This window comes from Dermacentor variabilis, chromosome 10 (assembly GCF_050947875.1).
Source record: "Dermacentor variabilis isolate Ectoservices chromosome 10, ASM5094787v1, whole genome shotgun sequence".
Classification (NCBI taxonomy): Eukaryota; Metazoa; Arthropoda; class Arachnida; order Ixodida; family Ixodidae; genus Dermacentor; species Dermacentor variabilis.
In genome coordinates, this window is record NC_134577.1 from 129,038,060 (window position 1) to 129,109,859 (window position 71,800).

The 71,800-nt window shown below is 47.4% G+C and overlaps 2 protein-coding genes and 1 long non-coding RNA gene across 4 annotated transcripts; 2 read left to right on the forward strand and 1 right to left on the reverse strand.

The window, feature by feature from the left end:
• The first annotated feature begins 20,368 nt into the window (after positions 1–20,368).
• Positions 20,369–24,678, forward strand: LOC142559416 (uncharacterized). Its single transcript, XM_075671014.1, has 2 exons — positions 20,369–20,891; positions 22,583–24,678. Exons 1-2 carry the CDS (start codon positions 20,555–20,557, stop codon positions 24,676–24,678), a joined length of 2,433 nt encoding a protein of 810 aa, XP_075527129.1. The 5' UTR covers positions 20,369–20,554.
• A 1,980-nt stretch (positions 24,679–26,658) lies between these two features.
• LOC142560955 (uncharacterized) lies at positions 26,659–38,824 on the forward strand. 2 transcript variants are annotated; one of them, XR_012823490.1, is made up of 3 exons: positions 26,659–26,805; positions 28,893–29,031; positions 36,869–38,824. It is a non-coding gene; the product is annotated as an uncharacterized LOC142560955 (long non-coding RNA). The 2 variants fall into 2 exon arrangements; XR_012823491.1 differs by lacking the exon at positions 26,659–26,805 and adding an exon at positions 26,808–26,882.
• A 1,552-nt stretch (positions 38,825–40,376) lies between these two features.
• LOC142560956 (uncharacterized) lies at positions 40,377–45,039 on the reverse strand. The gene is made up of 3 exons (XM_075673386.1): positions 44,676–45,039; positions 44,430–44,606; positions 40,377–41,382 (listed from the first exon to the last, which is right to left on the reverse strand). The coding sequence occupies exons 1-3, from the start codon at positions 44,916–44,918 to the stop codon at positions 41,104–41,106; spliced, it is 699 nt and encodes a 232-aa protein (XP_075529501.1). The 5' UTR covers positions 44,919–45,039; the 3' UTR covers positions 40,377–41,103.
• Positions 45,040–71,800: the final 26,761 nt, after the last annotated feature.

The following is a 71,800-nucleotide window of genomic DNA, read 5'->3' on the forward strand; positions in this document are numbered from 1 at the left end:
CTGGAGTCCGCCCCTACCCGCGGAAGACAGCTGCCATCATAAAGTTTCTGCAGCCCATCGACAAGAAGGCAGTGCGTAGATTCCTTGGCATGTGTGCCTACTACAGGTGTTTCGTCAAGGACCTTTCACGCATCGCTGAGCCGCTGACACAGCAAACTAAATGTGACGTCGAGTTCAAGCGGGAAACACCGCAAACTGACGCATTTCAAGAACTCAAACGACGCATGCAGTCGCCGCCCGTACTTGTGCACTTCGACGAGCTCGCCGATACCGAAATCCACACTGACGCCAGTAGCCTAGGCCTCGGTGCCGTCCTAGTCCAGAGAAAAGATGAACATGAACACGTGATAGCTTACGCTACCCGGTCGTTGTCGAAAGCGGAAGGCAATTATTCTACAACCGAAAAGGAATGCCTTGCCATCGTTTGTGCTACAGCGAAATTTCGCCCTTACCTATATGGCAGGCCATTCAAAGTCGTCAGCGACCATCACGCCTTGTGTTGGCTAGCGAATTTTAAGGATCCTTCAGGACGGCTGGCACGGTGGAGCCTAAGACTGCAAGAATATGATGTCACTGTAACCTATAAGTCCGGACGAAAACACACTGATGCCGATTGCCTATCACGCACACCACTGACTCGCCGCCGCAAGATGACGAAGAAGACGATGCCTTCCTTGGCATTTTAAGCGCGGAAGACTTTGCTGAACAGCAGCGAGCAAACCCGGAGTTGAAAAACCTCGTCGAGTATTTCCAAGGGCATACCGACATTGTCCCTAGGGCATATAAGCAAGGGTTGTCTTCGTTCTCGCTTCAAAGGAACCTACTCGTAAAGAAGAACTTCTCACCTGTGCGCGCCATCTACCTTCTTGTTGTCCCGTCAGGACTGCGTCCAGAAGTATTACACGCCCTACATGACGATCCGACCACTGGACACCTCGGATTTTCCCGGACACTATCGAGGATACAGGAAAGGTATTATGGGCCGCGCCTGACCGCCGACGTCGCCCGTTATGTAAGAACATGCCGAGGATGTCAGCGACGCAAGACACTGCCGGCCAGACCAGCTGGAGTACTACAGCCAATCAAGCCTCCTTGCCGACCATTCCAGCAGATCGGGATGGACTTGTTGGGACCCTTTCCGACATCAACAACCAGAAATAAGTGGATCGTCGTGGCGACGGACTACCTCACCCGCTTCGCTGAAACTAAAGCATTACGGAAAGGTAGCGCAGCCGCAGTGGCGAAATTCTTTGTCGAAAATATCCTGCTGCGACATGGCGCCTCAGAAGTTCTCATCACCGACAGAAGAAGGGTCTTTACAGCGGAGCTCACCCAAGCCATTCTGCAATACAATCAGACAACGCACAGGGGGACAACGGCCTACCAGCCACAGACGAATGGTCTTACGGAGCGGTTGAATAAGACCCTCGCTAACATGCTAGCAATGTACGTCGACGTCAAACACAAGACCTGGGATGCCGTCCTGTCGTACTTAACATTCGCTTACAGCACGGCGGTGCAAGAAACAACACAGATCACGCCGTTCAAGCTGGTCTGCGGCAGGAACCCGACGACGACGCTCGACGCCATGCTGCCGCACGTCATTGATGTGGAGAATCTTGACGTGGCTACCTATCTCCAGCGCGCCGAAGAAGCCCGACAGCCGACACTACAACCTCCGACGACGCTTCCAGCGACCGTGTTTGGGTATGGACCCCGATACGCCAACGAGGACTGAGTGAGGAACTATTGCGAGGCTGTTTCGGACCGTACAAGGTCATCCGACGTATTGGCGCACTGCACTGTGAGGTCGTGCCAGACGGTATTTCGCATTCACAGCGGCGCCGCGCACTATCTCAAATGGTCCATGTGGTGCGTCTTAAACCTTTTTATGGACGCTGACCAACTTCCTTATTTTGTTGTTTCGTTGCTACGAGTGCTTTCCTTTATTACTTTCGTTTGTTTGCAGCATCTGGTCGATGCTTTTCTTTTAAGAGGGGGGGGGGTGTATTGACACTTGTACTAGTCTTCATCCGGCGACACGTTTCATCGACATGTTATCGCACAGCGCGGGGCGCGCTTGCATGTGTCGGAAGTTTCTGGAATGTTATCGATGGTTCCATCCACTTTCTGTCCGAACCTTGTGTAATCTGATTGCATGTGTGCGCGACGCGAATAATGTAGAACTTTGTGGAAGGCAGGCGCGCGGGTCCCAGCGATTAGTCTGGAACATTCGACGATTGATGTATAAAATACGACTCGCTTGACCCGTTGATCAGATTTCGACGACCGCTGATCGTGTTCGCCGCTACCGTTGTTCTTTGAGTATAGCCTGTTTTTGAGGTCACAAGTTCGCCCAATAAAACGCTCGTTTCGTTAATTACAGCTTTGCTGCCTTCTTAACCGTCACTACCACGTGACAATATAGTATGGGTCCATCAATATTCTTCAGCTCATGAAACTACGGGCCCTATAACGTAAAACTATTTCATTATGTTTTTATTCCAATCTCCTGACATCAAATTTGCGTAACTGCCGACGCAAGCTTCGGGCGGTCACCCGCAGGGTTCTCTCAACAGACCAATCAAACGCTCTCCTCGTTCATAGGAGGTCACTTTTGTTTGCGGGAAAAACAAATAACATTGCCTACACTGAGCGGATTGCCTTATCTAATTGGCCCACAAGAGTCAAGGAGCACGCTCAAGTCGAGAGGGATTCTATGGGGCCAAGCCACTGCACTGAAAATAGATAAGCGAATGAGGAGGGTGTAGCCGGCGTCTGTGATTGGTCAGTTTTCCCTGACTTAGCTTACGGTGGCTCGTCGACAACCGCGGCGGTATGCAACGGAAGCTTAAGAATGACGCTAAAACGCATACTCAGCAATGAATAGTTGGCAGAACGAGGTCGTAAACGTGCCGAAAGTGCTCGAAAACGTTACGCAGCCACGCAAAAAGTTTTAATGCATGCATGCAAACCCATGCTCTCTCGCAGATGCTAGCAGCCAGTGCCTGAGCGATCGGCGGCAGCCATATTCCTTTCGGAACGGGGCAACCTGCGGCTATTCAAAATAAAAGTCAGCTTTGTTCGGCATATTATACATCTTTAACGCGTACACGTCACTTTGAAGTGGTGAGTTTTTGAGATTTTGTGACGTTGCGTGACAGGCAGGTGAAGGGGGTGCAGCCCGAAAACTTTTGACCAATACCCGAGGGCTAATGGCGAAAAGGCGTCGAATCAGAAATAACTATTTTTCTTCTGTTCAGTCAAATCATGCATAATGAGTGTGTAGACGCCATATCAGATGGGGATCTATCGCGGTTTTCGTGAAGTCGCGTGACAGACAGGTGAAAGGGGGGTGGTCCAAAATGTTTTTCACCAATCGCAGAGGGCTGATTGCGGAATTGGAATAGAAAAGTTTGGAATAGTTTTACGTTATAGTGCCCTACCACTTAAATCTAAAGGAGCGTTTCATATACTGCCGGCTGTGACGCATCGCGCCGCCGGTGCTGATAGAAGGGCATCAAAGCGGACGGCGGCCTGTGCGTTCGCCGAAGGTCAACTGCCATGAGCGGTGTGTGAGCATTCTCGGTGTAACGTTTGCTGCTGCTTTGCTGTGCGCGTGGTGACAGTGATGTTTCGTGACAAGGCCTAATATTTAGTGTGTGCTTGCTCGTAGGTCCGATTTCAAGGGTGCCTACAAAAATGTATCCTTGTATTGTTTCACTAGTGACGAGCATCTGCGAGACAAATATAGGTGAGCTATTCCGCCGTGAGAAACTGTAGGCTTCACATATGACTGGAAGCGCATGTGTCAAAAATATGGTAAAGAAAAAGCGCAGCTTCAAAAAAAAAAGAAACACCGATTAGACGATTGTACGAGAATAGCGCTTACTCGTCTTGTCCTCTTGTTCTTTCAGCTACTTTTGTTGCCCCAGAAAATGTTTTATTTAGTTGATTTTACTTAGTGCTGAAACTGATTTTACTTAGTGCTTAGACATAGCGATGCCAAAAAAGGTATTCCAGCACACGAGGGCGCAGTGAAAGGGAATGTAGGCATTCTGAAGCACCCGTAATCAAGCTCAAAGCAGACGTTATCCGGATCATTTTTCAACGCCTGCTTGTCTACCGTAAGAAAAGCTACGTCTAGTCAAGGTTTGTTCTTAACTGTCATCTCATGTACCACTTGGGCGTGTCTAATCTCGGACGAGACCGCCTGGCCCATGACATCCCCGACGTGACCGACTAGTGCTCTGGACCTGCTCGGGGGAACGCGCTCTTAAGTGGGTGACCCTCCCCCCCGTGAAGCACAGGAACAAGTCGGTTTTCGCTGGGCGCTCACTGTGGCTTCCTCCCTAAATGGTGCCCGACACAATAAAAAGGAATTTAACTGCTCTCCCCTGTCTACGCCTTCTGTTTCTGCACTACACAAAGCTTTTGACAAGTCATGGCTATGCACAGGCTTCCGAGCTGGCTTCTAGAACGTAACGGTTCAACCTGGACATCGTGGTTCAGATGTCTTGACTCTCTTTTTTTAAGCTAACGGGGTCACGGATTCAGCTTCGAGGTGAGCCAACTTCCTAACACTTTGCGGGGGGCGGGCGTACAACACTGTCTTCGGGCTCACCCAACCAAGTACTTCAATGGCCTTTGACTACGACGACAGCATAGCAGCACTCCAGAAACAATACGATCCCCGGCCATTAGTGTTTGCCGCCGATATTGCTGTTAATCCAGGTCTCGGGTAAAACCACTGGGTGAGGGCTGCAGAAAACTAACAACTCCTACCATTCAAAGAAAGGCTTGGCATTTCACATCCGGCCTCGTCAACGTCGGGACCAACTAGATGCCGAAACAGTGAGCGACTATGTAGCCACTCTCGATACACTTGTCGCCGACTGCAATTTCCGGACTCTGACATCGAGCATAACAGCTACTGTGCTGATGTGCCAGCTGTGATAATGCATGGTACGCGGGAGTGTAAAGTATAAACATATGAAGACAGTGTGTCGTGCGGAGGCGAAGAGGACATCGACTCTTTACAAATACCAGCGAGAGAGCCATCATCATCATCGACGCCGATTTGGGAGCGTCGACAGTGGCGCCTCGAAAAGCGTGGCGCGAGAGAGTGTGGCCCGTGGCGTGAACAGTGAGCGAGGTTCGGCGTTCGACGGAAAACAGCTTCCTCGCTGGGCGTCTGGCCCATAGGAGCTATCGCCGCCCGCGCCACTACGCCACACCCGAGTCAACGCTGTCGCCCGCTGAGAGGTTACCTCGCCCCGCTCTTCCGCTGGGCAACTGGTCCAGTAGGGCTGGCGGTCCTGAACCGGGGCGATCGAGCGTTCGAGTGAGTGGCCACAGGGCTACTCCGCTAGCTGTGGACGCGACCCGGTGACTGTGGCCGTGGGCTCCCGAGCGCAAACCTTGCCGGAGGGGAACCGGGCACGCGGAGGCTCCCGTATATCGACTGTTGCGCAGGGCCCCCTGAGCCCCTCGAGGCGGTCCGACCCTGTTGTCTGGCCCTGCTGTCAGACCCGGCTGTCCGACCCCACTGGCCTCCGACACGGCGACATGCGCTTCCGCCTGAACTGTAGGCCGATTATAATTGACTGATACATGTATATAGCTAGCTGCATGTCGTCTGAGGTATCTTGAGGAACTGTCGCGTGTGTGTGCCGTTTTCTATATTATGTGCGTCAATACATGTCTGATGTGTGTTTGTGCTTCTGCCTCTTTCTGGAGTGATCCTGCACCCAATAACATCACACCAGCTACCTCAACTGGTAAGACCTCTACGCTACCCTTGGATGTTATGTTGTGAGGCCGGTTTGTGTGCGGACTGCGTGGCCATGCATCACATCACAATGTATCAAATTACCGCAAGAATTAGTTAACGCTAATACCACATAATCGTTCGTTGATCTTGTGAATGGTTTTTCTTTTGATTAATAGCATCCTGCGCATAGGGAAGGAAATTAATTCATTATCGTCTGTATTCTGTATTAAAATTAGGTAAAAATTCTAAATTGAGTGATCTGTTGTGTGTGTTGTGTGAGTGATCTGTTTATCACTGCTTTGTTGTTGAATTGCAAACTACAACTCTTGTTCCTAACTCGTATTTATTGTTGATAATTCTAAATTGCAAAAACTGATGTTCCTGTATATTATATCTTCATATACATCTATTTTTGTTCTGTATCATATTTTTAATTTCCAGCCTTGTTTATTAATCTTGATGTAATCACACCTGCTTGGGCCAGAATAGGGCCTGCAGTATTTGTAAATAAATAAAAAAGGCCTGCAGCAGCGCCTGTTCTCGGAGACCAGTCTAACTTTTACCAGAACATACGACATCGCCGCACGAGCGGAGAGCGCCAGTCACCTGGGGATATTCTGTTTTGTGCACCTAGTGTACATGGCCATTTCGCCTGCTACTGAAGTGTGGCTTAGCTGTCTCCTTCTGACGTATACCCCAGTCCAGCCAATCACAGCTTCAGCACCACACAAAATGAACATGTTCACTAGGTGGATACTTACAGAATAATCCCCCCCCCCCCAAGCAGAAGGATATTCGACGAAACCTTTAGCTTGTGCATTAAATTTCGAGCGACAGAAAGCTCAGCTAGTTCGTAAGGATTCATTATGCAAAAAAGGGGCGAGGCGTGCAGACAGGACTTGAAAGAAGAAAAGTGGACAACACGAACGCCGTTCGTGTTGTCCACTTCTCTTTTCTTGTGTTTTGTCTGCACGCCTCACCCTCTTTCTTTTGCATAATGTACATTGAACCAGTCAGAAGGCACGCAACTCCACTACTAGGGAAAATGTAAGTACAAAGACACAGCACTGTTGGCGATGCGACCAACACCATAATCTACGGAGATGTCTGTTCCAGATAGCAATTTGCACATTTGGCCGTAAAATCGACACAATGAAAAGCATGCATCGCGAAGCACAAGCAGCTCAGATCGCAGACCACACCCGAGCTGAATAACATCATCGACCTTCAAGTTTGCCAGATGCAAAGTGATACAATTACGACATCAGCAACATGATCTGAACTTTATGGCTTGAACAGTGGGGTGAACCTCGGTATGAAACAGAAGATTTTTACAAAGATGCCTCTGCACCAGCAGCCGATCAAGATTGAGAGGGACTATGGAGCGGTATGCACGCTAATCAGCGAGGACACTTTTCACCATAGCTCGCATGACGATGCACCAGCTCTCCAGAAAGACCGCACGCAGTGGAGAACGTGGTGCAATCATTCCCGGCCAACATTGGGCTTTGCCAATGTAGACGACTATTACAACGTTTAGACACATCAGCTGCCCTTGCTCGTCGTGTGTGTTCTTCTGGATCAAATTTGCTACGGAGTAAAGGGTTCACCCCACTTGTGGTGGTTTGCGGGGTACACCAAGAACCCAGCCACCCGGCAGTGGAACAGCTACAAGAGAAATACGAGCCAGTGTTCTCAGAATACATACTTGGGAATAATGTACCTCCCATCACCCTGGACCTGCGTCAAGATATATCACCTAATTTTTTAATGGACAAGCCAGTACCCTTCCCCATGCGAACATCATTTGAAAATGAGTTCCATTGATTGTAGGAACAATGTATCATCGAGCCAACGCAACATTCAGAATGACCTACACCACTTGTCCGCGCCCAGAAGAACACGGCCCTAAGTTTCTGCGGGGACTACCGGAGTGCCGTTAATAAAGTGACGAAAGCATCCTGGGATCCGCTACCGATGCCCCAAGAATGCTTCAGCATGCTTCATGCAGGGAAAATCTTCAGCACGTTGCACTTGAATCAAGCCTACCAGCAGTTAAAGCTGAGCGAACAAACTTCAATATTGCTCACTATCACCACCATCAAAGGTCTCTACAAGGCCAATAGGCTGCCATTTGGCGAACCTCTAACACCAGCAATCTTCCAGAAATTCACTGAATCAACAATTATTAGAATTGCGGCTGCTTGCGTCTATCTCGATGATATTATCATCAGTGGCACCTCCGGTGAAGAGCACGCAGTGCGCTTAGAGAAAGTTCTTCAAAAGCCTGCAAGGGCTAACTTGCGCATCAGCAGAAAACAATGTTATTTTGTGCAGTGCTAGAAGTAACATTCTTTACACACAACACTGATGCTAAGGTTCTCCATACTAATGAAGACAATTGAACTGATAACTTAGCGCAATAAAAAACCACAAAGATAAGAAAGGTGGACAAAGACAAGCGCTACTCACGACTGCTTAATGGATGTATGGAATCGCACATATTGTCAAGCGAACGAAAGATTGAGACTGGAGACCATTTACAAAGTATACAACAATGCCTCTACACCAGCAGTCGGTCAAGTTTGAGGACTCTGGAGCGGTATGCATGCTAATCAGCGAGGACACTTCTCACAATAGCTGGCATGACAATGCACCAGCTCTTGAGCAAGTCAAACGACGGGTAACTGCAGCGCTGGCCAGTTCAGCCGACAGCTCGAGAGCCAGAGAGCGTTCGTCGTCTTCGTTGGGGCGCCCGCGTGCATCGGCCACAAGAAACACGAAATATGCATTTATCAATATATATCCTCTTGTCACGCATGCGCATACCATGCAAAAAAGAACTGGCAGATGCACTTCAAAAGCGGTTGCGCAAGAAGTCAAATTTACCTTCACGTAACAGACGGCTCATTTATACACATACCTCTATTCTTCTTGTTAAAGAGGGCACTCAGTCCAAGTCTAGATGTCTTGCCGCTCCTGCCCAAATTGATGGTATCAGAAACTCGAGCGTCACACGCACACGCGGTACCATGAGCCACCATATGGTATCCCTTATACTCGTTTTTCTTTATTTTTGCGCATGTTCCCTTAAACAGTCGTTCACGCAACGCTCGATTTGTCCAATGTAGAGCTGCCCACAAGGGTACAAGGAAATTTCATATACAAGTTACAACCCCTCTGGAGCACTTAACAAAGGGCGTTTCATGCCTAGTGCGGCAGCCCCGCCTGCTCTCACTGCTAACTTGAGAGCACAGCTTCAAAAGCTTGTTGGGAGCAGAAAAAAACAAGAGGAATAACATGACGGCTAGCAACCTTTTTAGGGTAGTGGGACACCTTGTGCGCATAGGGTACAACCTCCCGCCTTACATTCGGTCGTAGGACCTCTGCTCTTGTTCTTCGTGCTCCAGGCTTTCCTTTTTGCAATAGAGACTCTGCTATGACGTTGATACCGTCAAAGGGAGACCAGCTGCCAAAAGGCCTCCAACTTGGTTTGAGAAACTAGACTGCATTTGGTGCACGCACGATTTTCGAAGAGCTGATTCGAAGCAGACACTGCCTACTGCTCGCTTCACCATCCGCGTGGAATCGTACGGCAGTAATTGCTTCAAGGCTCGCGGGTGATATGCCCAGCAGACGTGACCAACTTCGAAAGACAGCTGTAAATCTCGGAACGGCAGGGCTGCGGCGTCAGGAAGTTCATGAGTAAAAACGAACCCTTGACCTTGGTTGTTAAAAGCTTCAAAAATGATAGTAGGGGTTGTAAAGCCACCCTTATCGTTTAAAAGCACTAAAAGAATTATCAACATGCCTAAAAACCTTTAAAACCTACCCGCCATGAGAAAGTCCAATAACCTCTCAGCAAAAGACAAAAAAAAATGTAACACAAGACAGGAGCGACACATGAACTCCCCTGCGTTTCACATATGCCTGTTCGTTCAGAATGACATGTTCCAGAAGCTTTCCTAGGCATCTTCCAGAAGCTTACCTAGAATCTAGCGACCTCTTTCCTGAAACAATGTTCGGATTCTGGCCCCACCTTTCTACCCACGACATCCTTCTTCAGCTGAAGGAACAAGTCCTTGCACACATCTCTACGCACAACACCGGAGCGATTTTAGCACTCGATCTCAAATGCGCTTTCGACAATGTGGTTCACCATACCATCCTTACAAACCTAAGCCTCACGAACTGGGGTCGTAATACTTACAATTATGTGCGCGCCTTTCTAAACAACCACACGGTCACAATAGGCATTGGCTCAATCAGAACCCCGACGTTACCTACCCGCAACAAAGGAACCCCACAAGGTACTGTTCTATCACCCACCCTTTTCAATATTGCGATGGTGAAATTACCTGACAAACTCAACGCAATACCAGGAATCAGCCATGTAATATACGCCGATGACATCACTATCTAGACCACCACTGGTTCCGAAGGAGAGAAACAAGACGCCTTTCAACAAGCGACCGACGTCGTCCAGCAATATGCGAAAATAAGTGGTCGCCGGTGCTCCCCCGAGAAATCAGAACTTTTAGTCGTTCGACAGAAATCAGGAAGAAAACTCAATGAACTGCCCCACATCACGGTCACCCTCGACGACAAAGAAATACCCACAGTAAACCGCATCCGCATTCTCGGACTCCACATACAACAAACAGGACGGCGGAGGCGCATACACCATCCAACGTCTCAAGCAGACTTCCTTCCAAATCATGCGAATGGTCCGCCGCATCACCACCAAACAATACGGACTGAAAGAAGACGACATAATGCAGCTCGTCCAGGCCCTGATAATCAGCCGCACTGCCTACGCTGCCCCGTACTTGACCCTCACTCCCAAGGAGATAGATCAATTAGACGTACTTCTTCGGAAACTACAAGCAAGCGCTCGGCCTACCACTGGAAACAACGACACTCAAGCTTGAAGCCCTAGGATTCCATAATACTATAAAAGAAATTATAGACGCCCACCGCACAAGCCAACGAAAACGACTAGCCCTCACACCAACAGGAAGAACAGTCCTAGCGCGCCTAGGCTACCCCACACACGGCAAAGGCCACGAACAAGCAATCCATCTGGCCCCCAACTTCCGGGAGCACATCAAGGTAGCCCCTATCCCCAGAAGCATGCACCCGGAACATCATGCCGATCGTCGCCAAGCTCGCGCAAAAACTCTACAGACAAAATATGGCAGTCTGCCCACCACACTATATACAGCTGCCGCGCAGTACCCCCAAAAAGCAGCCATGACGGCCAGCGTTGTCCACGATAACCTACAAGAGGTGGTCTCTTTGACGGTCCTCACTGCCAGCGCCATCGTAGCGGAGGGGACAGCCATCGCCTTGGCCATCACCTCCAGCCTGACCAACGAGTACCTTACAATTATTACTTACTCCCAGGCAGCTTGCCGTAGCTACGCGAGAGGCAGAATATCTTCAATCGCCCACCGACTCCTCAAACAGGCCTCCCAATTTCCGGACGTTGAAATAGTGTGGACTCCAGGACACGAGTCCCTCCGTGGAAATCAGCGTGCGCACGCTGTAACCCGAGCTCATGCCTCCCGGGAGCCACAAGAGAGGGATACGGCTACATCCATGGAGCCCGTACCTTTACAATACAACGCGATACTACAACACCACAGATTGAACAGACGACAATACCCACCTCCACACAAGGCCCTCTCACGTGAAGACGCCGTAACATGGCGACAACTACAAACCAATACACACCCCCATTTAAGCAGACTACACGCAATACACCCTACACTATATTCATACAAATGTCCCCTTTGTAATAATTACGCCTCCCTATATCATGCCACATGGGCGTGCCCCAACGTGCAGGTGGCCCCGCAAATACCAAACCCCATACACGAGCAATGGGAGGCCGTGCTGACTAGTTCGGACCCTCGCAACCAGCAGCAACTGGTGCGGCGGGCCCGGGAGACAGCAAGAGCCGCAGGAGCCCTGGACTAAGGGCGCCTCCCGCACAAGCAGAAAGACACCTGTTTGCCCTTTCTATTTTTTAAATAAATGTTTCTCCTCCTCCTTCTCCTCCTCCTCCTGCTTGTTGGAAATAATAAATGTCTATAGCGTTTCCCTGCAACGATATAAGGGGGAAAGAAATGTGCCCTCTTCCGCCCGAGCTCTTTTTATCCCCGACGCGACCGAGTGATGCTCAGACCGGTTTCAGGTAACGCGCCCCACAGCAGGTGACCCTCCTTCCTGCGGGGCACGATAAGAACTCGGTTTTCCCTCGGCGCTCGGTTTGGTTGACTTCTCCCTCTGATGGCGCTCATCACAATTAATAAGTTTTTAACTGTTCTCGGCTGTCTACACCTTTTGGACTACCGTGAGTTACGCGTGCGGTCATGTTCAACGACACGACCGCACATAACAGTAACCAAATTCCCTATAATTAAATAATTGTAATCAATAACAATATTTTGCTGTTTTGCAATTCATCAGTAATTTGCTTGGTCACAAGGGCTCGCTGTAATTTAAATACATTTTTGGTAATATCTACCTTTAACGAGTTACTCTATCGACAAGACGACGACGCAGCTTCGAGCTGACTAATTTTGCAGGAACTACAGCAGCAAGCCCACGGTCATGCCGCACAGCAGTCTCACAGATGTGTATGTCCAGATAGTCAAGCCCATCATCTTAACGCTCAACCATATGTTGGCCGTCGATTGGAACGGCGTTGCTGTGGCTCATTAGCAATGGTCACTTCAGAAGTTAATGCCAGGCTATTTTTCGGTTTTTCATTTGGCCTACCTGGAGTGCCTTCTCCTTCTCCCGATAAAGGTTGGCGTTGAACGTGCGTCCTCAGTGAAGTCTCCTACGACGAGCGTGTACAGGCGCGGCCAGAGTTAGACGTAACACTGCGCGAGTGGCTGCGCTCCTCCGACCACCAAGCGGGCGCCGCCAGAAGTATTGCGGCGCAAGCGCAATCAGCGTTAGAGGCGGAATTAGCTGTTCGTCGTCTGCTACGGTTCCTCCCAATTCGCCACACGCGCTCTTGCACAATAGATAGAGGTGTGCGCCGATGCGCCGAGGCATCGGCGCGCCGCCGCGACGTTTTCACTCGGCGTGATCGGCGCGCCCTCTAAATATGAATAAATTTATTTTTTCCCCGCAAATCTGCCTGCGTTTGAAATTTTGTTTTGTATTTTTAATTGTTTTCTCTGCCTGAGGCAGATAGTCGTGTCAAGGAGTTCAGCGATGAAGCAAAACAAAACAAACAAAAGTAACCCCGCTCTCCGCACGGCAGCGCAACGTGCAATTCCGAAACTTCTGCAAAACGCAACATGGCGCAACGAGTAGTCTCGGAACGTGGGAATCACCACTTGACTGTCCTGGGCTCTGCGGCTGTGGCCGGAATCGGCGACATTTCCGAAGACGGCATCAGCGCGAGAGTCCGTGTAGCTATCGAGATGGAGTTTTCTAGCCCCGACGTGTTTAAGATGCCGGTTGGAAGTTTTCGAATTATTCCGTTGCATTCGAAGGTGAAGTCAAGTTTTGCTTGAAGACACTTTGGACATTTGGCGTACCTCACTGGGGGAAAGCAGAAGACAGTTGTATGTGACTGCTACTGCGAGAGCTGCTTGACCAAATCATCAAAAGAAGACAACTCAAAACCGTTCGAATCGTGAGTAGAGCACCTTTGGTTCATTACGGAGCTTAACTATTGAATTTCGTCGTAGCTGTTTTATCATTTCATTGTGAGAATATATATGTTTTCCTGTTTCCTCCGCAGCTGCAAGGCTGAACGCTACGCGAGCACAGTAAGCACGTCGAACATGCAAAGACACTTGATGGATGCCCACAAACTACAAGTCGACTGCAAGAAGGGGGCAGCTAGGGCTGCCGCGACGGTGAACCATTTTTTCCAGACGATTCCCAGGCGCAAGACGACAACGTCGTGAAGAAAGAGCTTGCTCGCCAGAGACCTGGTCCTCTTGATCATCGGAGGCCTGCTGCCGTTTAACATTGTGAATGGCGAAGGATAACAGGTGGGTGACAGCTATAACGCAGTTTATACGCTTTTATTTTATAATATTACTGTAAGTGTGAACGAATAGTGACTCTTTCTTTTCTGTAGGACTTCTTCATAAAATATGAAGTCATCAGAGAGCTCCAAAAACTCCCTGACAGGAACGACGTTGTCGAGGGCAGCGCTGGATGATGTGTACCGTGCCATGCACGGACAGGCGAAGAAAATGTTGACTGAGGGGTCAAGATTCTGTGCCGTCACGTACGATCTGTGGACGGACAGTTACAGGCGGCGAGCCTACATCATGTTCACTTGTCATCATATTGATGGTATGTCCAGCATGTTGTTTTCGGACTCCTGATACCAATAAGCGCGTGCCTCAACCCATGTATTAAATTTCGGCACGTGGTTCCAAAGTACTTTTCTGAAGTTTTCATTTACCTTAACTGACTTGAGCTTTCAGACAAGGCAAAAGAAAAAGCTTCGTTTCTGCTTCTATGTCTAAAAATATATTTATAATATCACGAAAGCATTAAATGATTGCATTAATACTGGGCGAGTGTAGCGAACACGCTTGAAGTGTGTTCAATTCAGTGTTCCTCTCCAGCTGGTTGCACGCAGTGACAGGACGCTCTGCGCGTGCTACCTCGGACGATTGCATACAGCCGGGCACTCTTGCTGTCGTACAGCACGGCCGCACAGTGCAACGGCCGCTCGATCCGCGGCGGATCGGGTACCCGTTACAGTGCAGTGTACCGCGCGCGTTGCTTATTTTTCTTGATAGGACACGCCGCGCGCGCGGCTTGTAAGTGCATTGTGCGTGAGTGCGATGCGTGGCTGCGTGTGTGTGCGCGCGTCCCCACGCGCCGATTGACGGCATCGCGTGCTTGCTTCGGCGCCCACCACCTGCAAGCGGATTCTGTGTGCGCCGCTCGCGCGACTCGTGAATATCATGTATTGCCGAGCCCGGGCGAGCGCTCGTAACCGTGTGTGTTTAGCCCGCGCGCCGTGAGATCTCGGACATGTGCGCGAGGGCGCTATGCACTCAGGGGACGCTCGCCTGCAGTCTAGGCTATCTCGGTGCTCGGACAATCGCGGGCGGGCGTCGCGTTCTTTGTACAGTGTTTTATAACTATACCTATGCCCCTGTCCTCTTTCCCTATTGCTTCCCTTTTTTATTTCATCTCCATTCCCTGACCCTTTAATTAAGCTGGCCGCACCTTAGGTGCTTCACAGGTCGATAACAGATGCCGCGGCTGGCACACATCTTTTCCTTTTTTCTTTTACTATGAATCACCAAGAAGAAGTATTTTTTTGGTGAGGGAAGCGGCGTGCCACGCTGTTTCACACTGTAATGGTTGCTGTTTTTATTTCAGAGAACTTCGAGCTCGTGTCATTGACTCTGAGCAGGAGGCACTGGAAGAATTGGCGGGAAAGGAAGTGTGTGCAGTCGCTGACGCCGGCTCGCACATGAGGCGCGCAGCGAGTCTCGCGCACACGGAACACCACCTGTGTGTTGGCCACGGCCTACATAACCTCGTCATCAAGGATGGATTTGTAAGTGTCGCAAAACTCGACAGTTTGCTATTCAACTGCCGTGACATTGTGAAAACTGTGCACTACCGGGCCTCCGACCTGGAGGCGATCGTGGACTCGCATCTGAATGCAGCAGTGCAATCGTTGGTCAGCACAGCCGAAGCGCTTGAACATGACGAAAATGATCCTGTACTTGATGAAGGCTGTCAAAACAGCGACCACGCATACAACGCCGCTCCTGTAGCACGGGGAGGGGCAGTCACAATTAAACTGGACACACCAACCAGGCGGCATAGCGTGTTAGCTATGTTTAAGAGCCTCGTCGCGAATAAGGCTGCGCTCAGGAAGTTGCTGGCTCGGATGGGCGCCCGTTCCCTGGTGTCGAAGACTGGTGCGTGATTGAAGAGATTGTGCAATTCCTAAGCCAGTTTAAATGTGCGGTGGAGCTGCTCTCCCAGTAAAAATCGAGCACGTTTAATGTGCTCATCGTTATTCGAAGCGAGCTTCTCGCTTCACTGCTAGACATGTCCGGAAGCAGCGTAGTTCAAGAAATCAAAAGAGAAATGCTGAAAAGATTTGAACACAGGTTTCCTCTGACAGATCTCATGGTCACGGAATCGCTTCTCGATCCTAGATTTCAAAATCTAAAAGCTGTTGAAGAGTATGCGACAGAAAGGGTACATCCAAACTTGAGTTTCTAGCGAAGCAGGTGCGTCGCTATGTCACGGAATGAGACGCGGCAAAGTCGACTGAATGTGACATGTGCCCTAACGACGCTTTGACGTCCTTAGCACGACGCCATTCCAGTGCGCAACAGCAGTGGACCAATGAAATAAATGCGGAGTGCCACGCACTTTTAAGTAAACCTTGCGCGTGAACGACGTGTTAAAATTTTGGAAATGGGCTCAGAACGAGCAACCATGGCTTTCATGTCTGGCTAAAGAAATTCGATGCATCCCAGCCACGAGCACCCCGAGCAAGCGAGTGTTCTCGGTGGCTAGCCGGTCTGGTCCTCCGATCTCGAAGAGCCAATTTGCACCCACTCACGGTAGATAAACTCTTGTTTATTCATGGCAACTACAGTCTTTGCAAATCCTGCCTCTAAACGAAATTGCTTTTTCTAGTCATTGTTTTGTTGCCAGTTTGTTAGTTTCTGATGTGTTTATGGTGTGTTCGGCATGCAGCCTTCTATCTACTTTCTTCCTCTACTTTCATGGGCCGTACAGTGTTGGTTTGTCAGTTCTAACAATTCCAGACTGCGGTCAAATATTCCACACATTGTGATGACTGTGGTTGTGTTTCTTTTTATCGTTTGCATGTTCAACTCTGGCTGGCGCTTTTCTTGAGCTTAATTATATGCTGTCACGCGGTTCAATATGTTAAAACTATTTGAAAACAGTCAATTTGTGTGTCTGTTATTTTATTTTTGCACCAATTTGAAACAACCATTGGGTTTCGCAAATAAAAACATTTCTACTGCATACTGCTGTTCGTCGTAACAGTTTATATATATATATATATGTAGTCATATCATGAGAACCCAACAAACGCTGACACCAAGGACAACATAGGGGAAATTACTTGTGCTTAATAAATGGAATGAAGAAACAATAAATTAATGGAAATTAGAGTGGATGAAAAAACAACTTGCCGCATGTGGGAACCGAACCCACAACCTTCGCACTTCTAGTGCGATGCTCTACCAATTGAGCTACCGCGGCGCTGTTTCTTCATCCACTTTCTGGTGTATTTGTGTGTACTAGTAAACCCCTGGGAGTGTTAGCCAGCGCCACCACTCAAAGACCTTGGCGGCGGACGTGGAACGTCCTTGTTGCTGCAGGCGTCACGAGAATGTGATCTTTCTGGGGGTGAAGGCAACTGGTCAATAAACCCACATATGCTACCTGAAGGCATCAATGTTGCCGGATTCGAGACCCTCGTTATGTAATAAACGAGATTTATCGTTTCTTCATTCCAATTATTAAGCACAAGTAATTTCCCCTATGTTGTCCTTGGTTTCAGCGTTTGTTGACTTGTCATACGACTAAAAAAAAATCGGGCCCCTCGGTTAACCCCCTTTCTTCTCGTTTATATATATATATATATATATATATATATATATATATATATATATATATATATATATATATATATATATGGAAAATCGAATGCAACTGCCACCGACAGCTCTACTGAACTATAGAAGAGTTTGGATATGCAGGTTAACAAGTTCTTTTGGAAATAGTGTGTATGAGCAATGACTGCATTCATACTAATCCGCACTTAGTTTATCCAACCTAGCTGTTGACGCGCTAACAAAGCGGGCAAATTTGTTTTATACCCTCAGCTGGAAAACTGTTCACCTGCTGCACAAAGAAGTACTTTAATTTTTTCATATTCCGGGAAAAGGCAGTCAAAAGAAAAGTTCCTTGGAAGAAATGGCGACTAATATTCAGGACAAGTGATTTTATAAACTGTCCGATCGGAAATGTTTGTGTTATAACATCAACTAATTATTTGACTTGTAAAGGGCTGAACCAAGCAAAAGGTGGGCTAGAAGAGGTCTCTTTCTTTTTTTCGTAAAGAATATTGTATAAACACAATCTCATTCAGAAAAAAGTGGAAGTACGATTAATATATAGAGTGTTTCGCGCGTCGGTGCCGGCTTTGCAATTCTAGGTTAATTCACTGAATCCTTGCGCAATGGGAAAATATAACCGAGGCATAGCAAAAAAAAGAAAATAATTGTGACTACGACGCAGAAAACAAGAAAGGTTTTGCACGTTCGTGGAGCAAAAAATATATAAACACAACATACGCGCTTGAGATATGTGCCTATTTTTTTTTCAATATGGCGCCAAAAAACAAGATTTGCAGAACATTTTGCATTTCTCTCACCCTTCAACCCCTCTGTAATTGGTCATCTCATCACTTACTACGAAACGCCCTAAATTTTCAACCAGTTTAGCAAAGAAGGCTATAGCGAAACCGCTTTTTAAATTTATGGTTTAGGTTATCACGCCGCTGGCGCCGCCGCCGAAACATGGCTTTGCGCCGCCGCTGACTAGAAACGACGGGCACGCCGCCGCCGTTCGAAACCGACACGGCGCAAACCTCTAACAATAGACTGTAGCCATGCTGCTCGAAAGGAACGAGACTTCATCTAAGCTTCATTTGCAGCCGTTGTTTGCGCTTCTTCGTATTTACCACCTAATAAATCTCAAGGATAGATTCATAAGTGGAAAATTTTAGAATAGGGGCCCCATACGTTTTGGGCGCCAAAGAAATAGCGCCGAAGCCACTGCGCATGCGCGAGACGCAAACTGCGTTTGGGTTTTGCGATGGGTACGCTATTTCACCGATTTAGCTGGAGCCCAAATAGCGGCCCAAAGCAAACATGGCTGCACCCATCGAAGCGGCGGCTCTAACCTAGCACTAAACTGGGTTAGATTCGCGGTAACGTGTGAAGTTCGCAAGCTAGGAGAAGTGACTGCGGCTACCGCTCTCTCAGCTAGCGTATGTTATGATGAATAACTCTTTAGCCGCCGCTGATTCCGAATTCGATTGTGAATTTGATGGCTTGTAGGCCTAACACGGCTAAGCTAGGCTGGTGAAGGCACGTGAAGTTGGTTTGCTCAAAACTAAGCGCAACTAGTTTGCTGCTTACAGAATAACTTCTAAATTATAATTAAACGTGAATACACGCACGTCAAAATTACTATTCCTATCATAAAATGGCATATTTTATTTAATTATTTCGAATAGCTTTTCTTTGACGCCGTAGTGGCGCTGTCAGCGCAAGACGCTATCAGCAAACGTAAAACTCTATTCGAAAACTATTCACTCCTGCGTGCCCCAATGCTAACACCCGCAAAGCCCTTTGGGGCCCCAAACTATAGGGCCCCTATTCTAAAACTCTTTAATATGCCTTGTTTGTCGTGTGATTTTTTACTTCCTTAGCGGCGAATTCTGAAATCGACCCTCTGTGACAAAAGGGACCTTTTAGAAGTAATAGGCGCAGTTAAAATTTTTGGTGTGCAGCGTGCCTGCGTGCTTTAATAATTGATTTATTATACGACCTGTTGACACGCCATTGCTGACAGGTTTGTGTACTCCAAAGCGTGCTCGCAACCTAGGTTTCGTCGCTCGCGGCGAAGTAGGAGGAACCGTAGCAGACAACGCACAGGTAACTCCGCCTCCGGCACTGATTCCGCTTGCGCCGCAATAGTTCGCGTGGCGCCCGTCGTGGCGCTCCGCGGAGCGCGGCCGCCCACTCCATGTTACTTCTAATGCCCCAACCACTGGCACGCGTCGGAAAGCTTCGGCACGCGCCGAAGCTTCAAAAGCGTCGGTCGGCAACACGGCGCAGCGTGACGACGCGCAGCGATTATGTCTACTGCCGATGCTAGAAGTTTGCCGACACGAAGCGAAGCTGCGCCGGTGTGCACCAATAAGAAGCTGAGACGCGTCGCAGTCATTAAAGGGACACTAAAGGTTACTGTTAAGTCAACGTGGACTGTTGAAATACCATCCCAGAAACCTCGAAACGCTTGTTTCGTGCCAAGGAGAGACTTATTTTAAGAGAAAATGCGTTCTGAAGCGTCCGCGTACCTCTAGCGCAGTTCAAATCGCCCGCCCTCCGATCGAGGAGAACTGACATCATGGTCTCATAGTGACGTTGCGCCATCGGTGAGTAGAACGGCGTCCGCAGACGGCGCTACGGCTTTTCTGCGCAAAACGCGAACGCGCGGCCAGAAACAGAGCCAAGACAGAGCCGACAGCAGAGCGAAAGCGGGAGTATGGTGGCTAGCGGAAGGAGAAACGAATTACGTCCCACGTTACGTCCCACGGCACACGGAGAGTCCGTTTTCGTTAAACTATAGGCTGCAGCGAGCTCGCAGCGTGGTCGGCGTGGTCTATGAGAAGCGACGAGCCGTTTCGCACTCGCAACAGGGCATAAAAATGTGCGAATCGACGCAAAACTCGGCCTAGAAACGTGCTTCGCCACAGCCAGGGCTCAATACGACCCAAGCTGGCACACGAGCGTCTCCCCGCAGGCCGGCTGAGGCCGGTGAACAATAGAAGGCAGCATCCACGTGACCCTGCGTTCCCGGATGTTGGTTCCCTAAGTCGGTTTCCAAATGTCCCTATGAGGCCACAGAATACCTAGTGTGTCACGTGATTGGGGAGGCTTCTTCCCTGTATTGCCGCCGGAATATACAACAACCCACGTGCGTGCAATGACACGGAAACCACGTGTTTCCAAACGCCGCGAGTTCTGCTCGACATTGTCCTGCTCTTGCCTACTCCGCATCGGAATGGCGCAGGTCTGTGATCGAGCTGCCATCGGCGATGACGATCGTCGCTGCGAATTTTGCAGCAAACTATTCACCCAGAGGAAGAACATGCTGCAACACATCAGGAATGTTCACAAAATGGCCGTGGATGTCAAGAAATTGATGAAATGCGACGTATGTGGCACTTCCCTGCCTACAATGGAGAAGTATTCGGAGCACCATATCGCAGCGCACAGCTTCGATGCTGAGTACGTGCACCTGGTGTTCCGGAACGATAAGGGTGAGGAACAGTTTTATTAAGTTTATTCTCATTCATCGTGAGCAAATGATGTTGAAACGCAATATTATATCTCGGACTTTTTTTTAATTTCTTGTTGCGCAGTGTACCTCTAAAAAGTAGTTTGTTATGCCTTGCGCCTTTGTTTTCTCTCTCTCCATCTGTTTCGCGAAGAGCAGCTTTTGCGCAGGTGCCTAATCTATTTCCTTGGGGCATATTGAAGTTTGTATCCTCGTTAAATATAATTTAATTCTTTGTTTATCCATCTCTAGTTAGTCGTGTGCGCGCTCTCCGCGATGCACTACAACACATACGTTTGGCATGGTCTGCTTTTCTGCACAGCAAGTGGAGTGAAATTTGACGTTTGTACATCTTTTTTTTTTTTAAGCGACAAGAGTAAGCTGTTTTGCTTTCTGACGTTGCTTTGTGCCACGTGCGTGCGTGGCCTAGTCTTCGCCTCAATGCACGTCGCAATGCGGCAGAGACGCAGAACCGGGACCACAGTTGAATTTCCGGATGTCGCCGGGATGGTCTCCCAGCGTATTGTGGGAAAACTCTTTAGTAGTACATTTCATAGAATAGAACGGAATTTGACGCTCGCGCAATCCCCCCCCCTTTTTTTTTTCTTAACCGAGAGGAGGCATTTGCTCTGCGTTCTGACGTTGTGCGCTGCTTGCGTGCGTGGCGTAGTCTTCGCCTCAGTGCAGGCCGCCATGCGGCAGAGACGTAGATCGAGGACCACACTTCAAATTGCGGCCGTCAGCGGCTTGGTGTCCCGGCGTAGATTAGGAAAATTTTTTAGTAGTACCACAGTCCTTCAATTAAAGGACTCTGGTTGTAGATTTAATAAAATAGAGCGAAATCTTACGCATACGCAATCCTTTCTTTAAGAAGTGTGTTAGGAGGCTACTTGGTAAGACATTTTTTTGTGTGTGTGTGTGTGTGTGTGCGTGTGTGTGTGTGTGTGTGTGTGTGTGTGTGTGTGTGTGTGTGTGTGTGTGTGTGTGTGTGTGTGTGTGTGTGTGTGTGTGTGTGTGTGTGTGTGTGTGTGTGTGTGTGTGTGTGTGTGTGTGTGTGTGTGTGTGAATTTGAACTGCGCTTGGGACGAGACACCGAGGTAGAAGACTGGACGAACGCAGACTTAACAACTGGTCTATTGAAATCGCACATAATGCTGCCTCTACAAACCAGGCGCATGCCCAAGCCAGATCATAGCCGCGTGACCATGGAACACTCCCTCGCCAAGCCACTATCTACAGTAAAAAATCAAGCTCTTCTTGAAAAGAAAGAGCTTTTCAAGAAGAAACTGAGAGAAGGGATTCGGGCATTGTTCTGAGGCGTAGCTTGTACCATGTGCTGTCAGTTCGTCTTTGTGTCATCGTAACAGCATTGCGGTGAACGTACAGTCCGATTCAATATTGAGGAAGGAGTGAGGATAGATCACGCTTAAGTTTCAGATTTGTTTCTTAATAAAACAAAACTAATATGGCAAATATCGCATTTGAAATTCAATTTCAACAGATATTTGAGCAATATCAAGGGTGACCTCATGACATGGTCAAGTTGAAGGTGAGGGAGTAAAATAAATGCTACCTTAGCCTGTGTCCAAGGGCTTCAGAGTGATTATTTTTGTTTGCATCTCTCTCGCCAAAATACTTGTCACTATCTAATGCTGTTTTGTGCATTTATTACAGAATTTCATGAATGGAAAGCAGAGGAAGAGAGCAGCCAAAACTGCTGGTTCATTTTGCCCACGGGCCCCAAAAAGCTGGCCACTGGAGAGACAAGAATCCACTATTATTGTAATAGATCAGGTGCGCCAAGGAAAAAGGAAGGTCATAGTGGCCGTCGGGAGAAAAGTCAGGGGAGCTGTAGGTCTGGTAAGATATGTCTTTCATTTATTACTGTCACAAAGGACAGCACTCAGAGTCCGACACCTGAAGGCACCACCATAAAAGTCAGGTATCAAAGAAACCATTATGGTCATAAACCAGAAATTCAGCACTTGAGAATGAGTGAAAAGGAAAAGGCCAGCATAGCAGAGGACCTAGAACGGGGTGTGCCCATGAAAATCATCCTAAAACGAATAAGAACATCTGTGGCATCTAAGCTGAGGCCAGTGCACTTGGCAGAGCGCTCAACCCTGCATAACATCAAACGGCAGTTTAACATTGCTGCTCCTGAACGTTGTCACACTAATGACGCTGTCAGTGTAGACACGTGGGTGCTTGCGATGAAAGAAAAAGGTGAAACACTTGTCCGCCTGTACAAGGCACAAGGTGCAGTGGACCCAAGTGGTACATTTTCTTCAGCAGACTTTGCTCTTGTTCTGATGACAGAGCCTCAGAAGGAGCTACTAGAAGGATTGGGCCCTGCAGGGACTGTATGTCTTGACTCCACACATGGAACTACAGGGTACCAGTTTGAGCTGACCACTCTTCTGGTGCTAGATAAAGTAGGATCAGGTGTACCTATAGCTTATTTCATCTGCAATCGGATGAACGAGCAAACTTTGACAGCATTCTTCAAATGTCTGGAGTCGGCCATGGCCAAAAAAGTGGCCGCTAAGACATTTATGTCTGATGATGCTTCGCAATTTTACAAAGCATGGTGCATGGTCATGGGTGCTCCAAAACAGAAACTTCTCTGTGCCTGGCATGTGGATAAGAATTGGCGTAAGAAGATACTCGAGTGTGTAGAGAAACAGCTAAGGCCAGATGTCTACCATAGTGTGCGGCTACTGTTAGAGTTTCTTGACGAAGAGGAATTTGAAGAGTATCTTAAAGAATTCCTTTCTAGTGAGGAAGAAAAACTGAGGGACTTCCTGAAGTACTTCAAAGACCACTATGCAGTTAGGCCACAAGAGTGGGCCTATTGCTTTAGGACTAGAGCAGCTGTCAACACCAACATGCATCTTGAGAGCATGCACAGGACGTTAAAGCACACTATGCTGGAGGGAAAACAAAATAAGCGTGTTGACAAACTAATTTCTGCCCTCATGGACCTGACTTATCATTTTTTAATGAAGAGGGCTATCCAGATGATGAAAGGGGCAAAGGGTAAGAAGCTGAGCACAATTCAGAAGAACCACAGGTCTGGCAGTGAAATGGCAGCTTGTGCCAAATTAAACGAAGATGGCACATGGACTGTACTATCTCAGTCTATTAAAGGGCTCTCGTATAAAGTGTCAAAAGTGGGAGATGGTGCTTGCTGTCCTTTGAGCTGCAAGGAATGCGCAGTCTGTGTGCATACTTACATGTGCACTTGCTATGACCATCTTATACGCTTTACAGTGTGCAAGCACATTCACTGTGTGGTCATCGCTAATCCAACTAGCAGCGACAAGGACCACGAGAGCTCACCCGAAGAAGCATGTGAGGCAAGCCAGGCATTGCACATTGTGCAGAGTATAGCAAAGCTGGAAGCAGCCAAAGCAGTGTCAAGCTCAGCACTCTTAAGAGCAAAAATTTACTCAGTCAGACAGGCAATATCAGATGGTGAAGTCTCTGAGGGTGTGGCTGAGAAGGCAAACAAGTTGTTTGAGCCAGTTTTCATGCTTGTTGAAAGTGACCGAAAAAGAAAGATGCCAGACCATCCAAATGAACCAGCCAACAAAAAAGTTGTGCACCAGTTAAGATTTCACTCTACAAGAAACCCTAGATTGTCACAGCCATCATCTAGCCTTTCAAGGCCCACTGAAGCTCAAAAGGAAGTCCTTAAACAACAGCTTAGGAACAGCAGCATAGAAACTGAAGAAATAACCACTTCAGCAGGGCACGATTACTGGTAACAAGCCTCCAGTACAGTTAGGAAGAGAGAAGTGGTGCAGTACTGTTGTGCTGTCATGTCTTATTGAAGCAGGTTGAGGTGTGCAGCCATATGTCACAGCTGGATGGTATGTGTGTTAGAGCACGAGAGATGCCTCCATGCTTGTTGTATGAGCTGCTGGTAAGTGTTCTGTGAAAATAGGTACAGACCCAGAAGTCATCTCTGTTATGTGGCTATGTGACAGCTGCTGGATGGTACGTGTGTTAGAGCACGAGAGGTGCCTCCAAGCTTGTCATATGAGCCGCTGGTAAGTATGTCTGTACATAGATTAAGGAAGTGCATTGGATGGCGTGTAGTGTTTCACTGTGCTCCTACCTTCTCTTTCACTGTCTCCCCATTTCTTTTCTGCCTTTCAACTTTCTTCACTCTATGCACTATCTTATTCTCCTCTTCATCCTACATTGAGGGTGTAGGAGAGTGAGCTAAGCATGCATAAAGGTTGCTGTGGAGAACTTAATTGCGGCACTGATGAAGGCAAATCTTTGTCGAAAGGCTCACTACAGCTACATTTATCCTCCAAACACTGTTTATCACTTCAAGCCTTCATATTCCTGTGAGCTTCTGTCTTGTTTAACAGTTGTAACAGTCATACTATTTATTACTATCAATAGCTAGCATACGTTTAGCACTGCAAAGTGCTGTTTAGAAGCTGTGCGAGTTTCTGCTTCCCTTATGATAAACACTCCAGACATTCAGTTTATATTTTATGAAAATCTTTCAAACATTGCCAGTGATGACCTCTGCCTTGACGACCACCATATGGGTTAATGTCGGCATGAGACTGAGGCTTTCCCACAAACAGTTATGCTTTGCTCATATCATGTGACTGACAGTTTCTGCTGTAATTGTTGCAATTGTCGACTGCACTGTGAAGAGTTTTTCTGTAAATATGTGCTGGCCTGATTCCTCTTGTTCATGCGTTTCAGATCTTTTGCTATGAGATGATGAGGTGTAACATAAAAACACGGTGTAAGTTTCACAATGCTTTTAAGAAACCACTCAAAGCTTGGAGACGAAGCATTACATGCAACTTGAACCAAGTGTCTGGACAAAGCGAGTGAAAGTTGCTTTGTCGTGAGCGACGGTGTCGGTGTTGCTATATGTGACCACCTTTAAATAAAAGATTGTTTCGAAGCTGTGGCTCGACTCTTCGTTCTCCCCCCCCCCGGTAAAAAAACAAAACTATTGGGATTTCCAATTCGTTTTGTAAACATAATCGACCAATATGAACAAAAAAAAAAAGCTTGATGAGCTAAGATACAGCTTTGCCATACCATGGAAACACTTGAAACTCCTTTTGAGAAGCTTACTCATGCACAAACACACTATATAGCAATTATTTTCAATCGTATACTCGCAATTTGCCGGGGCACCACGTCAAGTTTCAAGACAGATCTTTTTTTTGTCTCCAAGAAGCTATATCCTTAATTCTATCCATTGCTTACTGCACCACATTTGATTTTCTACAACAAATAAAATCGAATTCTCCATTGATTGCGCCGACGCTCACATTACAATTGTATGCTATTATTATTGATTAGTCTTTTGTATCTTTCTTTCGGAATGGGGGGGGGGGGTGGGGGGGTGCACTGGTAGCGTTCTACGAATTTGCGCCGGGTGTTTGTGTGGGTAAGCTTAAGCGCAGATTTTTTTTGCGCGTTAAGAAAACAATGCACTTCAGATATTTTAATTAATGCAGCGAGCTGTATGAAAGATCAGTCAAGGGGTTGGAGACGTCGTTATAGAGAATCCGAATTATTTTTCTTTTGCGGTTGTGTATTTGGCATTGATGCACAGTTTTCTTTATTTATTTTGGCTACATTGCGCTAATTGCGCTTCCACGCGCTTGCCGACTCGATCGCAAGGGGACAGCCTGATCAACATCAATATCAGCAGCAATGGCGGACTTGCGCTTGGAAAGTTTTCAATAGTTTTCGCCTTTTAAGTGATTCTCTTGCTATTTTAACGTGTGGAGGTTCATTGTACGTCTGTATGTTTTCAAGTTTGGCATGTGTTTTAACACATGTGACAGTGTAGTCTTTTCTTCTTCAACGGATATTTGTACAAGACCCCGTTCACGGACTATCAGGTAAGATGTGTACGTACGCTGCACGCAAGCGTAGTGCTTCACTAAGCTGCAGAGCAATACAGAGTTAAGCATGAACGGTACACAAAATTCACAAGTTCCAAGTATTTCCAAGAACTAACATTAATTGGCGAAGTTCTCACAGACGTTGTAGAAGTCATGGGGCGCGGCAGTGCTGAACGTAGCGTCACAAGTTAGCGGCTGGGCGCAATTAGATTTCTTAAATAGTGTTTTTACTAGTAACAACGTGTCACTGTTTCATATTATTGGCGGCGTCTCCAGGAAACCAAATCGTTAACGGGGACACCTGAGCTAGAACCCGGACTGGTCCATGGTTTGGGGCTCGCCGAGGCCTGCGCGTGCTAGTATAGTATATCTATGATATTTGTAGGCTGTATGTAAGTCGTACTTTACGAATTTTCTGACGCATTTTACGATCAGCTGTCCGCTTTTGCGGACAAAGATGGAAGCAGGGTGTTCCGTGGGTTGGGGCAACATACCCTAACCTGTGGACCGCCCTGCTTCCAGTTTTGATTCCCCCGATGCCCCTTGGGTACCCTGGAGACCTTGCGCATCTTCCTTGATTATAATCTAAGGTGCTCTCCTGAGGCCTCTGTTTGCCGGTTACATGCGCCTTCGTGGAGCAGTACTTGTAAAAAAATCCGATCTATCGTCGCAACGAAAAAAGCGCCCCGCGACTTTTACATCACCAGTCAGCTAGCCCATTGGTTTACCTATGTGTGGCCTCAAACATCTGAAACTTAGTGCCAGTACAAAAGGTTTGTTGGGAAGGGTGTCAGGTCGTTGCTCTGTGTTGAATCGGCCTTTTCTCAATTTTTAAGAATTTAATTTGAATGCACCTTACCAGTGCTGTGCTGTGCTGCTTGCTACCAGTCCCTTGGACAGGGAAGACATGAGAATCCCTGTGCCTACACTTTAAATTCAGTGGTGTGACCGCTTCCTTTGGGAAGCTACCACGTTAGCGATATTGTGAGCACAATACGTGACTTTCCTTCATATTCCTCATCCGTACATAGTGTGTGTTGTTTCTTCCTTGCCATAGCTCTAGCTCGCCGACAATAAAACGGTTCCCTATAAGTGTTGGAGGTGCTGGGGTTCTGCGTTCAAAGGACGTTAAAGGTAACAGTGTTTGTGCCTTTAATAACATGTTGCAGTCAATCATTTTGATACGTGCGGTGGTGTTCATGCGTTTGCACAGTGCAAAGACATCCACAATGTAAGAGGTACGTGACTCTCGAAAATATACTCTCTCTGGGCTTTTCTTGCGACCTCAGCACAAGTAGTTGGAGCACTAAAGAACTGACAAAGCTGGTGCATGAATGTTGCCCAGTCGGAAAGATCTGGCTCGTGTATCAAAGCCAATTGTTTTTTAGATTGTAGAGGCAGACGAGCACGCTGTGCAGTTCCTAAAAACTGTCCCACAGGCAGAACTGTCCCACCATTGCTGACTCTGTTGCACATTTATCAAACTGCTTGATTCTCACCGAGCTCAAGCTATGGTGACGAAGACGCAGCACATGGTTTACAGTCACATATTGCACTTGCAATACATCTGTTATGCCAGTTTGCCGAAATAAGTGTGCACACTAGTGACAAGTTTACTATGCGTGCACGGGTATTTGCCTTTCCTGTCCTATGGGCTGTTGGCAAGCAACACAGTGCTGCACTCGTCAGGTGCACCCCAGGTTTCAGTGTGTTTACATTCGGTCGCATGAACATGGAGGGAGTATGTTTGCTGTAATCAATACCACACAGATTTTGCTAATGTAGGCTTGAGTAGCTTTTCCATGCCTCCACTAAATAGTCGGAATACTTCCATGTATGATAGAATGATGAGCATTTTAACCTCCAGACATACAGCAGTCTTGGCACCACTGCAAGGCAGAAGCAACCTCCTCACCATGTTAACGCTCAAATAAATCTGATTATTGAGGCATTTTATAAGCCCGCCAAACCACCTGCACCACCTGAATGATGTCACTTGTTGCACCTGGCTGTTCATTTCATTTGCTCACTTTGGCATCCTCTGCTCGCACATATTCGTTTCCAATAATTCAGGAAAATTGCAGGGCTGGTTCACAATCTTTCCAAAGCCTCAGGAGGGACAGGACCAGATTGTGGGTCTGGAGCAGCAGCGCACCAGACAGGCATAAGTGTGACTGACATGAACCACACATGTACCTCTCTGCTGTGTCTATGGAGTACCAGGTATGTTCCTTACATGCATGTTTACACTCGTGTATGTGAGCATGTCATGTACTTATAGCTATCCACCTGTCTGTAATATTGTCAATACTGTTTTCTTTATTTTACTTTATGGCCTTGTAAAACTGAGAAAAGATAATGAAAAAAAGGAAAGAAACGCTGCCTTCCTGTTCACCAGTGAAAGTATTGTTGCATAGACAGAGGCACAGAGAAAAAGATGTATATGCATGTCGGACAGCCTGCACAAAATTTTATCTTTGTCTCTTCAAACATAGCGTACCTGTCCGGGGTCAGTGGAATAGCTGTTCTGTAGCATTACCCCTAGCAGTGGAAGCACTGTCCCAGAGCTCTAAAGAGAGTCATCGGAAGCGCAGTGCTAAACCTTCAGCCTTAAAATGTGAAGGGCGTCATTGGACAGGACGAGAGATGACAAGGTGAGACTGACTGGGACAATGTTGTGGTGATGGGTGCCACCTGGTTGAGCACACAATATGGTCCCCTGTCCTGAGAAAAGCTTTTCTGGGAGCCCCACACAGTGGAAAGGGGACCAGAGAAGTACAAGCGCACCAGAAGAGAAATGAATGTCGTATTGTGAAGCATGGTACTGTCATTTCTGGTTGCTTCATGACGCAGTAATGATAGTCACAGCACAATATTTTGAATGTGTTCTGGCAACTCATGATATGCTAGTGAATGCTGCTCATTCTGATCATGTGGCCTGCATTTCAGTGCTTGGATATCTAAGGCCATGTTGCAAAATGCACAAGAGATTTATAATAGACTTTTATACACACAAAATGCAAGAACAGTTCTAATATCACTGAAAAGACAGAGCGTTCACGGCGTCGTGCAAGCTCAGTGTCGTTGAGCGTGCACAAGAACTAGTCTTAACTGATGTCATGACTGGCCTATATGGTCAACAATTTGTGTTGCGCCGCCAAAGCAATAGCGAAAGGCTGGACGTTTTGAATACGCCGAACCACCCGCAACTGTTGGAAAACGCCTAGGAGGCCCCAACAGCAAAGAGACCTTACCCTTTGTACAGGCATTTTCCCCTTCTTACCCACGCCTTGCACGACACCCTGATGCCTGCGTAGTCTCCACAGTGAGTGGGACGATTAAGCTTCGTGTGTGCATTCGCTCTTTCTCTTCCTCCTCGGCAGGGAAGACGCCGGCGGTGTCTGTGTGTGCATGTGTGCACGTCAGTGCCTTTCCTTCTGCTGAGCCAGTGGCGGTTAGAAAATCCGTTGAACACTTCCATGTATCAAGCGGCGGCCACCAGTGTTTTCTCTCTCCTTCTCTTGAGCGAGGGTATTCCAAACACTATAACGAACATCCTCGCGAATCGACTTCAGCCTTCAGTTTTTGAGCAAACTAGAATGTCTGCCGCTCTCCATCAGAAAACTTGCAGAGCTGACCACTCCGTAACAATGTGAAGTAAACATTCATTGTTACTTGTTACGTTGTTGCCGTAACTCCTGCCTGGCCCCCTCGGTACTCATGAGCTGCTGCAAAATTCAGTCAGTGGCACGATCCTTAGAACCTGGGTGCACAGTTTGTAATGATTGGTGCCAGCGGTGCGACCCGACAACCAATGGTTAAGCTCCAGACCACCAAGCCCACACTACTTCTACAGTCCTGGGTTCCCTTCTTTAGTACGGAGCAGCAGCAAAAAAAGAATTGACATCTGTGAATAAGGTACATGGATGTGGGCTGCTTTCCTTGAACATAGGAGGCAAATGCCTTTGGGAAGGTTCAGTCGCACTTTGTTACTTTAAAAGGCGTCTCACCAACATTGGACCTTGCAAACCGACAAGTGCAGTGCATAGATCACACACTAACAATCCTGTCTCCAAATTATCAAAATGATGCACAGCGGGAAAACAGTAGAAATTTTAAACAAAAGCCATCAGGCCCTGCTTCAGCCAGAGTCAAGGTTGCATGCACAAATGTCTCTATTGTTGAATTCCAATGGCGGAGTCGGAGCAGCCGACGGACTCCGCGAGCGAGCACTCGGCTCTGGCGTAGAGCAACGCCTCCAAATCCGCGAGTGGAACACAACCTGCGCCGCCGGAGCAAGGCGGAAGCGGAACTTCTATCTCCGAGTTACCCAGGATGCCTTGGGTGTTGTCATTTCCTTCCGCTGTTCGCTCCCAGCACCGCCGCACCGGTCACTTGTCTCTTCAGCGCTGTTCAGCTGTTGTTTTTTTAAATGTGCGGAATGGATATCTCGCCAAGCGTGCAGCAGCTTTTGCATCCTAGCGAGTCGTGACCGGTGGCGCCTCCCAGCAGACAAACGTGGTAAAGGAAATACGTCACGCAGAGTTCCGGTCCACTCCGCCGATTTTGGCGGAGCATCTTTTTCTGCTCCGCGGAGTGAATCCCGCTCTGAATCCCCTCTGACTCTCTCATTGGAACACCTTACTCCCGCCCTCACTCTGTCATTGGAATAAACCTGCTCAGGAACGAGCAGAAAAACTTGCTCCGACTCCGCCATTGGAATTCAACATATGTTAAATGTGCTGCCTGCAACATCACCAACCATGGCACATGACTTTCGTAAGTCGTCAACCAATGTTAAATGCCATCCCTGGATGTGTGCCCCACAGCAAAAAAGCAAGAGAAGGAAAAGAAGAAAGAAAAGACAAGGCTCGTCATGCAAGTGTGACGTGAACCCTTGGCTCTGGTATGGGGGAAGACAAAGAAGGAAGATCACTTGGAGGGAGGCAAAGCGGTTGAGTGCCGTTGCTTTTAGCGCTCACCTCCTGGCAGCATGAAAATGCAACATTTCAATTTCTTCCATTTCCTTTAATAATTAACTAATTAGAAATTTTTGTCTGATAAAATGCTCCCTTGACGGCGTCTTACAACTTCCAATGCACATATTGTCACGCGCTAACACAAGAGTAAGTGACAGTATGAGCAGCCAGAGGCGAAAAATGCCAAGCACGAAGCGACGGTTCTCCAGCTGGCGCGGGATCTTTGACTTCGTCGTCTTCATCGCCGTTTTGCTGTGCACGCAATGCTGAATGTTCGCTGGCTCAAAACACCAAGTGGAAATATAATTAAAATTTGCCATGGTGCTTGGTGAGAGGGGCTTTTTCAGCCCAAATTAGATCCTGCAGACTATAGTACTGTATGGAAAATATGGTACATGGAACTGTAAAATTTAATTTTCCACAGAAATTTCTACCTGTGCAATTGGAGTTGGCTTTGTCGTAGCATAGATGTCAGGACTGTGAAAGAACCTTTTATTCCCTAAAGATCCTGTGCTGTAGTATATTTGAGCATTTACATAAAAGCATGGAGACCCTCAGTGTGTAGCAATCCAAGTAGCGGCATATAGGTTGTGTGTGCTGCCTGTAGGGATGCCACTGAAAGCCATCTACGAATTGGCAGATTTGAGAATTGTGGAGGGTAGAAGGCTCATGGCTGTTCTGCCTGTGCACCAAGCACTGCAAAGCACAGTGCTGCAATTTTCTGTTTGTGCATTTGGAAGAAAATTATTCCTGCAGTCGCAATGACTACACAGAAAATCCACCCTACGAGAATGGACAGAGTTCCAATGTAACTGTGGTTTGAAGTGGTCCAGCCCCCGTGTGTACGAGCACCGATTTCCCTAGACAAGTGTGGCAGCGCCTGGCTTTGAATGCAGTGTGCTACTTCGTAAATATTGCAGTTGCCCAGCGCTACGCTGCCTGGATTATGTGGTTGCCATAATGACTTCTCGATACCCGTGGGACGAATATTTGCACTCGAAATAGCGACAGCAGCCATGCATTTCCTGCTGACATAGAATTAGGTTCAGCAATGTCATCTGATGCATGCACATGCTGTGATGTGGTTGGTGTGGCCATGCACTGTTTTCTCCCTTCAAGTATCCTAGTGAACTGCCGCTAGTTATAGATGTCTGCAAGGAGTGCACACTGTGTGAGTGCTGCACATGAATTGAAATTATGATCACCGCAGTGATGATAAAGAACAGATTGAAAAGTAATCTGACAACACTTATCAAGACTGTCTACAAGTTTTCTGTGAAAGATTTGCTCAGGTTTGACAAAAGCCATCTTAGGGACCGTTTAATGGGGTGTTACCACCGATATTATGAGATGAAAGAAAAGGAAGCCACTAGGAGTTTTCTGGTGACGCAAGGCGCTCAAATAGATGGCTTTGAATTGCAATAGACATTAATATTATCATTCTATTTGTCTGGGCACATGACTTCTTCACCAACCTCTCTGTCATCTCTGTAGCACATTAATCTGGGATAGTAACTCCACTCTGATGCAGAAGATGAAAGTGCATGCCAGACATGCTGACCACACCGACTTGGAGAGTGTCACTTTCTTGAATATGGCAAAAGTTCATGTTTTGGGCGAAATAAGAGCTCGTGGGCAATTTTCATCTGTGATAAAGAGAAGTAAGTGCTGCCAGTGGTCAGACGTCATTGAGGTTGAGCTTCTCAAGCAAGTGGATGCCATCGAGAACACCCAAAAGTCAGCGATAGCCATTGTGCAGCAGCTTAAGGTGGCAAAGTCCAGCCGGTCTTTCTGTGCACAAGGTCACCAAAAGGCATTCCTAAGTAACGGATATTTTTTCTCCTACACTGCTACCCTAGAGTGGCCGGAACATGCACCGTTCGATTCAAGCATGCAGCTGTTATCGAAGCTTAGTTTAGTCAGTTATTGAGGCTAAAGATGGTTTTAATAAATGCGCATTAGGAAACAATTGTGAATGTAAAAAAATTTGAACTGTATTGACTCTTTGGTGGCATACTGTTGCTATTCCTGAAGTTATATCCTCAAATAACTTATGCTCCAGATACTTGAAGTTTTAGTAAAAACTATTGGAGTGGAAATATCAATTTTTGAATTTCAAAGCGAATTCGAATAATGAAACTTAAGTGCAAAGCAAATATTTTTCTAATATGAATACTATTGGTATTGTAAAAATGAATTTTTTTCCCAACCAGAGGTGCAAAATAGTTTACTGCATAGTAAATAATGTACAGGGATATTATGCTTCGTGGTTAACAAAATTCTCTAATACATCACTTTTGTTTGACAATGTCATAACTAGTTATTTAATGTTTCATTAAGCAAGGACAACAGCTCGACATGTTTGAAGAGCAGTGACACCTTACTGCATATCACCATCGATTCAGACATCGAAAAGAACTGCTTAGAGTGTCTGGTATCAGCAGGTCGCTCTTCACAAGCCGAGCCAACAGTGGGCACCATCCTTACACCATAGCTCAAATGGATCTTTCTTTTTTTGGCCCAAAATGTCATCATGCAAATATCTTTGAACCTGTGATTGTGGCACTGAAAATTCCTGCTAGTTGATGAGCTCATCAGAGTCTAGCCACAGTGCTGATGTGGAAGTGGCCTCTTCAGAAGCTTTTGTTGTTGAATGCATACCTGGGTTCCTTGGTGTTGAAATTATCCTTGCTTTCTCTAAATCCAAGGGCGAGATCAAACAAGCATCTCGCTTTCTGAATTTTTGCTTGCACTCATTATTTGCCTTTGCCATGCTTTCGTCAGCGGTCGTCTGCTTGGTGAAGCGAACATTCAGAAAGCTAGAACCTAGCGCAATCTCATCCCAGGTTTTTAATCCAGTTTGACATTGAAGCATCCTGGTAGTATTAAAGTACTTTAGAATGACGTTTCAGAAGCATTGCCAAGTTTGCCACTTGGTGAAATTTGTAGTTTGGAAACAATTTAGGCTCTTAGCGAGATTAGCAGCGGACACAGAGGTTTTCACATGGCGATTGGTGTTGTCCAAATGCATGAAGAGGTCACAGTGTGGGTACTTAAGCCGATAGTGTCGGGTAACCATAAGCACCAGCAGGGGCCGTGTGACAGTGTCCCCTTTAACTTCAGATATGCTTCACTGCATGATAGTAAATATGCTTCGCCGCATAACACGACTGTGCTGCGGCGAAGGTGACTTAAACTGACAACAGCCGAGAAGGTGCAACTAGCACTGCGCTGCCTGGTTCTTGCTGCTGGTTTTATTTTTCTTCTTTTCACAGTGTCCTTACTGTAAGTGCACTGCAGAGTTACAATGCAGGAATATGCATGTGCGCACAAGCTTTCATTCAAGAGTAACTCACGATCATAAGTTACGTCATCATGGTTTCGTACCATGTCACGGCACCATAAGCGAGACATAATAAAGGGGGCCTCAAAGGCTGCGGGAGAGACCAATCTTTTGTGTGAGATTGGGCTATCCTTGCTGCACACAGTGCAATATTATATGGCTCTCATGTCTATGGTGGCATTGTCGATTATGAATGTTTCCTTACTACGTTAAAAAAATGTGTGGTGCATCTTTCAGATAATAATGGCATTATAACTCAGAGTTGTTCAAGTTTGGGGGACTTGTTCATTACAAGTACATTATTAGAAAAGGTTTCGAATGTCTAGGTCGTAATTGCATTTGAAGAACTGTAAGTCTTCCTACACATAGCAATTGGTAGCTTACTGTGCGATGTTGAAAGTGGTTTTCATTCATAGGCCCTACGCAGAGAGCAGCGACACAATGCCTGGCATGTGACCAGTGTGGGTAGCAGTGAAACTTTCTACTTTCTGTATCCTCACTCTTTGCTTGTAACATTATCCATCAAGGTGTGTGGGTTTATCTGTTAGTAGCACAAAAGTGCTAGAGCTGCATTTATGCAAGCTTTCCCCCCTTTTCATATTGCTGTAACTGTCTCAATAGGTCCTTCCTGCATAGAGATATTTCTGGTGCTCGTAACCGATTCCAGTCTTAGTGCATAAATTTGCTTTATGAATTCTTTGTAGACAGAAGGTGCTTGAATATTGGTTGCATGAAATGCTCCAATGCACACTGTATACGTACAGGGTGTCTTTTATTACCATAAAGATTTTCTTGTTTTAAAGTTATGAGCGCAGCAAATGTGGCATTCTTGCAGAGGAATTCCTCTATTTTGGAACTCCACAAATTTGGAGGCAGTGACATTTTAATATACCCTCATTTCTTACAAATCTTGAAAGTTGCACATAATTCAAGATATTCGTCATTGAATTTCACTGGTAAATCGCGGCAATATTGGAACAGAGTGTGCTGGGAGTGCAGAAAAGAAGGTCCCGCTATCTTATCAGATGGAAACACCCCTCCCCCCCCCCTGACAACAGGCACGAGAAAGTCTGAAACAAAATCTTGGCCAGGCATCGTAGCTGCTGATACGACACACTTTGCCTGGCAAGCATGTGCGTCAGTGTGCCCTGTCAGGCTATCATTTAAGCTTTGTCCCACACTTCTTGATTGCGCACTGCTGCCTGATGTGGAGCATGATGCATTAAGTTTTGATTGTACTCAATTGAGCGCGATAACGAATATTTCAATATAAGTGCAATTTTCGAGATTTAGAAAAAGAAAGGGTGTACATTCACATGTGACTGCCTCCGAATATGCCATTTAGACGGCTGCCGCCAAGGTACTAATAAAAAAGTGACTGAATTTTTCAAAATTAATTTTCTGAAGCTCGCATTATTAGCAGCAAAGTGTATCCACCTCACCTAGAAACTCCTTTGCAAAAACGGCTGGCTCTCTGTGCTCAAAACTTTTTACAAAATATCTGCATGGTTAAAAAAAACTAGATATGCATAATTGTCAATGTATAAAAATCGTACGCTATCACTTTTCAAAATTTTTGTCCTTCTATGCAACACCAGAAAAATTGGAAATAGAAGCTTCAGGTGACCTATCTGATGTGCAAGTAGCATGGCCATATTATTGTTTTAATTTTTCGCTGTTACCTTTTACTGTGATGTCGCCACTGCAGCAGCTCGATGGCTGTGGCTTTTCATTCCAGGTCACAAAGCTGCACCCAGGGAGAGGCAGAATCCAAAAATGCTCGTGTACTTAGGTATTGGCCTCGAGCTCCACCACTGGAAAAGCTGACGCCACCGTCGGCGTGACGTGCTAGGAGGGATCACGTGGACATAGCGGCCGCGTCTGCTGCTTCGGGCACGCCGAAGCGAGCTGAAAACGAGTTTAAATTCCCTCGTACACTGCGGTCCTAATTTAGTGGCGAAATTTCCCCGCTTCGAGTGTCTCCTTTAGAACGCTTCAAAGCACTAAATAGGTAGTGGCTGCCTTTGAAGGCGCGCAACATGGTAGGCTACTGCTCAGTACCGCAGGGCCAGACGCACGTAATGGAGGCCGATGTCAGCCTTATTCACACATAGCCACAGGACAAGAAGCTGCGTGAAGCTTGGCTCGCGAAACATAAAACGGGCAAACAGTCATCGGCTACAACTCGGATATGCAGCAAGCACAGACGCAAGGAAGATTTCTGCTACGGCGCCCAGTTTGCGATGTTCTGAAAACGCGCACTGAGACGCTCGCCCGAGTCCGCTGCCCGACTAATGTCATGACGGTTTGGTCTATGAACTTGTCGATGCTATAGATACTGGCAAGTTCAGTGGAGTGGAAAGGCAGCGGTAAGAAGCACATTTAAAAAAAGCATGGCATATGGTCATGTTTGTGTTATGAATTAATGCACTGGATTACAAAAAAGGAGCAGCGGGAAATTGCACGCTGAGAACACCGATAAACATACAGTGCGACGCAACTCGAGAAATAATATTGAAAGGTCAAAGAATTTAGAAGAAAAAGAAAGATTGAATCGTCGCGACGGCAGATCACAGTCCCCGTAGGCGTCGAAGTCTCTACAATGTAATTATTTTTTAACAGCTCTGATAGCACCCACGCAACAATGGTTGCTTGTATACTGTCAAATGCTCATATTCTGCGGCCTAAAGCTCATGGCATGGTGCGAAAACGCGCGCGCGGAGAAAGCGAAACAGTGCGCGGACAAGCATGCAGACGCGCAGTCGGTCGCTGCGAATCTGTGCGATCGCTGCATTGAGGCTTCGTTCTGTTACGCTCCATTTAGTTATACAAACACTATAAGAACATATTTCACATAGTTTGCTCTCAGCGTTTACCTACCTTTCACGCAAGACGACTGTTCGGGAGACTCCATCACGGTGACCGCGCGCAGTGGCGTTCACTGTACGCATTCGGTAAAGACATAGTGTCTGTAAACGATTCTGTGCTTTCAGTTTTCCAAAGATTATTATTTAGACAGTAAAAAACTCTCGTTTCGAAAGTACTTACAGAAATGTCTGGGAGAGCTCGCGAGTGGTGTTTTCAGTGAGCGCTGACAGCAAAACCTGAGGAGCGCACCACGTGATCCCTCATACTACGCCAGCGAGGCGCTTCCGATACATGGCGACTCCGTAACTCCTCGCCGCCAATAGCGGCACATTGCAGAATCCGAGGTCCCCAAGATTCATCCGTAGCCCTCTTGTAGCCCACGAGTTCCATATTGTTTATTGGGATTGAAGAGTAATGTTTGTGCTGTATTCATTGTATCCCTCTATTCCAGACTAAATAATGTGCATGAAAAATTATATCTTCATTACTTTACACCATAGCACCAATATCTGTCGTGCGTTGATTTTTTTGTCTTTGCATTTGCTATAGCAAGGATTTTTAAACAGCCACAAAAGAAAAAATAAATGGTCAAGGAACCAAGAAATGGTGTTTAGCAGCTCCCTTCTTTCTTTAATCGGTGGCAAGTTTTGCACTCGTGTGTTAGCAACACTGTTTCGCCAGTTGTGCACTTCAAGAGAAGTGTTACCTTTCTGCTTTGGAACTTTGTGGTTTTGCTCTGCCAGCTGCTTCACCAAAACAAGCAAAATGTACTTCGGATATTCCACAAATTCATTCTGTATGCATTTGGTACAATAAAATTTGTTTCAAGAATAGACAAATGCAGTGATCGTTGCATAGAAAACTGCAACACACCAATTTTTAGTTTCATGCTTCATTATTTTCTCAGAGCCCCAAAGAAAGCATGCGAGGTTTGAAAATGTATCGTGCGACTGAGTGCTGGCCTGCCGCGACATTAGTGCACTCGGTCTGGAGAACTGATTAATGCTGCACATTCATTGAACATGGTGGATGCGAGACAATGGCCCTGACCATCCCTCATGCATTGGCATCCCCTGCCTAAACCACCTCACCAACACAGCCTGTTAACAGCAAGAAAGCTGACAGCGCTTCCAAGAATTTATATGCACTATTTATTAGTATCGCCCTACTGAACTTGCTCCATTGCTTTGCTGGCAATTGTCTTGACAAAAGTGGAAGCCGAATCAGTTGTGTTCGATAAGTTTTATTTACATACAACCTATTATAATGTCAACCTTTCTTCGCCTCTTCAACTGTTCCACTGCTGCTGCTGCCATCTTGAGGAGGAGGGGCAATGTACATGGCAGGTGCATGGGAGGATTTGCAACAATTCCCTCTGGAAAGCTGTAATCAGATTGGGGGCAAAGTTTAAAAAGTCGCAAATACAAAAAGGATGAAGAGTATCGTAACCTTGTACATGTTGATCACACCACATATTTCAGATGCAGCTGTGCCTTTTCTCATCAACCAAGCTACAGTTCTTGCAATGTTTCACTTTGTGATGCATAGTATGAATTGAGAAGACTAGCTGCTACTCTAGTAGTTGTGCAGGCCGCAAGGGAACAGTGCCTGGCCTTTGTGCTTGTATGCATCAATTTCTCTCTTTCGGTCTCGCCCAAGCTGCACCAAAATGTTATCTACGAGTGTCTATGCCTATTGTTCCGATTAGAATCTATATTGAAGCTGCTTTGAGCAACGAGCGGTGTTTTATTTCAGTGCTAAGGATACATTGGGAGTAGTGTGCCCAGACAAAAGTATTGCAGAAGCTGCAGTGCTTACCTTTGTGCTCGCTGAATGATCACGGGAGAAGGTAACGATGCCGTCAGAAAGCACCCTTTGTATGGAAAAGAAAGCACTACAACTAGACATGGTGACAGTTGTGGGCAAATTAAAAATATTATAATGATAATTCAAGGTATGGTATGGCATGTTTATGCTATTTATGAAAAATAAACATGGCAAGTGTGTCCATGCCAACAATTGGCACAGGATGTGCAGATGCAAAGCTGCAATACAGCACCACGGCGTCAAAATGACAGTACGCAAGTGGTGGTCCAGCATCGAAACTTCAAGCAATGTCCCACACTGCAACACTGGGAGGCCATGCTGTGTGACATAAGCCTGTGTACACGCAGCAGGCGCAGGCGCTGTCGGGCACAGGACGTAACAGAAACTATTTCTCCTAAGGATTCAATAAAAGGATTTCTCTACCTCACACATCATGCGATGCGCCGTGTGAGGAAATGACAGTGCCACTACTCTTGCAGGATATGAATGGTGCACAACACCACCTCGAGCGTTGGAGCGCATTTCTCCCTGTGTACTGCAAACACAAGTGGTGCACGCAAGGTAACATTTAATACATCGCTTCCAAATGCCATCAATGAACACAAACAGCAAAGAAAGCTTAAATAACTTTCAGTGTGTTGGATCTGTATATTGTTTACATCCTGTCTACATGCCACATTGTTCATTTGTTTAAAGCATGTATGAGAGCACTCGCGTCACTGTTCAAAAGTGCATAGTGGCATGGTACTTTTTCCAATTTCATGCACTTTCTTTTGTGCTGAAAAAATAACCACAGCGGCTATCTTCATAAAAATGAAGCAGTTAGATATTTCTCAATAAGCAGTCAGTATTTAAAAGTTGCTCTAAAGGGCAGTCTACTGAACTGATTGCATTTGAGTACTGCAGGCTTAATTTCTTTCGTTCTTTCTCTTTTAAAGCCTCGGCACAAGTTAGCTGAAACACCCTGTATATTGTACTGCATATTGTACAAACACCCTCACTATGAGTAACAATTATACTACAATTCTTATCCCTTTTGCACTGCATGGTCTCAGCAGTGCTCTGCATATGCTATTGCAGAAACTATAAGTATGGAATTGGAAGGAAAAATTCTAGCATTATGCCAGATGTGCATCCTCACCTTCCTGACATACCTTGCTAAGCAAAGCGATTCCTATCTAAACAGGAAAATTGAGAGGGCAACGGTCAGGAGCACCTCAAGCCTGCCGGACAACGTATGGGTGGCCCTGAAAAGGGCCGTTTGATGGCAGGCAACATTTAGTGCTGTGTTGACATGTGCCGATAAGCTGGCCTACAAAACTTCATGCATTCATATGACTTGTGGCCCTTGGTGTTGCAGAAGCAGCACTTGACTGCCTTGTAGAGAGCGCCTGGTTCAGCACGTGCAGGTGACTTGACACAATGGCCAAACTGCTGAGCAAGACCATTAACAACGATCTTTGCCAACTGGTCGATTCCTCGGCCCCTGTGCACATGGTACCCATCGTCAGCAAACATGGGGCGCCTCGGCTTCTTTGATGCATTGAGAAATCGATGCTGGAGGGGGGAAAAAAAAGCAGTGCAATTGGGACAAATGTTTGTAATGTATTCAGATCACTGCGATATGTACAGCCTGGAGCACAAACATGGACATTGCAGGCACATTCGGCGTATTTTCAACGCGGTGAGCGTGCGGGCCTGTTCAGACTGGACAGCTTGCGTGGCTGCACGCACCGCCGAGGAGGCGGAGCATCTAATGTTTTTGTGGCGCACGTCTCGCCATCTCGTGGCACCGGTCGTCCATCCTCATCACGGGCACACCGGCGTCGTTACTGCGCCACCGTCGTCTGGTGTTCCGAATGGCTGCGGCAAAGCGGAAGGCTCCAGCGGGCAGGAAAAAAATTGGTCCGCGAGTGATTGGACTCGCCACCTCATTTTGCGCCTGGCGAGGAGGTTTGCCTGCTTTAGCCGCCCCGTCTTCGGTGTGAACGTGCCTTTAGAGTCAAAATGAACAGCTTACACTTGCACATTTTTTTGCTTGGTAGCGCATTCAAGTTGCTTGCTCCTACCTAGTCTTTTATATGTCTAGGCTCCTCACATCTTAAAGTGGCTGAACAAATAGTGCACAAATCAGAAACGGGAGTTTCTGTGGCCTAGCCTTCTTACACTTGCTCGTGTCACCTGATCCCATATCTCAAGAACTTTCTGCACTTGCAAGGATACCATTCAAGATTGACCTTGTCTATTTTTCTTATGGGGTGCCCACTGATTATGAGGATGCTGACATCGAAGGATCTCAAGTGGTTCTCAAGCATTTTGGTGACAAACGGAATACAGTATGCTGAGCTACAACTGACTTGATATCTGTCAGCACCAATGAATGCAGTAGTTAGTGTTCTTATTAAATAGAGTCCAGCCTAACAGCAGATGGACACCCATGGTTTGAATCCCCGTGTTGGCAAATTTAACTGGCTGAAATCAAGCATTTAAAAGACATTCACTTAGTTCCATCCCTTCAATATGTGAGCGCACTGAAGATCAAAGGTCAGGTTATGTGGCTGCAGCACCTTCTGTTCATGCAGCATAGCTTTGCTTTTTTTTTTAACCCAGAAATTTAGCATGCACATGCCTTGCGTGCAAGCCACATCTATTACAACAGAAACAGCATTTTCCACTCGTGAGCAAAAGTTTGGATGCAAGATATGGTAGAATTTTTTTATCCAGCTTACGCATGCACGCTGAAATCGAAGTGGTACAGCCAGTACGTGCCTGTTCAACCAATGCAATGCATTGAGACACTTCTGACAGCGCATGGCTGTAACAGAAAAGGTTTAAAATTTTCACTAATGCCATGGACTTATGAACTTTTATGAATGTACCTTCAGCTTTCGCAGGCTTTCAAGTAGCTCAAACGTAAGGTGGCCTGTGTGTTATTGCTATCCAGTCTGAGCGTAATAGGAGCCAGTCAAATTAGTAAAACATATGAAGTCAATGTGCACACAAAGACTATATGTAGTATGACTTTGTGCCACAGGTAGCTAACAGCTTCCAATTCACGGTTCTTGTAATATGCTTCTGGCATCCATCTACAGTGATCTGTTTCATATAACGGGGATGTGTGTGTTGGCTGAAAACAAGAAAATATGCTAGAAAATGTATTAACCAATCGATGCAATATATACTTTCCGGTAGAGTTTTGCATAGAAAAGTTAGCAGATTCCATGCATACGTGAAAATCGGTTATAAGTGAAGCCTTTGTAATGTTCAGTAAAATGTAATCACTCATTCACTTCTATAGCTCAACACTCAATGCATGCCCTGGTCTCTAGTTCATTTTTGTCCACACTCGGCTGCCTTTCCGACTTATCTGTGTCTGACTTTTTAAATTTTCTGTTGTATACTTAATTTCTTGCCTCTTGTTCTGCTTGTCTACCCAGTGGTACATGTTGAGCTGCACTTAACCGGTAATCCAAGTTCCTATTTGGACACATGCCAAGTAGCACACATCCAGTGCCAGATACATAGTGACCAATATTGGTAGGACTGCAGCAGCCACCATCCACTGATCAAGGAAGAGTCAAAAAGGTTTTTTTTTTAGAAACTATGAACATGGTCTTACCTTTGAATAGTGTGCGCATCTTAACCCTTTCATGGAAGCAAGCAGAGAACAGATTGCTTTGTGTCCAAGACATTACAAGTGCTTTTTTTTTGTGAGGTATTTTTCACATAACGTAAAATCTCAAAGCTGACCATTCTGTAATAGCAAAAAGTGGGAATACGTCCCACTATACAGCCTCAAGGCCCGTTTCTACCTACTCGTGGTCACCTGTAATGTGATTACAAGCAGCCAGATTAGCCAGTACATTATACATGAAGTTTGTGCAAGTTGTCATTATACTTATCCAGCATGCTTTGTATGAGAATCCTCATTCAGGGCTTTCCACTATCGCAAGGGTTCTTAGAAGAAAGATGCTTCTTGAAAAATCCTTCAGGGCTATGCAGTTCTCATATGTAGCAATGTGATTTGTTCGCGATGCTAATAATTTGATCACCTGTTTTGGTAGCTGTGGGCACCAGAAATTTAGGCATCTAACCACACCAAAATCCAGCTATTATGAAAACACGGAATTTCGATCAAAAGAGTCTATTTGCCGCTATGGTGGTTTGAAGGAAGGCGATAGAATAAACTAAACATTGTAGAAAGGGACGTAAATCTGCGTAATCGTTCTATCGCGTTGTTTGACAAAGAAATGGACGAAAAAAATATGCTTAAAGTGGTTCAGAAACATATATCCACACAGGAATGTTCAATTCTTGGAATTACACTTCACCGCTACAGAGCAGCGAAGTTGCCCTGAAAAGTGGGACTAATATTTCCGACCGTCCAACAAAGGGTGAAGCGCGCACAGTATGTACCTCAACACTTGCTTTGTTCACCGCAGTAATGCGATTCTGTAATGGAGACACAACTACGACAAACGATCTGCATTTCTACCGCAGCGAGCAGCGACAAAAAGTAAAACATTCTCAACCGAGTCAAAAATAAGCCAAGCATGTTCCGGACGGTATGCAACGGCATGCCGCTGGAAAAAGTGGGTGCATACCTCGGGGTTCAAAATCCGCAGACACGGCATGCGCTTCAGCGTAGCCGTCAATTTGCGGTTAAGCAAGCGACGCTTTTTCATTTTCTGCTCCGCATCAGCACCTTCTAGGCAGCGAGGGAGCACCTTGAAAACAAGCACGACGGGGGCCACGTCTCGTTGGAGTCGAACAACCAAGGCCTAAAATTTAAAAGAAAACACAACTATCAGCGCTTAATGTTTAGAATTTTGTGATTTCAGTAGACTCACCTTGATGTTGTCGCATATTTCTTGTGGATCCACGTTGCTTTCAAGATCGTTTCCGCCAACATAAAGGACGGCGAAATCGACACGCTCGAAACGCATCGTGGAGACAGCTCTCGCCAGCCGCACTGCATTGTAGCCAGCAAAACTGAAGGTGCAGGTTTTAATTGACTCAATTAGGCGCAGGCGCGACCTATTTAAGAATTTAACCTGACTGTCGCCGACAATGACACCGCGCAAGGAAGGCATGACCGAACACGATCCAGCGAGGGGTAAGAAGACCACGTGAACGTCAACCTACGTGAGCCGGCAGAAACCACAGGGATTTAGCAGCAGCACCTAGCAGCGTCTTTCCCTAGGCGTACAAGTACCTATCTGGGGGCAGGGAGAACGCTACTGGCCGACGTCATATCCGGTTTTCCTCCAAACCGGGTACAGCCAGCCTGCGGGGATACGCTTCTGCTGGCACGACCCAGATGTCGTTTCCCGCACCGCCACCAGGCGCCGCTACTATACCTCACACTCCAGCGCAAGACGCCCATAAGCTGGTACTTCATTCTATGACGCTAACTTCGACGCTCGTCGCAATGGACCCTGACACCGACAGATTGGCTCGCGATGGTGGGCTCAACTTCAGCGATTTGAGCACCGACGAGCGCGACCTGCTTCTGAGGGCTCGCACTGCCGGCGTCGTTGCGTACTACGACGGCGGCCTCGACACCGGCTCTCCGGAGCGGGAAAGCAACGAGGGCTTCCCACGACATCACATGGACGTGGCATTCTCGCTGCTTGTTCCAAATGAAAGTTTCGCGAGCAGAACCCTCACAGCACGACGCGATAGCGAAACTACTGAAACTCCAAAGCGTGCGCGGCGCAGAGTTGAGCGAAAACGAAATCTTTCGAACACCCATATTACTGAAGGGTAACGTCAAAATGTTATTTTTTCCTAGAATCGAATAGACGTAGACAAGTAGCATTTTCTTCCGTCTTATAATCGAATGAAATGATATTTTAATACGAGTAGTCGAGTATTAGTAACATAAATTACGGGGAGACGTTTCGTCATCGGTTTAGTACCGGAATGTCGCTGGGTGGTCTCAAATCGTGTCATGCATTTACCTCAATTTCTCGGTTACTAAAGCTCTGTTCGCGATTATATTGACGCCTTAGACGTTCTAGAACATTGCTCTACCACTTTAACTTGACTTTCTGGTAACCTTTAGTGTCCCTTTAACCAATCGGAGGCTGCGAAGCCTCCAGCGGCTATGCCTATGATGGCCGCCCATGCGAAGGCGCCGGCACCAACAATAGTCCGAGTTTTTGGACGCACGAAGCGCGTGTCAGTGTTCCTGAAAGACAGTGTTGTATTAGTAGGCCGAGAACGACACAACCGACGACCGTGCGTTGTGGCAGTGCGACGTGGATCCGAAGCGACTTCGAACGGCGCCGACTAATCCAACCTGCCCACTGGGTTCCGCCGGGCTCAGTGCGATTGTCTGCTAAAACAGCCAACCTAATCACGATTTGCGCAACGTTAGTGCTTATTGTATGTGTATTTTGTTGTGCTCAAAACGAATGGAAACACGCGTTTACGAGCTCCGAAGTCTGGATAATCCGCACTCGCCTATCGCCTATGTTCTTTACGTTACGCGAAGGCCTAGCGCGTCCATCGAGTTCGTAACTGGCGAATTAACGAGCCCAGTTGAGAAACTCTGTCGAAAGGAATGAATTTTCCGTTCCGTTTGGTGCTGCAGCGATTTCAAATATGGCACTCCTGACTTCGTGTGATGTCTGATGTGGTGGATGAACCTTGTGGAACTTGGGGTGGTTGACCGCGGCGTGTTTCGTGTGGTGTCGGTGACTCAAGTTTAATGGGCAAGCTCTGTGCTGTTTCCAGTGGCAAAGATAACTATCGAAAGCGAAAGACACTAGTATCCGAACTATGGGAAGTACTTACATAATCAGCCATGCCACCCGCTTCAGCTGATAGTGCGCTCTTCTATTCGGCATGTCAGTACATTTCAGTACAATTTCGGCATGGGAATCCAGTACAATTTCACTGTACTCCTTCACTCACTTCTTTCAAGTGCATCCGTCTTTTAGGCTAGTTCGGGATAAATCGCTCGTGCAGCACTCCAGAACACTGGCACACTGAAGCATACGCGACAGCGCAGTCATGTTTGAATCAGTGTGTCCTTATGCTTGAGCACTGCAAAAATAAATGATCTGTTTGCAACATGTGCATTGCATAGCAGGACCTGCATCATGCAAGGCCTATGCATGTAGCAGCGTATACCAGGATTCCTTCGATGCCTGTTTCAGAAGCAGCAAGTACTGAGTCAATGATATTGTAATTTATTTGTTATCTCACTTTTTGATTATGGAAAGTGTAGATGGTGTGAGTGCATTGTGGGGAAGGTGAAAAGGTATAATCAGTGCTTTGTGCAGTCGGTATGCTTACATTACTCGAATCCCTTCAGCTTCTACTAAAATGTTTCTTGCTGCGATACTGAAAATTGTAGTCAGGACAATGATCTACTCAAAACCAAGTTATTAATGCATCTGCGCAGAATGCGATTTATTAACAAGGTATAACTTCCACAGCAACATTACGCCGATGCACAGCGTATGTGCTTGAAATAAATACATTCCATAAAGGTGAATGACTGGGCCTACAATAACAAAGTTCGTAGTAGCACTGGGAAAAGTGCTGCCATGCGCATCAGCCACAACAAAACTGCTGCGTGTCCAACCTACTTCCTCGGAGGCACCTCTATAAAGACTGTTCGGGCCCTTTCCATTCAGAGTGTAGCATTCAGCTTTTCTCTCAAGTTTTCCGCATATGTCACCAGCACTATATCTAAGCACTGGCCCATTCTCGGGTTTGTGTGCCGTGTCTCCCTTCCCTGATGGTCCGAGGTTTTCCGAGCACTCAACACTTCTATCATTCTGTCGCGATTTGAGTACTGCTCATAAGATAGTCCCGTACCGAACTCGCAACGCTAACAAACTTAAGCTTGTTTAGCGCCGGACAACACGCACTCTCTACTCCCGTCTTTTCGGTTGTCGCAAGCTGATGCCAGCCTCAAACCTCTCAAGTGGCACACCCTGCAATACCAGTGCAAGATTGCACTAGTCTATTCTGCATTGTGGCCCGATACCATAACTCGATGATTATATCTGGCATACTGAGCCTTCTACCTCTCCCTCTGGCTTTGCGACCAGACTGAATTGACTCCTGTGTGTTGTGCACCCATAGAGTGCGTGCGTGTGTGCCATGCGGTGTGATTGAGCAAGTGTGTGTGTGTGTGTGTGTGTGTGTGTGTGTGTGTGTGTGTGTGCGTGTGCGTGTGCGTGTGTGTGTGTGTGTGTGTGTTTGTGTGTGTGTGTGTGTGTGTGTGTGTGTGTGTGTGTGTGTGTGTGTGTGTGTGTGTGTGTGTGTGTGTGTGTGTGTGTGTGTGTGTGTGTGTGTGTGTGTGTGTGTGTGTTCCAAGGCGCCTTCCAAGGCCGGGCGCCTTGGAAGGCGCCCGGCCCGCTGCGATGACTCGGTCTGGGAAAACAACAATACGCCGCGTCCCCAAGCGAGCGCGGCCGCTACGACTAAGCGCGGTCGGCGGACCAAGTATTGTTCATGGATTCGCCGTGGCCGCCAGGGGTTGTTAGAAACGGTGGAATCCGGGGGGCTACTGGAAGATATTTTGTACTGCCGTCTCACGCAGCTTAGAAGTCATGGACAGACGAGGGGGCAATTGTCTGAAGAGTCAACACTGGCATGAAGAGGCGCCTGCTCGGGAAAAAGCACCGTGTCTCCGAGAACCCACTCACCTCAGCGTGGTTAGTGAAATCTTTGCGGAAGTGTGCGTAACCCTCCTCCTTAAAGGCGGGACGGCTACGATGACTTTGAACGCTCCGAGTTTGTAGGTTGAAAGGCCGTTTTTCCGTCACTTAAGAATCTAGGGAGGACAGAGTGTTTATAAGCAGCTGTTGTGCGGCTGCGGAGTGTGTATTCCTCTTGCAGTCACGTTAGACTGATGAACTGTAACGTTCTCATGTAAATACTGTAAATAAACCCATACTTCTCGTTCTCAATGAGAACAAGTCTCTCCTTTCAACAAAGTCCTCAGCGTGGATAAGTTGGACGATGGCATGGGCGAGCTACCATCTATTTCAAGCCCGACTCCAAACATTACAACTGGTGGCAGCGGTTGGATGGACTTTGCGACGTGGTGCTGTGTCTGCGGTGAGTGCTTGGTTCTTGCTTTGACTCTCTAGACTTCATTTTGTGGTTGTTCTGTTAAAACAGTAGGGAAGCTAGATTGTTGATTGTTAGCTAGGTTGTGTTTTCCTAGTTAGGTTTAGCGAGCAGCATCAAGGCAGTAAAGCAGTAATCATGGAGTTAAGGACACAGCTGAGAGATGAATTGCTAATTGTTGGTGAGGAACTGGGCCTAGAGGTACGCAAGGAAATGCCAAAATCGTAATTATTTGAGATAATTTCCGAACAGGCCAGTAAGGAAGACATTGAAATTGGGTAATTCTTTGGGAAAAGAGAATAACGGCAGAGAGAACAACGGGACAGAAAGGAACACAAGCAAGATCGCGAGTTAAGAAAAATGCAACTTGAACTTGAAAGCAAACGTTTAGAGAGGTCTCAAGGAAGTGAAGGGGTTCTGGGACGACCAACTGAGGCAGGATCATACCGCATGGACAGGCTGTTAAAGCCATTTGAGGTCGGGAACGACATAGGCTTGTCCCCCGGAAATTTTGATAGGACTTGCGAGAAGATGTACTTCGGTCCGAGTACATGGCCACAGCGTTTGTTGTCTATGTTGCCGTGTGAGGCTGCGGAAGTAATCGCCAGACTCAGTGCTTAGGATGCATATGATTATGCAAAGGTTAAGGCTAGTCTTTTGAAAAAGTGCTGCCTTTTAGCCGAAGCTTTTCGGCAGAGGTTTAGAAGCACAGGAATGAAGGTTAGCGAGAGATATCCGGAGTTTGCATATGACTTAAAAGTCAAACCTAGTCGAGTTTCTGAAAAGCGCGGAAGCGTACGACAGCAGAGACACGATTATTGAGTGTATGTTTCTAGAACAGTTTTACAGAAGCATCCCACAATCTGTGAAGCTGTGGGTGCAAGACAGCGGAAATGTAAACACTGTGGAAATGGTGGCTGAATTAGCCGAAGAGTACGTAACGCGTTGAAAGCTGAACGCCGAGGACGGAAATTGCGATGGTCGAACTGGACCGCGGAAACCATTTACGTTCAAAAAGGGTTCGCAGACTAGACGACCGGAGCCTGTCGACGTGGAGGAAAAGCCCTCAGAAAAGAGAGAGGAGAAATCAAACGAGGGAACTCCGTACAAAAAGAGCAGAAAAGAAAGTTCGAACCTTTCAGACCGATCCGCTGCTATAAGTGCCACAAAGTGGGACATATCGCTGCAAACTGCGGGAAGCCTAGCGTAGCTTTCTCCTACGTGGATGAAAAAGACGAGAATATGGAACCTTTAAGCCCATATCTTCATGATCTGCAAGTTAATGGTAAACCATGCCGCTGCTGCGAGACAGTGCCGCCACTATGGACATTGTCTATCCGTCTTACGTGACGGTAGATGACTTCACGGGAGAAGTAGCATGCATCAAACATGTTGTAATGGAACATAGTGTGTGTCTGCCCATGGCCAAACTGAAAATCAGTGGACCGTTCAGGGAGCTCGTGACCGAGGCTGCAGTTTCCAAATTTTTGTTGCTGCAGTACCCTTACATTTTTTTCGAATTGGTCGGATCAGTTACTACGTGACAAGGGACTTAAACTGGGAGAGGGCGTTAACGCGAGGCCAAGCTCGGAAAATCGAGTCGCTTTCGGCTGAAAATGCAAAAGCTGCTCCAGCGGAAGTAGCAAAAGACGCAACTTCAGTAACCTAATCCGAGTTATGCTCAGGGGGACGAAATACGATTGAGGAAAGCCTGCCAGCTCACCAGCTCCATTAGAGCGGATCACTAGGGTGTCAAAGTTCACGCCTGCAGGAAGAGCCAGCTCACACACCCGTAAGTGAGACAGGGCTGTTACTATCACCGGCCTCAAATATCTTTGATCAGCTGTTACGTTTAGACAGAGAGCCACTGGCAGCCGACCAAAAGAAGGATGACAGCTTAGCTAAACTGCATCACACAGCTAAAGAAGGCATTGCTAGGCGCAACTAGACGATACAAGAGAGAGGAGGATTGTTGTATCGGCACTACAGAGAACGAAAGGGTAGTATTCTAGATCAGTTAGTGGTACCTACTAAGTACAGCGAGGACCTTTTGAGTCTGTCATGGAAATGGGTGGCCTAGCCACCTAGGCATAAACAAATCAAAGGAAAGTTTGCTTAAGGAATACTACTGGCTTGGCTGTTTCAAAGACGCAGAAAACTTTGTAAGATCATGCCACGCCTGCCAGCGCTCGGGAAAACCAGGGGAAACATGGAAAGCTTCGCTAAAGGTAGTGCCCTTAATATCAGAACTTTTCAGACGACTTGTGATAGACACGGTAGGGCCTCTACCAAAGACAAAGTCGGGTTACAGGTACTTGTTTACCATGCTGTGTCCGGCTACCAAGTTTCCAGAAGCAATCCCTTTGAAAGAGCTCAGCTCCGCCGAAGTAGTAGACGCGCTTTTGACAGTGTTTGCACGAGTTGGGTTTCCAGCCGAAATTCAGGCAGATCAAGGGTCAGTATTCACGAGCGCACTGACTTCCACATTCTTGCAGAAGTGCGGGGTAAAGTTAATACATAGTTCTGTCTATCACCCTCAGTCAAATAGTGTAGAGAGGTGGCATTCGATGCTTAAGCGAGTTTTGTGTGCGCTCTGTCACGAGCACAAGGAGGACTGGGAGAACTGTCTGCCGGCAACTTTGTTTGCTTTGCGAACGGTTCCACATGAAGCGACAGGGTTCTCGCCAGCAGAACTAGTGTATGGGAGGACACTCCGTTCTCCACAGAGAATGTTAAGAGAGATGTGGGAGGAAAGAGGGGAGAGTCCAACAGGGGTTGAATACGTGCTAAATTTGTTGGAACGGCTAAGCGCAACTCAAGAACTAGTCGGAAAGAACATGGGAGTAGCTCAAAAGAACGCCAAATTCTATTACGACAAGAATGCGAGGCTTCGTACGTTTAACGCCGGAGACCAGGTAATGATCCTCAAACCTTCAAGAAAGAACAAGCTTGAAGTTCACTGGGACGGGCCCGTTAAAGTGTTGCACAAACTTTCAGATACTAACTATACTCAGAAAATGCCCGGTCGCAGGAAGGAGGTGAGGATATACCACTGCAATTTGATGAAGCCATACGTAAAGCGGAGCGGAGTCGTTAACTGTACCATAAAAGAGCAGGATGACACTAGTACCAACTTTAATGAGTATAAGCCGACTTCCAACTTTGAAATCAGCCTAGAAGAAGTAGTAAAACATTCGATAAGCTCGCACGCTCTCAGACCCGAGCAGCTAGCTGAGCTAAAAAGGGTGTTAGGGGAATATCTCGAGATTCTGCGATCGGCCATGTAGAACTGAACTAATAACGCATGAAATAGAGCTATCAACGAAACCGATAAGATCAAAGCCTTGCATGACAGAGAGAAATTATGGAGGCAGGGATACAGCGCATGCTGGAGTTGGGAGTTATTGAGCCTGCTGAGAGGGACTACAGATCACTGCTAATACTGGTAGAAATCCCTAACAAGTCCCTAACAAGGGCCCTCGTCCGTGTATTGATTACAGGAAGTCAAATGCCATCACTAGCGATCAGCTGTACCCGATACCCAACATTGAGGAACGAATTAAAAGAGTTAGCGCTGCAAAATAAATTTCAACTATATATCTCGTGCGGGGATACTGGCAAGTTCCCGTTTCAGAAAGTGCCAGCCTCTCTGCCGCATTTATCTCACCTGCAGGCGCTTTTCGCCCTCTCGCACTCATCTTCCGGCTGAAGAACGCGCCATTTAGCTGCTCAAGTTAATGGATATTGTCCTAAAAGACTTGCAGGAGCTCGCCTTGCCATATCTTGATGATGTAGCAATTTTTTCGGACAGCTGGAAAGAGCACGTATCGCGCCTCAAGCAGGTGTCCTCACGGTTGAGGAAAGCCGGCTTAACTATGAAAGCGGAAAAGTGTAGGTTTGGCTGATCGCAGGTTACTTATCTGGGCCATGCTGTTGGTCAGGGCACGAGACGGCCGGCCGAGCTGAAAATTGCTACGATTAAAGAATTTTCACCGCCGCGCACGAAAGCAGACATTCGTTCATTTTTGGGACATGTGGGGTACTATCAACGGTACATTCCTAATTACTCGCAAATGACAAGTCCTTTAACGGACGCCCTCCGAAAGGGAGCACCGAATAGCGTGCACTGGGATAAGGACAAAGAGAAGGCTTTCCAAAATTTGAAAATGCTATTGGTTTTTCGTCCTGTGCTTCGCACGCCAGACTACGCAAAGTAATTCATAGTTCAGTGTGACGCAAGCGACAGGGGTATGGGCGTGGTACTTAGTCAGGTCGGCGACGATAACGAGGAACATCCTATCCTCTGTGCCAGCCGTAAACTAACTGCAAGAGAGGAAGCCTACAGCGCTTCAGAGAAGGAATGTGCTTGCTTAGTTTGGGCAGCCCAGAAGTGGTCGTGTTACTTGTACGGAGCGAGGTTCATCTTCGAGACCGACCACTGTCCTCTGACGTGGCTCAATCAAATGTCACACAAAAATGGCCGCTTGCTCCGGTGGAGCCTCACTCTCCGAGAGTGCAACTTCTCCGTTAGATACAAAAAGGGGACTTTGCATAGCAATGCGTATGGTTTGAGCAGGCTAATTTGAATTCTGCGTTTAGGGATCCCGCCTAAATTTTGGGGTTGTTATCGCTAATTTTAATCGTTAATTTTGTTAAGCCAAGAAGACCGCCTCTGATTTAGCAGGTCTCCCTCCATGATTGCCGAATTCGTCAGCACGAAATTTCTTCCAAATTGTTGTAGCGAAATGCAGCATCTTTGTTTCTGCACTTCTGTTTTCTTTAAAGCCTAGCGGGCCTAAAGTGAGATCCAAGATACGTAATCTCGGCGCAGAGCAGTGTTGTGGGGTTCGTTTTGCAGTTGCCTGTTCTTGTTGGATGTTTTGGGGCGGTATCATCATTTCACAGCTGGTCGCTGCAAGCCAAGGCATCCCCCCTTTGCCACCCGCCATTGTGTTCCTGCCTAGCGGTTATCAGCACTGGCCAGTCGAGATTTTCCGGGCCATGGAGGAGCTGTTACGAACGGCCTGCAAGGGTACCGGCCTACAAAATTTTCCCAGCCCGCCGCAGCTGTGGCGAGTTTACCAGAAGCGACCATGGAAGCCTTCCCCACCTGCAGCGGCGACTCGTTTTCTAGGGACGACGGTGTGCCGCATCAACACCCCCTCGGCGCCGCTATGACTAAACGTGGTTGGTGAACCAAGTATTGTTCATGGATTCGCCGTGGCCACCACGGCTTGTTAGAAGCGGTGGAACTCCTGGGAGAAGATGCCTGGCGGCCGTCTCACGGGGCTTAGAAATCATGGACATTCGCGGCGGCCATTGTCTGCGGAGTTAACAGTGGGATGAAGAGGCGCCTGCACGGGGCAAAACCCGTGTCTGCGAGAACCCACTCACCTCGGTGTGTTCAGTGAAACCTGTACGGAAATGTGCGTCAACCCTCCCCCTCATAGGCGGGTCGGCTACAATGACTTTGAACGCTCCGAATTGGTAGCAGGCTGAACGGCCATTTTCCCTCACCTAGGGATCTAGGGAGGACATGGTGTATTTGAGGAGCCGTTGACGGCTCCTCTGTGTGCATTCCTCTTTCAGTCATGTTAGACCGATGAACTGCAACGTTCTCCTGTAGATACTGTAAATAAATCCCATATTCCTCGTTCTCGATGAGAACAAGTCTCCCCCTTCAACAATGTCCTCAGCGTGGATAAGTTGGACGACGGCACGGGCCAGCTACCATCTATTTCATGCCCGACCCCAAGCATTACAGTCGGAATCTGCAGGCGTCTTGCGCTCCAAGCGCTCGATGCGTCCTATGATTTGCGCGAGCCGATTATAAAAGAAATTTTCATTTGCCTGCAGCTGTGGGCCAGGAAGTCCCTTTGTAGCATCAACTTCTTTAGCAGCGTCGTGTTTCTCAGGAAACCTTGTTTCGAGTTCCTCCAGTTCGCGATATAGCTACACGACTGAAGTCTTTAGGCACTTGCTTCGAGCACGGCTGACCTGAAGGCTTCCACTCGAGTGGCATCACCCAATTGCTTAAACGCGAGATGAAACACTGGGCATCCGCTATCTCAAGTGCACGGTGAAGCCGCCGTTTATAAATCAGTGGTTGAACCGAACAAGTGCGCATCTAGCGATGCGACCACATCCAAAAGAGGTAAACGTCTTCAGAGCTCAGGTCGATTCGTTGGGAGCCAAGTGTGACGTGTCATCGTGTCCGTAGGTTGTATGTGGGTTACGGGGCTGCTAAGACCGTGAAGACCAGAAAGGGACAGCGCTTTCTCTTTTATTCTCGTGGTAGCCGTTGCGCACGCTAACTCGGCGCCAACCTTCGTCGTTCTGTTCTTCGCGCCAAAAGCGCGACGCACGCGCAGAGCGTCGTTAAGTCTCATTCGTGATATTAAACTACATTTGTGTTATTTGCATGGGCTCTTGCGTTGCCCGAATGCTATACAATATATTTTTGGCTTCTGTTGACCGTGCCTTGGCATCCTCTATTGCCAATGGCTCAGTCATGCGAATGTTTAGGTGTGTTCACAATTTATTTTTATTTTATGAACTGACTAAGCTTTCACACATGCCAGCTTGATAGAAAGAATGTTATGTCTGTTTAAATACTTAGGAGAGGCTTTTCCCTTATCTACGATTTCCCGGTAAACAATTGTTTGCAGTTTTTGAATGTTAACAGTAAGTGTTTAGGAGGGCGTGTCAGCTGGACGTATCTTTACCGAGCAAAGAAAGAATTGTTCTCTTATGGTTCCATACATTCTAAGATTGGTAAAAGGGCTATCGCCTTTAATTGCTTAGGATCTACTTTGACTAAGTCCTGTGCTCACATGGTCAAGACTAGCTTTAGCATTCAGATTGGCAGACTTCAAAGGGCGGGCTTCCCACGCTCTGTCATAACTGCGGTGGCAGAGATCCTACTACAAAAAAAAATGAAAGGAATACAACCAGATCCAAGCTAGGACAACGGCGACCACAAGTGATCAACTTTACGCACCGCGTGGCGCACAGACCGAAAAGTTTGCGGTCAGGTACGAAATGCCTGTTATTTTCTCAGCCCCAAGAAAGCTGAAGGAATTATGCGCGCGCATCGGAAGGAAGAAGCAGCTCCAGGACGATAAGAAGCATGGTGAGCCTTTTGTGGACTGTCGTTGGTGTTGTGTACGAAATCCCGCTGAAATGTGGACGGGTCTATATTGTCCAAACGGGCTAGTGTATCACCGATAAAGTGGGGGAACAATAAATCGTGAAAAAAGGAAACTAGGTCGAATTTTCCCCTTCACTGCAATGAGTGCAAGTGTAAGCCGGTACTTGGTGATATCAGGATACTGGGCAGAAGTCCCGATAAGTTGGCACGTGACGTACTCGACGCCTTCCTAATTGGTAAAAATGGGAAAGCAGATTGCAGTGACTCGTCGGTTGCCCTACGAAGAAAGAAAATTGACTGCATGGGTTCTTTTTTGTAATCATAAAGACTTAATAGGAAACCCGCTAGGTGTGACATGATATTCAGTTCTGCTTAGTGCGTTTGGTCTGGTAGTTTCCTTAAGCACTATAAGTGATCCTGGGTGTTGTTTTACTGCTTTTTTTGTACTGTTGAGTTTGTTTAGTTGTTACTTGGTTTTGACTCTACTTTTGCTATGATTTGTGACTCTGCTTTGCTACGATTATATACCATTGGTATTGCTAACATATGCTTCACTGGGCTCAGGCAAAAGTATATGTGAGATCCCTAGGCACACAGAAGGTGCATGCAGCCTTTGGCATTTATTGGCTTTTTCTTGACGGTTGGTTGTGATAAGCCGATTGTGCGATGGTCATGTCACAAAGTGCCCTTTACAAATTACAGCACCTTTCTGCCGAATAAGCATCTGGTAGTCCAGCCTCTTTCCTGTCTTCTTATATGTTTCCTGTGTGCGTCTTTTTTGGCAGATTTTTTTCTTAATAATTTAACTCGCTTAACACTACCTCAGTGACACTTCCGGCTTCACATGTTTTAATTACCCGCAAGAAAATGAGAAAAGTACTTATCATAAGAAGGTGGTAAGGTTAGGGTGGTTTTTAATAAACTCTTCATCAATAATGACGCTTACGTAGGGCACACTGAAGGCAATCGGGCAACGCGTGTTTTATCAAGTGTTGCCGATTGACGCACATCTGCACTCGTTACGTTAACCGAACCCAAATATTCACGCGATAGCAGTATTTCCTTCCTATTTACGAATATTAGAAGCGTACTTCCTAAAGCTGTCGCCTTATGATTTACACTCAATTGATGCTCAGCACCCCTAGTCATATTACTGAAACCAGGCTTTATGCCTGGGTGCCCGACAAGCTTATTTTGTGTGGTTGGTGCGAGCTCACCCCTCCCCATGTATGCGAGCGGCAACTAAAGAGATGCAGGACTGTTATTCATTCGTTCTGTGACGGCGTCTCTTCTACCTATTCTCTACCTCCTCTCTACCATTCTATCTAGGTCCCCTCTGTAATGTTGCACGTTAGTACATACAAAGTATGCTCCTGCCATGTATTGCATGCTCTGAAGCACTTCCCGACGCGGCGTGCAAGACAGCGGCGGCTGCAGCAGCAATGAAAAATTCGGAGGAAAAGGCAAAGAAAGCTGCGGTTCAAAAAGGATTGGATGCCGAGGTATTAAAGACGGAACTTACCAATTGGTGACGCAGAAGCTGATACCAGGATACTTGAGCGTGCCTTGCCCCTCCATCTTGACATCCACGGCGGTTGGGTAGGCAAGGTACTCATCGGTGATACGCGACGCCTGGTACAAGAACATGCATGCCAGCAGCAAGAACGAGCAAAGCCGAAGCGTGCGCCACAGGATCTTGCTGCAAGTAGAAACAGTTCAACACAGATAGTTGACCAACTTGTTACAGTATTGTAGGAGAGAAACGGAAGAACAACATACACACAAGTTGGACGAATTACCACACACGCTCTATGAGGCTCAGTTTCAGTTGAACCGCGAGAAGTACCAGTTTGGTCTCTCGAAGATTTCATACTACCTCTCCAAACGGCAACCAGCCGCTCGTTGAGCGAATTGCTGCTGTAGCAGAATATCCCACACCAACTTGTCTGAAACAAATTCAGTCGTTTGTGAGTATTCCTTCGTATTTACGCCGCTTTATTCCCCACTTCTCATCGACCGCTGGTTCCCTGACCGATTTACTTAAAAGGGAGTTTGTTTCAAATGGAGCGCCCCACAAGAAATCGGTTTTCAAACATTAAAACAGGATTTAACTGACTGTCCCGTACTAAGTCACTCTAATGACGGCTGGACTACGGGAGTACACACTGATGTCAGCCACATGGATCTTGGGTCAGTGCTAGTGCACCCACGGAACCCTCTTGACAGCGTGTCCCAAAATGAGGAAAATCGCTTTTTTTTTCAACAAGGTCTCCCCAAAGCCCTTCAGGAGGACGACGACTTAGCACCAATCATCGCCTCAGTCTCTATAGAGGAAATAATTCGACACATGTAATACGGCATGGCACTCTGTGTCGGTGTCAGTAGCACAAGGAACACCCACAAGCACGTCACCCCCTAGTGAATCTTAATTGTTTTAGATCGGAACTATTTCGAGCCATTTATGAGCTAAAACGTCACATGGATCATCAACTACAGTTGCTGAAAGGGAAGCCCTGTGTGCGGCTCTTCATTTCATTCAGGAGGAAGCCCCCTATGCATGGTCAATCTTCTGTGATTCCAAGGCAGCCCTATAGAGTGTACTCTCAGCACTGTGCCATGAATCACATGAGCAGCTCGTCGGTGAGATCAGAGAAGTCCACCATCGCATAGCTGACGAAGGACACGATAATATCAGTGGTTTCCTAGTCACCGTGTCAAAAATGGCAATGATCAAGCAGACGCAGCTGCTCGATCTGCCCATGACGGCACCAACTCCGTTGCCATTCCTCTTTCTAGCACCGATGAGGCGAAAAAAATCTTCGCACTTACGCGTGACCTGACATTAGCTCAATTGAATTCAGCCGAGTTCACAAGTTCACGCCTTTATACCCTGCCCCTAATTTACAGCTCCTTATTCTGGCCCGACCTTTCACGACGTAACTGCACCCTTCTAGTCCATCTATAGCTTGCAGTAGCATTTTCATATGCGTACTCCTGTCTTATCGGAATGGCCAACAGCCCACTTTGTGACTTCTGCGGGTGCAATGAAACAATCGCGCACCTTCTTTGTGAGTGCCCTCATTTCAACCCCCAAAGACCAGCCCTCTCAGCCGCCCTAGACAAACTGGAAAAGCGCCCAATAACAGAAAACAACATCCTTGAAAAGTGACCTACACGAACATCAGCGCGATCCGCTATGAAGGCGCTGCTGCGGTACTTAGAAGACACGGGACTTTCTGACAACTTGCGACTGTACACTGCGTGACATAGGATTGTACGGTGACACTGCGTAACACTAGGAATGCCTTTGCAGGCTGCGTGACAGTGCCCACAGATACATTTCCTGTGCATCATGTGTACGTGCGTGTGTGTGCGTGTGTGTGCGTGTGTATGTGTATGTGTGTGCGTATGTGTGTGTGCGTGTGTGTGTGCGTATACGTTTGCGTCTGCTTGCGTGTGTGTTGTTTTCTTTTTTTCACTGTTTTTATCCTTTTCTCTGTCTCACCTATCGCATCCCTTTGCCCCTCCCCAGTACAGGGTAGCCAACCGGAGATCACTTCTGGTTAACTTCCCTGTCTTTCCTTTGCCTTTCTCTCTCTCTCTCCCGCTCTCTGTATGACACCCCCGGAAGGAGGGCCCATCGGCCAGCGATGCGCGCTCCGGAAAACATAAGAACGCTTCTGGTGGCCGAAGATTAAAAACAATGTCCGCTCCGACGTCACCAGTTGCGAAGCTTCCGCAATATTAGTGGCGCTTATTCCGCTTGGCAGAAAATATTCTTCATAATGTTGGAATCGACTACATCGGACCTCTGCCAATTACTACTGCAAGAAACCGCTACATCATTGTGGCCGTGGAATTTCTCGAAGTACGTCGAAGTGGCCGCTGTGCCATCTCTCGCGTCCGGTCACCTGATCGATTTTCTGAAGTTAAGATTTGAATGTAGGCATGGCCTGCCAAAACAATTAATACCAGACTGCGCTACGACATTGCACAGCCGCGAACTAAAAAATTACCTTAGTACGGCAGGGGAGCAGAACCTTTTTACGTCCTCATTTCATTTCCAGGCAAACGGCCTTACGGAACGAAACAACCAAACCATAGGCACGACTCGCTCCTTTTACGAAAATAGGGGAAAAAGGAGAAGCCGACTGGGACGTTCAGTTGCAGTCAACTGCTTATCCCGCTAGCACGGCGCTGCAGACATCTACCAGGACAACCCCGCATGGAACCGTCTACGGGAAGCTGCCCCAGCTAAAAGCGTCCATCAACAAAGGCACTCCCGTTACCATCTCCGCTGACCGAGCGTCCGTGTTTAAAATGATCTGAACAGCGGCAATAAAGAGAGCTTCACAAACGCAAGAAACGCAGAAGCGTCACTATGACCGCCGACATCGACCGGCTCCGTTGTATAACGTCGGTGACAAAGTGTGGGTACAAAGGGGAGTCAGCTCACCAGGCCAGAAGTTACTACAGAGGTTTGAAGGGCCCTTCACAATTACTGAGCGCATAGGAGAAATCGCCTGGCTCGTGGGCAGCTGCGTTCCGGGCGCTAGCCTCGACAGGTGTAAAAAAAAAACATAACTTTTCCGCTTACATGTCACGCCTCAAGAAAAAGAAGTTCCGGCGGTTGAACTAAACACCGATCTTTTTTTCAAGTCCGCAGCGAGGCCGAATTTGAATACAAAGAGACGGACTTGGGCTTGAGGGCTCTCGGACCATGGGCGCTCTCTCTCTCTCTCTCTCTCTCTCTATATATATATATATATATATATATATATATATATACGCTGTAGTGTTAAGGGCTCCGCGCCGCAAAAAAAAAAATATGATGTTGGCGTGGCGGACACCGCTTGGCGAAAAATCATTCCGAACCACAACCACGCAGGCCCTGCGTGTGGCGCTGAGGCGTTACTGAAATAATTACATTCCCCAAAGTAAACCACAAAAGAAAAAATATCTTTGGGCACTTTGCTCCGCTAAACTGCAATAGGCGATAGCCTATCTATGACTGCCTCTGTTGCTGTTGTCTGCACTGTTCTGTGAACGGACGCCGCCGTGGCCGCAAGCATGGGATGCAATCACAGCCATATAGCCGCAAGGTTTGTCGCCGATGTGCCCGCACCCCCACGCGCATGTCCGCGCTCTCCCACGCGCCCACTCACACAGCGCTACTGGCCAACGCCCTCTAGAGAACCTAGGAGGTGTTGTACTGGCACGGCGCCTCCTCTCCTTGCTCCCCTCGCCGGTGATCACCGCTTTCTGCGTCCACCACGAACTGCGCCCAGGCAATCATGAGCCACTATAATCTTACGCCTTCAAATCGTAAAGTACGGCCTAAACACGACCTACAGACATGATATCATCGGAGTTTTATTGGAATAAACCAAAAAACACAATTCTGTTACTCAGAAACCACAACAAACACAAACCCCTTTTCCGAGCGGCGTAGCCCGCTCGGATCCTTGCAACAACACCATCGCGCTCGCTTCTGCGCATCCGCAAGAAATCAGCGGTTGTCGGGGAGCGTGACAAGCAGTCGGGGATCTTTGAAATATATCGCGTTCCACTCTTAGATGCGAAACTTAAGCGTCCTCCTGTTTTTGTTTCGACTTTACTCAACACGGTTTTATAGATACAGACTATATTTAAGAGGCGAACTTCAGCCCAGAACTCAAGATCACTCTGTCTCCTGCGCAGCGAAGGCGATCGAAGAATTACTGAATCGTGCCGGCGTCTTCGAACGCCGCTTGCAATCTTCCTCGAGCGAGCCATACGCGCTGGTTCCCCATTGGTGGGGCAGTTACTCCGTGGCAGCTCGTGCGTACGCAGAAAAATAGAGAGCGATTGTGAAGAGGAAGAGGCGCTAGTTTCACTTCTTCCCAATCTCTCTGTCTGTCTGTCTCTCTCTCTCTCTCTCCTTGCGTGCACACGAGCTCCCACTGTTGCGTTCTCCAGGATAGCGTACCCCACCGCTGTCGAGTTGCTGCGACGCCTGTTTCTCGAAGCTCGGCCGATGTTACTATTCGGTATCGTGGCACTGTCGGCGGTCTGCAAGCATCCGGTGTACCATGGTGACCAAGCAAGGACGAGACGATTTCTAGCGCGAAACATGCACGGTTTATTCAATTGTTGCTGAAAGAATGAAGTGAAAAAGGGCATTGTGGAGCCCCTTTAAATAGGCTCTCTAAAATCGTGGGCAGGATCTGCCTTACGTCAACGTCACGTCACAGGCACTGAGTCTGGTTTGTGGATGGACGTTCTAACATTCGCGGTGCTGGTCGCATTGTACGTTGGAATCTGCACATAAGATTGCCCCGCTTGCGGCGATATCTCTTTTTTTGCCACCCCCTCATTGGCTGCTTAGCGCTCAAAAAGCGCGTCGCTGAAAGAATAAACGTCATTGTCTTCCTGGCGCTGTGTGGGTCGTCTGTTACTTGGGCCGGTCGTCCTGCCGCCATCGGTGTCTAGTTGTCGAATATGTAACAGCGCCTCCCACTTTCAGTGAGCCGGTACGGGCCCGCCTCCGCAGGTACCAAGCCCCCAGGTCCGGGATCGGAGGCGCTTACCCTTTCTTCTAGGCGACGTTGGTTCGCGGAAAGGACGCCTGGTCCATTCTCCCAGTTGACGTGGTAAGCCCTCGTCGTGGCTTTGCAGCTGCTCTCCCTTTCAGTGAGCCTGTAGGTCCGGGAGGACGGCTTCATCCTTTCTTCTAGGCGACGTTGGTTCGCGGAAGTTCTCCTGTCATTGTCATCATCAGCCTGGTTACGCCCACTGCAGAGAAAGGGCCTTTCCCATACTTCTCGAACTACTCCGGTCATGTGCTAATTGTGGCCATGCTGTCGCTCCAAACTTCTCAATCTCATTCGCCCGCCTAACTTTCTGCCGCCCTGCTACGCTTCCCTTCTCTCGGAATCCACTCCGTAACCCTTAGTGACCATCGGTTATTTTCCCTCCTCATTACACGTCCTGCCCATGCCCCCATTTATTTTTATTGATTTCAGCTAAGATGTCATTAACTCGCATTTGTTCCCTCACCCAATGTGCTCTTTTGTTATCTTTCAACGTTACACCCATCATTCTTTCCATAGCTGGTTGCGTCGTCCTCACATTAAGTAGAAACCTTTACGTAAGCCTCCAGGTTTCTGCCCCGTACGTGAGTACTGGTAAGACACAGCTGTTTTACACTTTCCTCTTGAGTGATATTGGCAACCAGCTGTTTGTGATCTGAGAATGCCTGTCAAACGCACCCCAACCCATTCTCATTCTTTCGATTATTCCCGTCTCATGATCCGGATCCGCGGTCACTACCTGCCCTAAGTAGATGTATTCCCTTACCACTTCCAGTGCCTCGCTACCTGTCATAAACTGCTGTTCTCTTCCGAAAATGTTAAACATTAATTTCGATTTCTGCAGAATAATTTTTACACCCACCCTTCTGCTTTGCCCATCCAGGTCAGTGAGCATGCGTTGCAATTGGTATCCTCAGTTACTAAGCAAGACAATAGTTCTCCGGTAGAGCTTGACAGTTTGTGGAAAGGGCTTCTGGTTGTGGATAGGCGGCTAATCAATTGTCCCAGTTGACGTCTTCACGAGCGTGTCTCCGCTGGCGGTAGCCCGGAGGTCCTGTCTAGTTCGCGGAAAGGGTGCACGCACAAAGGGGCCTGTGAACACTGCCGGGTGTCTGCCAGACCGGCCTCCACTCGAGATAACCATAGCGAATTAGGAATTCACACTTCATTTCGATGAGGCATGGTGGTCGAGCATCCCTTTTTGACGGGGTTCTACACGCCAGCCGTAACAGCATCTCCGGCGGGGGAGGGAGCCCCCGACGCGTAGGAGCCAGCAGCCACTGGGCGAGGGATCGGCGTTTAAGTAGCAGAATTTCCGTCAGGGGTGACGAACCTTTGGCTAGTAGGTGGTAGATTCCTGGGAGTCGTTCATCGGTCCTCGTGGCGCTTTTGTGTCTTTTACAGCGAAAGCTCTACTGGCCGCGAACTTGCGATTTCGCCCTGGTGGTGCTCCGAGGAGGCACATGACGTCACAACGCGCGCCTCGCCGCGGATATTTCTCTCTCACTCACTCCCTAGTCACTACTTCGCATGCGCCACTAGTAGCACCGAGCCACAGGTGTTCCGCCGCTGCGCCGCGCCTTTCCGCCGTGAGCCGTTTGGTATAATGTCACATCGCATGCCTCATCGTTGCGCTCGCTTCCGCTCGCTTCACCAGCTGTGTCGCATGCCTGTTAACATGTCGGAGGATTGAAAAGGAGAGCTCGCGTGCGCCGCAATGATAGTTGAGGCGGCAGTATGGACAGCGACTAAACTGATAAGCAGGACGAGGCCTGGAATCGACATCGGAGCGAGATGAAGAGGAAAGGAATCGCCCAGGAAACAGACCAACAGCGCGCCAAAAGACTGGCTAAAGGACGCAACATAGCTAGAGAACCAGGCTAACCTGGACTTGCAATCAAGATTAACTAAGCGTAACCATGCTATGCCTTAGCTTTCGCTACGTATATCCTGGCATAGCCGAGCTAAGCCACTGCCAATTTTTCTCCCTGGTTCTGTCCGGTGAACTGGATTTGCAAACCGGTCTCGCAACTTTGTCTCCTATTTGGGTAAGCAATCACCCCAGAACAGTGCCGGACCCCCAACCACAAGGTAGCCAGCACAAGGCCACCCTCCCCCAAGACATACCGGGATTTAGAAAAAAAAGAAAAGCTCCTATTGCTTTTCCATTCCTTTCGCGCTTCCTTCCCCCCCTAAACACTAAAAACAGCCATTTCGTGAAAGCGTTAAGACGCGGTTACCAAACTCAGCTAACAATCAAGTACAACTCCGAGAAAATAAAAAAGAACGTATGAAAAAATAGCAACGTAAAAATAACACGTAAACCACAGTGAGCGTGAGGCTTTCGCTACACTAGAGGCAATGACTCAGACCGGCGGTATTGCCGTTAAGTTTACCCTTGTAGCGAATATCAAAGGTGTACTGTTGAAGAGCCAAGCTCCAGCGCCAGACATGGCCATTTTTTGTAGACATCAACTGCAGCCAGGTGAGGGGACAGTGGTCAGTCTCTATGGTGAATCTTGAACCAGTGATATAGCAAGCTTGCTTCTGTACCGCCCATGCTAGCAGGCGCATTCCTTTTCTGATGCACTGCATGCTTCCTCGTGAACTGAAAGCTTTCTACTGGCGTACAGTGCAGGGTGTTCGTTCTCGTCATTTCTCTTTTGACAAAGCACCACCCCCCATACCCCTGTCGCTGGCATCACACTAAAGAATGAGTAGCTTAGAGTAGTCGGGCGCATTCAACACTGGCTGACTCGTTCGCGCTTTCTTCAGCATACTAAATGCCTTTTCTTTTGCGTCATCTCACTTTATCGTTAGTGGTTATGTTTTTGTGAGAGCATCTGTTAAAAAGCTTGCAATAGAATAAGGCGGGATATATTTTTTGTAATAACCTGCCAAGCCAAGGAATGACCTGATGTGCCGCTTGGTGCATGGTTGCGGGAGGTTGTCTATTGCGGTCAGTTTAACCTCGGAAGGCCGACGATGGCTTTGACCTATTACATGACCTAGATAAGCTACCTCCGCGCGCCCTAATTGGCATTTGGGAGCCTTGACAGTTAAGTTGGCCTCTCGTAGACGACACAGCACGGTTCGGAGGTGTTGCATATGGCCCGCCCATGATGAAGAAAAGAATGCTGTGTCATCGAGATACGGAAGTGCAAAGTCCTCTATTCCTCGTAGCACCTAGTCCATAAGGCTAAAGAAACAATAGAGATATAGAATAAACTTTATTATAAAGTGAAAGGATTTATGTGGTTGGGGCCCTCAGTCCAGGGCCCCAATTACTGTCGCTCCCGCTCGTGCTCGTCTTATCAGGGCCAGCGAGACCTGAGGCACGGAGCGACGGAGGATCGCCTCCCGCGGCGCACATGTTGGTTGGGGGGATTGTAGAACAGGATGTTGAACAGTACCTTAGGTAATTTTTGGTACTCGATCGTGACGTGGAACGTTTCCGGTGGTGCAACACAGCCGAGACAGGTGGCGGAATATAAGGTTGGGGAGAACTTGTTGAGAAGGTGGACGTTCGGATATGAGTTGGTTTGAAGCTGTCTCAAGGATAAGGCTTCATTCCAGGAGAAGGATTTGGATGGCGGGTGATATCGCAAGCGCCCTCGTTTTTAAAAGTCTAGAGTGTCACGGTATGTGTTGGGCAAATTCTGTAAGGCTTATATGGGTTGCTCGCCTCACTGCTAGGTGCCCGGCAGGTTAGCTTTCGGGCAGCTGCATGAGCGCGGTCATTCCCTGATAGGGAGGCATGAGCAGGGGTCCAAATCAGCCTGATGCGTGGTATTAAGGAATCTTGAATGGCGGGGAGCTTACGTGAGCTGGTGAGAGAAACAATAGGGAGCATTCTTCAATCCAAAGCTCAGGACTTTCGGCCGAAAGGTTCCCATCCGGAAATAAACGCCGCAAGCCGCCTTGCCCCCTCGGTCAAGGGAACCTGCCAGTACCTTCTGACTAAATAGACCGTAGAGATGACGTTAGCATTCCCCACTTTCTCAAGCCTTTCCTCGATATGTGGTATTGGGTAGGTCTGGTCCTTCGTGATTAAGTTGAGCCGGCGGTAGTCGATATACGGTCGCGGCTCCTTTCGTGGGACCTCAACCAAGATAAGAGGCGAGGTATAATAACTCTCTCCGTGCTCGATTACACCAAACTCTAACATCTCGTTTATTTCTACGGCCATGACTTGACGTTGACGAGGTGAAACGCGACAAGCTCTCGAAAGAACTGGGTCCGATGAGGTTAACACGATATCGTGAACGATCGCAGTGGCTTTGCCAGGTGTGTCTGAATATGTCTTTAAATTTCAACATCAGCTCCCTCAGTTCGGCCCTTTGATTGGGATTCAACTCCAACAGCTCTACCAGGTTGTCAGTGGTATCGTGAATATCTTTTGCCCCCGTTACTAATGTTAACACCGGAAAGTCGACAGGCATCTCCTCGGGCTGGTGAAGGGACATGTTCACAATGGCTTTCCTCTGCCGGTAAGCTTTAAGCAGATTGCTGTGGTACAAATGTGGTGTCCTTCGTTTTCCCGGTACCGTGATTACGTAGTTTGTTTCAGATAATTTCTGAATTATGTCAACCGGTCCTTCCTATTGAACCTGTAGTTTGTTTTTCAATGAGGATTCCAGAAACATTACCTTTTCGCCAACTTGAAAGCGTCGCCTTCGAGCCGTCATGCCATAGTAATGCTTAGCATTGCTTTGCGACTTACGCATTTCCTGCCCTGCAAATTCTTGAGAAGTGTACCGACAGTCTAACAGCTCTATCACGTAGGCCACAAACTGAAGGATCGTCTGCCCGGCCTTCCCAGGTTTCTCGAACATGCGAAGAGGGGACCGAAGGCAGCGACGGTAAACGAGCTTTGAAGGGGAAAACCCTGTTGACCGGTGCGGTGCAGTTCGAAGCGCGAAGATTGCTGCAGGCAAGGAAACCTCTCAATCGACTTTGTGCTCATAACAAAGGGCCCGCAGAAGCCGTTTCCTGACTGAGTGGACTTTCTCTACTGAGCTTGACTGCGGACGATGCAGAGCTATGAATAATTTTAATACCGCACATTTCTAGAAACGTGTAAAGTGCACTCGTAAAGACTGATCCTTGATCTGACTCCATTTCTACGAGAAACCCCACTCACGCCAAGATAAAAGCGCGTCGACGATCTCCACCTAGCTTAGTTCTTTGAAGGGCACTGCCTCTGGGAATTTCGTTGCTGGGCATAGCACAGTGAGAATATGCCGATATTCAGACTGAGTTGCAGGAAGTGGTCCCACTGTGTCTGTTATGAGCCTGCGAAACGGCTGCGTGATAATGGGAACAAGTTTCATTGGCGCTTTACCCTTATCTCCGGGCTTGCCTTTGCGTTGACATGTGTCGCAGCTTCTTACAATGCTTCCACTTCCCGAAAGCAGCAAGCGCAGTAAAATTCCTGCAGTAAGCGGTCCTTTGTCTTACGATTGCCCAGAAGTAATGTCCAAAAGCCCCCGTGGACCACGTGCAGGAGCAGCTCACGATAGGGATGCGGCACCACGAGATGGTCGAATTGAACTCCCTTTCGACTGGTGTACTTCCTATAGAGGGCCCCTGCCCTCTTGAGGAACTTTACGTTCGGTTTGGTCATGCCTTCTTTCGCGTCTGGCCTTAGATTACGCAGGCAAGAATCTTTTTCCTGCTCAGCAATCAATGTGGCAGGGCTTATATTTAATAACTTTCTTCTACGTTCTGCCTCCCGAGACACTAAAGCCTCCGCTGCTTTCCTGACCTCTTTATTAGCTGGTTTACTTTCCCCATTATCTCCTATAGGGCTGTGCTGTTTGGTGCTGGTGGACGAATCCTCCGTCAAACCTGTTTCCACCACCACTGGACATTCGCACACTGCCTTGGTCGCGAGCTCCCTTGCCTTGGAACGAGTTAGCGCTTGCACTAGAGCTTGCGCTATCCCTTCACTAATCCCGATTCCCCTGCGCTTCAGTAAATCCTCCGATTTGTTAGAAAACAAATATGGATACTGAGGCGGCAGATGTGCCGAGACGGCGGCTTCAGTGTCCAGCACTCCAAAAGGGCCTTCGATACGAATATTGGCCACAGGGAGACAAACACTGGAGGACTCTACGGCTTGCCTTATCCAAGCACATCCTCCCGTGAACTGGCCTTACTCTACGTACGACGGATGCACCACGTTCATTGTGGCTGCCGAGTCGCGAAGCACCCTACACGGTTTGCCGTTTACCACGAGGTCTCGAATGTAGGGCTCTAGCAATTTGACATGTTCCTCGTTACTAGTTAGTGACATCAACATTAGTTTGGGATTTTTGCATCCCACGGAGATATGCCCCGTTTGCTGGCAGTTGTAGCAAAGTATTGGTTTCTTGGCCCAGAAAGCTTTTTCTTTCGCCTTTCTGCCCTCTGTTCGGGTGACTCCTTTCCCTCGCTTTCCTCGTCATTATATTTCACCGAACCTGACCTTTCCTTGGATTTAGACCGACTGGACTTTGACCATCGCTTTGGCTTGTCGGGTCTGTATTTATTCATCTCCTTCTTAGGAGCTTCGTTGCCTTCGAAAGCACGGCGAGTTGCGTACTCCTCAGCGAGGTCGGCCGCTCTCGTGATAGTGTCCACGCCTGGCCTATCCTGAACCCAATACTTGATGTTTACTGGCAGCCGGCGGTAGAACTGTTCTAAAGCAGCGCACTGCATTGTCTTTTCGGCGTCGCCAATGGCACCCTCTTCTCTGAGCCATTCCTTCAAGTTTACCTCCAAGGTGTATGCAAAATCTGAGCATGACTCAATTTTGGCTATTAGCGACTATTAGCTGAGCCAATCAACTGCGGCATTGGCGGCGACTTCACAGCACTAAAGTTTCATAAACGAGTGCTTCGCGGGAGTTCGATTCACTTGGCAGCAGCGACGATGCATCTACTACAACGCTGAACGCATGTCGGCATTTTCGCCGCAGGTTGGTGCTTTAAGATACTATTGTACTAATACTATTGCATACAATTTACCGCCGCTGCTGCCGGGTTTCATTGCTTTGATTTTTTTTCTTTTCTTTGCTTTGTTCTTTGCTTTCTTTGCTTTGTGGAGTGCATATTTTGTGTTGATAAGGTATGGCTAAGGAAATAGCTAAACTAAAAGAGGAAATGAAAGCTGAACTCACTCAACTGAAACAGGAATTTAGGGATCAACTAAAGCAGTATCGTGAGGCATTGGAAAGGCACATGCGCAATGAGATTCGAGAAAGGAAAATAGAGCACAAAAATCGAATTCAGAGCATTGAGTTTCGTCACGCCTCAGTTGAAGAACTGAGGACACGACTGAATGCTAAAGAAACTGCAAGACGAAAACTAGAAAATGAAAATACAGTGCTTCAAGAAAGATGTAACGCCCTCGAACGCAGGGCCCGAGAACTTGTAAAACGCTTTGTGCACTCGGAGCAGTACTCGAGAAACAAAAATCTCGAATTACAAGGCGTCGCAAAACAAGATAATGAGAATGTGCTGGACAGCGTTCAGATGATCGGGAAAGTTATCAAAGAAGAAATTGTCGAGACTGACATTGAAATATGTAAACGTGTACCCACCCGAGACCCAGAAAAATCGAATATCATTGTGCAGTTTAAATCCAGGACCAAGCGCGATGCTGTGCTTAAGAAGGAAAAGAGGGCACGTCTTTCTAACAAGGATATTGGAAATGATAACGCTCACAAGATTTATGTGAACGAGCACCTATGCCCTACCCTAAAGCAACTACTTGGAATCGCTATCGGTAGAAAACGTGACGATGGATGGAAGTCCGTCTGGTCGTATAATGGCAAGATATTCGCGAGGCAGTCTGACGACACACCCATTGTAAGAATACAGCATCACGAAGACCTTCCGAAGATATGCTACGTGTTGTGCTAAATCTTGTACTTTCTGTTGAAAATGGAATATTTCGAATTTGCGCAACCACAAAACGTTCATTAAAACTTCTTTCTGGGCGAGTTGGTGCATACTTGACACAAAAATTTTAACAGCGCAAACGCATGCAACCACAAAGTACCAAGGACGAGACACAAGCGCTGACTGTCAACTAAATTTTATTGACGGAATACGGATACCTTATATAAGGGGCAAGGCAGAACTGAAGGGGGGGAGGGAGTGATACAATCGGGGAAAATGACATTGCGCATCGATTAACGTACGGGCCGGCAGACAACGGAATCAGGCGCAGGAACACAAGAAAACTAGAAAAAATAAAAAAAGTAGAAAAAAAGGCGATGGATGGTAAGATACCATCAATCAGTAAACGGTCGCTTCCAAAAACTGAAGCTCTGCAGCAAAAAGCGATACTGAGGGGGTGCTAACGCACTTGCTGCGAAACTTCTGTATGTGAAACGCTTCCAAACTGACCCGCGCCGTCACGTCTGCACTCTTACCCAGAATCTTCGTCTCTCCCAATCGAGCCTCGCTACCTGTGCATGCAATTACGTGCGCAACCAAATGTGCGTACTTGTCCTTTAGGTTACTTAAATTTCGGGCATGTTCCCCTAAGCGTTCATTAATGCAGCGGCTGGTATGGCCGACATAAGCCTTTCCACACTTCAAGGGAATGGCGTATACCACTCCTGTGGAATACTTGATGAATGGCTTCTCATGTTTCAGCTGACAACCTCTTTTTTTCGAGTTGCAGATGCGTGGGCATAACTGTGCCAGCTTGTTGGGTGCCGAAAAAACAACGGACACCCCATGCCTGTTGGCTACCTTCTTGAGACTGTGTGAAGTCTTGTGCAGGTACGGCACAACCAAAGGCTTGTCGGTCCTCCGACGGTTATCTTTTCTTCGTGTTCCTAGTTTTATCTTCTGAAGCAGGGTCTCAGACACAGCAATCAAGACCGAATAGGGGAACCCCGCCGCGAAAAGTCGGCTGGCCTGATTCTCAAAACTTTTCTGCATTAGGTGCGGACACGACTTCTGAAGAGACAATTCCAAACAGTGCTACGCTATAGCTCTCTTTACAGTTTTGGAATGTGCTGACTCATACGGTAACAGAAGTTTTTTTTTTTTTGCGCGAGGGACATAGCCCCAGCAAACGTGCGTTTCATGAAAGGTTAGTCTAAGGTCTAAAGACTGTAAAACATCTGCGTCAGGTAGTTCATGGGTAAAATTGAGCC

What these genes read in the sequence shown, in the direction of transcription:
- LOC142559416 (XM_075671014.1), top strand. Translation starts at nt 20,555, where the DNA reads ATGACACGGAAACCACGTGTTTCCAAACGCCGCGAGTTCTGCTCGACA. An exon ending in GGTGTTCCGGAACGATAAGG is followed by an intron (nt 20,892 to 22,582) that starts GTGAGGAACAGT and finishes CATTTATTACAG; the next exon opens with AATTTCATGAATGGAAAGCA.
- LOC142560956 (XM_075673386.1), bottom strand. Translation starts at nt 44,918, where the DNA reads ATGCCTTCCTTGCGCGGTGTCATTGTCGGCGACAGTCAGGTTAAATTC. An exon ending in AAATATGCGACAACATCAAG is followed by an intron (nt 44,607 to 44,675) that starts GTGAGTCTACTG and finishes TTTAAATTTTAG; the next exon opens with GCCTTGGTTGTTCGACTCCA. An exon ending in TGCGGATTTTGAACCCCGAG is followed by an intron (nt 41,383 to 44,429) that starts GTATGCACCCAC and finishes TCCCCCCTCCAG; the next exon opens with CATCGATTTCTCAATGCATC.